The sequence below is a fragment of the Schistocerca americana genome, chromosome 2, assembly GCF_021461395.2.
Source record: "Schistocerca americana isolate TAMUIC-IGC-003095 chromosome 2, iqSchAmer2.1, whole genome shotgun sequence".
In the NCBI taxonomy this organism is placed as follows: Eukaryota; Metazoa; Arthropoda; class Insecta; order Orthoptera; family Acrididae; genus Schistocerca; species Schistocerca americana.
The window spans coordinates 285,112,254-285,184,342 of NC_060120.1; the positions used below are offsets into that span (position 1 = coordinate 285,112,254).

General features: G+C 39.4%; 1 protein-coding gene across 1 annotated transcript; it reads left to right on the forward strand.

Moving 5' to 3' along the window:
* The first annotated feature begins 11,566 nt into the window (after positions 1 to 11,566).
* LOC124594857 (hypoxia-inducible factor 1-alpha inhibitor-like) lies at positions 11,567 to 34,891 on the forward strand. The gene is made up of 6 exons (XM_047133320.1): positions 11,567 to 11,715; positions 12,030 to 12,289; positions 28,988 to 29,136; positions 30,199 to 30,344; positions 30,433 to 30,603; positions 33,288 to 34,891. Exons 1-6 carry the CDS (start codon positions 11,599 to 11,601, stop codon positions 33,441 to 33,443), a joined length of 999 nt encoding a protein of 332 aa, XP_046989276.1. The 5' UTR covers positions 11,567 to 11,598; the 3' UTR covers positions 33,444 to 34,891.
* Positions 34,892 to 72,089: the final 37,198 nt, after the last annotated feature.

Below are 72,089 nucleotides of genomic sequence, written 5' to 3' on the forward strand. Positions count from 1 at the left end.
AGCCGCCAGTGCTTTCCGCCAATTCTCCACGCTGACCTACACCTCGTTGTCTGTGTCAAAATGTTGTCTTCAAAGACAACGGTTCATGTGACCAGAGATGAAACTCAGGGGGAGACAATTGCGGACTGTATTGTGGGTAATCTAACATTTCCATTTGAAAACGATGCAGGAGCATCTTCATTGCCCCTGCAGAATGCGGCTGAGAATTGTCGTGAAGACGAAACAGCACGACAGTTATGTAATGTTAGCTGCATAGCTTCAGGCGAAATTTCTCACCAGGCCCAAGTACTTGGCGGCAGACACTATTTTCTAGACATCTTTACGCACTCACTGCAAGCTCAGAAATGAGAAGAGCGACGTGATGCTAACTGGGGTTATACTAGAGACACTACCCAACACATCTGTGCAAAGCTTTATCGGATTTTCATAGTCGTTTCCATTTCGCGACCGATCGGAGCTTACTTTCTGAACGCCCCTCGTATATCGGAAAGACGGATTAGAAGCCGTAGGAGTGTGCTTTGCAGGTGCTCTAAGTTGAGTGTGACAGTGAATTTATCTGAAATGATAATTAAATAGAGACCCTAATCTGTCGACAGTCGTTGATATACATCAACGGGGACAGTTGAAAATGTCTGCCCCAACCGAGACTCGAACCCGGGGTCTGCTGCTCACAAGGCAGACGCTCTATCTATCTGAGCCACTGAGGGCACAGAAGATAGTGCGATTGCAGGGATTTGTCCCTTGCACGCTCCCCGTGAGACCCACATTCCCAACTTAATGTCCACACACTACATTCGTAGTGCCCCTGCCCATTACACTCATTACTCGCAGCAGACAATCTTACCGAGTCCCGTCAGAGTTCGGGCAATGCGTGTGCATCCAGCACAGAAGAAGAAGGTCAATGGCTGGTTAGCCTTAACTATATGAAAATGGTATCTGTTCTTTCGGGCATGTCCGAGAGAACAGATACCATCTTCATATAGTTAATTTATCTGGTCGTGTATGACAAATGGTTCAAATGGCTCTGAGCACTATGGGACTTAACATCTGTGGTCATCAGTCCCCTAGAACTTAGAACTACTTAAACCTAACTAACCTAAGGACATCACACACATCCATGCCCGAGGCAGGATTCGAACCTGCGACCGCAGCGGTCGCGCGGTTCCGGACTGAGCGCCTAGAACCGCTAGACCACCGCGGCCGGCGTCGTGTATGACAGGTGGACATGAAAGCAAGTAGTGTAACAGGTGGCAGCCAAGTTAATTGTTGGATGTTTCTATAGGCCACCCGATTCCACTTGCAGTTCTGGAGTTATTCGACGGTAGTCCACGGTCACGTAAATACCCAGATCATGCGTTACTAGTTGGAGGCGACTTTAACCTACCGAGTATAGACTAGGATACCTATGAATTCATTGCGGGAGATACGGACAGACAGTCGTACGAAATACCTTTGATCACGTTTTCTGAAAACTGTCTTTAGCAGCTAGCTCGGTAGCACACAAGCAAGGGTAATATCTTAGACCTTGTAACTACGAGTAGGCCGGACCTTACCGACAGTGTCAGTATAGAAACGGGGATTAGCGAACATAATGTCATTATAGCAACTATGTTTACGAAAGTTAACAAATCAGTCAAGAAGGCTAGCAGAGTGTTTCTGCTGGAGAGAGCAATTGTTAGTATCTCATTTAGACAGTGCACTGACTCCACTTAGTTCTAGTAAGACGGATGTAGAGAAATTATGGGCAAAGTTTAAGCAGACTGTAAACCGCGGCCTGGAGAGTTATGTGCGTAGCAAGTGGATAAGGGATGGAAAAGACCTACCATGGTTTAACGAAATTCGTAAGATTCTGAGGAAGCAGAGGCTGTTGCACTCACAGTTCAAAAGAGAACACACAATTAACGACAGGGAGAGGTTAGTACGCTTCGTGCGTCTATGAAAAGATCTATGCGCGAAGTATACATACTACGTCATACCTTAGCAAAAGATCTGGCAGAGAACCCGAGAAAATCCTAGCCCTATGTAAAATCGCTAAGTGGGTCTAAGACTTCCATTCAGTCTCTTGTTGACCAGTCTGGTGTCGCAGCTAAAGACAGTAAAACGAAAGCCGAAGTTTTAAATTTCACGTTTGAGAAATCGTTCACACAGGAGAATAGTACAAATATGCCGTCATTTGACCATCGGACAGACTCATCTACGGACGACACACTACTAAGCATCCCTGGCATAGAGAAACAGCTGAAACATTTGAAAGCAAATGAATCACCAGGTCCGGATGGAATCCCAGTTTGGTTTTACGAAAAGCACTCTACGGCATTGGCCTCTTACCTTTTATCGTGAATTTCTTGCCCAGCACAACTTCCAAGCGACTGGAAAAAAGCGCATGTGACTCCTGTATATAAGAAGGGTAAAAGAACAGACCCACAAAATTACAGGCTAATATCAACTAACTTCGGTTTGCTGCAGAATCCTTGAACAAATTTTCAGTTCGAATGTAATAAACTTTCTTGAGATCGAGAAGCTTATGTCCACGAATCAGAACGGTTTTAGAAAGCATCGCTCGTGCGAAACTCAGCTTGCCCTTTTCTCACATGATATCTCGTACTTCGAACCATGTATGAGGAGGCAACAGGCTGATTCCACATTTCTAGACTTCCGGAAAGCATTTGACGCTGCACCCCATTGCAGGCTGTTAAAGAAGTTACGAGCATATGGAGTAAGTTCACAGATATGCGAGTGGCTCGGAGCCCTCTTAAGTAATAGAACCCAGTATGTTGTTCTCGACGGCGAGTGTTCATCAGAGACAAGGGTATCATCAGAAGTGCCCCACGGAAGTGTGATAGGACCGCTGTTGTTCTCTGTATACACAAGTGATTTGGTGGACAGGGTGAGAAGAAATCTGCGGTTGTCTGTTGATGATGCTGTGGTGTACGGTAAGGTGACGAAGTTAAGTGACTGTAGGAAGATAAAAGACGACTTAGACAAAATTTCTAGTTGGTGTGATGAATGGCTGCTCGTCATAAATGTGGAAATATGTAAGTTAATGCGGATGGGTAGGAAAAACAAACCTGTAATGTTCGGATACAGTAATAGGAGTGTCCTGCTTTACACAGTGAAGTCGTTTTATTATCTGGGCGTCAGGTTGCAAAGCGATGTGAAATGGAACGAGCATGTGAGAACTGTGGCAGGGAAGGCGAATGGTCGAGGTAGGTTTAGTGGGAGAATTTACCAGGTCGATTGAAGGAAGACATAGAAGCAATTCAGAGGCGGACTGCTAGATTTGTTACTGGTAGGTTCGAACATCACGTATTACAGAGATGCTTCAGGAACTGCAACGGGAATCTCTGGAGGGAAGGTGACGTTCTTTTCGAAGAACACTATTGAGAAAATTTAGAGAACCGGCATTTGAAGCAACATACATTGCGCGTAAGGACCGCGAAGGTAAGATGCGAGAAATGAGGGCTCTTAAGGAGGCATACAGACAGTCGTTTTTCCCTCGCTCTATTAACGAGTGGAACAGGGGAGGGAATGACTCGAAACTGATAGTATACTACCAGATCATCAAAATGGTTTTAGAAAACATCGCTGTACGTTAGATAATGTGACACAGCCCACTTTTGATGTACAAAGTGCATCTGAGAAAAGACAATATGTTATATCAATGTTTGTGGAAATTGAAGGGGCATACGATAATCTCGCCATTCCCTTATTAAGGCAAAAAATGATATACGATTGTCCTACAATTTTGTTTATGATACAAACAAAGTTTTCATTAAAAGGACTGTCCTCTTACCCCTGAAAAATAAAACTGTTGGCCCAAGGTCGTCCACTGTGACTTTCCACAGGGATCAAGATTAAGTCCTGTTCTGTTTAATGTTTACACATCAGACACGGGGACGAAGTTGCCAAGAGCTGTTCAAGTACTACAATACGCTGATGATGTTTGTATATTTACTTTTGATACTAGCCTTTAAAAGATGAGGGGACAATGAGTTCAGCAACGTCTCCGTTAGAAACCTGCCTGCCATCTAAAGGCTTACAGCTTTCAATTCCGAAGACGACTAGTGTTAACTTTGTCAGGTGAAGGATTCCACAGGAACCAACGTAAGATTAAATAACCAGTTTTTCAGACTGAAGAGTCAAACTAAATTCCTAAGAATGATAGTGGACTCATGCTTATCATGGATGGGGCATACTGCACATCTTATAGAGAAGATCCAGCCTTGTCTCAGTGTGTTGACCACGATTACAGGAGTATGGTGGGGAGCAGGCCATAATATTCTGCTATTAATATACAGGTGTCCAATAAGGTCTAATACCGTCTATGAAAGCATGTTATTATGCAGGGGCAACAGAAATTAATTTCGAAACTAGAAAAAACTACAGTTTAACTTCATCAGGACTTGCCTAGGAGTTATCCACTCCACGCCAATAAATGGATTGTTAGCGGAAGCCCGCAGATACGCCCAATGCATAACATTGGAAATTAATGACGGACATATTCTTGCTAAAAAGACTTTCTGCAATTGACTACCCTCTGATACGGAAACTCGACAGATTGTATCAAGAACACATGAGTGAATAACAGAGAATAAACACTGCTCTAAAAACAGAATTAAGTACAAACTTCATAGATTTAAAGGATATTCTACCTAAACTCCGATGAACAACGTATCCTAATTAAGACTACCATTATAACGAAATGATTCAAGCAGCTGGTGCCATCTTTTTCCCAACAAAAACAAACGCGAGAGCGAAACAATTAGTAAAAAACTGTACTGCTGATAATTTTCTGGAATATTTCCATATTTATACTGACGGCTCCAAAACCCTAGGCAATGGCAGAGTGGGTTGTGCGTTCCTACACTTAAGCAAAATACCTTATCACTATTAATTAATTTTGAAAAATGACAACTGTTGTTTCAACATAAATTAAAGAAGCTTTCAACTCACATTCTACCGTGTGTAATAACGCTGGTTTCTGAAATACCATTTTTATAAAATTAGCTGAACGCAATGAGCTGTCAGATACTTTCAACATACCTATTTAAAATATCCAAATATTCATTATAATACTAATTATTTATTTTACTTATATTTGTTATATGTTTTAAATCGTTATTTTACGTTTTACATTCATGAATTCTTGTTTTTTTTTTTTAATTTACCATTTCATTTACGTGTATTTTGTAAACTGAATATAATAAGTAATTAGTTCTTAAGACGGAAAACCTTTACCGTAATGGTAATCTGTAAAAAAAATGGTTAAAAAGTAAAGTTTTTCACATCACGCACAGAAAATGAACGAAAATTCTTTACATGACATGCACGACGGAGAACACATTATAAAAGAAAATTAGTAGGATTTCGCAGGTGATTCTCTAAATATCTTGATCTGTGTCACGTATATTTCAGTACACTGGTAAGCCAAGGTGAAGACAATTTGTTATGTACGAGGGACTGCAGCCAGATTATAGTGTTTCCCAGGTCGAGACTGACATCATAATCATACAACAGAACTAGATCTGATAAGCTTCTCATGAAATTCTCACAACATCGAAAGCGATGTGTGTCCCATGGATGTATCTGTGTCGTCGAGCTCTTTCGTATCACCAGACGCTCAAGCACAAGTAACAAAGAACTGATCTAGTTTCTCGCCAGAAGCTAGAGTTATAGCTTTGAATTATTCGCAGAAGCTCCCAGTTAGAAACATTTTGATTTTAAAGGATTGCAGAAGCTTCCTCCAAACTATGCAGACACTTGCCATTCTCAAGAAAACTAATCCGCTAGTAACGGACCTTATTGTGGTGTCACCGCCAGACACCACACTTGCTAGGTGGTAGCCTTTAAATCGGCCGCGGTCCGTTAGTATAAGTCGGACCCGCGTGTCGCCAATATCAGTGATTGCAGACCGAGCGCGGCCACACGGCAGGTCTAGTCTAGAGAGACTCCCTAGCACTCGCCCCAGTTGTACAGCCGACTTTGCTAGCGATGGTTCACTGTCTACATCCGCTCTCATTTGCAGAGACAACAGTTTAGCGTAGCCTTCAGCTACGTCATTTGCTACGACCTAGCAAGGCGCCATATTCAGTTACATTAATTACTTCAAGAATGTATTCTGAACAGATAATATGGTGACTCATGTACCGTCAAGAGCGACGTTCATCATTAATGGATTAAAGTTAAGTATCAAACTAATTACGTCCGCTTTCTGAATGCTCATTCCTTGTCATGTTCCAGACCTCACGTCAGTATAGTTCTTCCCTCCTCACGCCAGCCTGCGTGAGCTAAAACGCGTGCATTTCGGCCTCCACTCGTAACACGGTGTTGGCTCTTCTGCCAACACAAAACTTATGAAAGCTACAAAGGAAAACGAATATCTCGAAAAGAAGAGAACATTTATGTGAATCAAAGGACGTGTTAACATCAAACATAATGAAATATCCGATGACTTAACAGAAACCGTTGTTCGAAACGGCACTTCAAAAAACGTCTTTTTATCGTCATCAGAACTCAGAAATTCGTTACTCAGTACTAGTGAACCCAGCAATGCTTCGCAATTGCTAAATATGATTGGGAATTGGATATACGCCCCGATCTCCTTCTCAGCTCTCTCTACGTCTACATCTACACAGATACTACGCAAGCTACCGCACGGTGCGTGCCGGAAGATACCCTGTACCCCTAGTTGTCATCTCCTTTCCTGTTCCACTCTCAAATAGAGAGAGAAAAAACGACTGTCTGAAAGGCCTCCACATGAACCCTAATTTCTCGTGTCTTATATTTGTTGTCCTTACGCGCAGTGTATGTTGGCGGTAGAATCGTTCGGCAGTCAGCTTTAGAGTCGATTCTCTAAATTTTCTCGGTAGTATTTCTTGAAAAGAACGTCGCCTTCCCTCCAGGGATTCCCAGTTGAGTTCCCGAAGCATCTCCGTAACACTCACGCGTTGTTCGAACCTACTTCAAGTCTAGCAGCCCGCTGAATTGCTTCGACGTCTTCCTTCAATCCGAGCTGGTACGGATCCCAAGCATTCGAGCAGTACTCAAGAATAGATCGCACCAGCGTACCATATGCGGTCACCTTTACAGGTGATCCACCCTTTCCTAAAATTCTCCCAATAAACCGAAGTCGACCATCTGCCTTGCTCGTTGCACCTCGTACCGTTTTGCAACGTTATGCTCAGACATTTAAACGACTTGACTTTGTCAAGCTGGACACTAGTAATACAATATCAGAACATATCAGGTTTGACCTTCCTACTCATCCGCATTAACTTACGTTTTTCCACATTTAGGGCTAGCTGCCATTCATCACACCAACTGAGAATTTTGTCTAAGTCATCTTGTAACTTCCTACAGTCACTCAGCTTCAACACCTCCTCGTTCACCACAGCATCGTAAGGAAACAACCGCAGATTGCTGCCCACCCTGTTCATCTCACCCTCCGCCATCTCTCTGTCCATCTCCTCCTCTCTTTCTCTCTGTCCGTCAACTCCTCCTCCTCTCTTACACCTCCTCGTCCTCCCTAGCTCTCTCCACCTACTCCTCCCACCTCTTTCTCTCCATCTCCTACTTACCCCTCTCCATGCCCATTTCCTCCCTTTCGCTTTGTCCAACTTTTCTTCCCCCTTCTCTCTCTCTCTCTGTACCTTGAGCCTTATTAATTATTATTGCCAACGAATCCTTGACTGGGAACTGAAGTAGCTTAAAATGAGTGGGATGATTAGTATGCGGGGTATGAGAGACCACTCCCGCTGCTGGTTCTGTGAGGATGGTTTCGTCAAAGACAGTATTTCACATCGTTTTAATCTGCAAACGCCTAGAATTATAAAGCTTCAGGCGATTCAGATTCCGCAGTGGTAATACAGGTGTATCAAAAAGTATCTTCCGATAAAAAAATTATAACAATTATGTTATTTGAGATATGTGCGTGAACAATGTAATGTTGGAAAGAGCAAACTCTTCGAGTTTTACACGGTTTCCGCTAGGTTATCAGCAGTGTGCGCCCATTTCATTTCTAGTAAAAATCGTGCCGGGATAACAGAAAGGGTTTTGTGTTCTACGTTTTGCGCAGAGCAGACCAGTAATATCTGTTCAGCGTGACTTTCGTAGTAGGTATGATGTGAATCCTCCTTCAGAACAGAGCATTAGACGATGGCATGAACAATTCCGAGAAACAGATTGTTTGCTTAAAGGCAAATCGCCGGACCATCCCCGAGTGTCTGATACTGATGTCGAACTCATCCGCTGTAGTTTCACAAGGATGCTATGCATCTCAAGGGGACACCTATGAAAAGGTATGAAAAAAAAATTTAGAGTTTCCTGTTCGTCAAATATAAAATTCATTGTATATGTTAATTAGTTTCAGAAATATAGACTGCCAAATCGGATGATTCTTTTTGTTACACCCTGTATTCTAAAACCGATAAGCTTTAAGTACAACTTTCCTGCTTTCTAATAAAATTGACTGCGAGAAATAACACAAAATAGCACACAGTTGTGTACACAATTTTTGAAAAATGTACGGCCGGAAAAGGCGCAATTAATAATATACTCCGGGCTATGATGCTGTGGTCGAATGGACTGCACACTTAATCTCGGCTGAAGAAGATGTACACCAGACTTCCACCATGGGGTGGTAGAAACAGCAGACAACGGCAAACTTCGCTCTAGTATTCAAAACGTGACATGACGGCATTGTGAGGAAGCACGCGTTCGGTCGCAGATTCGAATCCTGCCTCGGGCATGGATGTGTGTGATGTCCTTAGGTTAGTTAGGTTTAAGTAGTTCTAAGTTCTAGGGGACTGATGATTTCAGAAGTTAAGTCCCTTAGTGCTCAGAGCCATTTGAACCATTTTTGAAGCACGCGTAACGGAGTTTTGCTGCAGTTAGTAGAGAGCCATGTTGTGGATTGTGCACTCAAAGAAGCTACGATAGCCCTTGAAAATGTCCTCCGCATTTGGGGACGAAGTGTTGGTTTAAATGTGTAAGCCATTCGACCACGACTTAATAGCCCGGAACATTTTATCAACTGTATAGAATTTTTATTTAAGATTATACAGAGGGGAAAGAACAAATATGGGATAAACTGTTTGCTAAGTCTTTAAATGCCCTGCTTTTGTAGTTAAAACCAACTATAGAAAAGAAAACGAAACTGCACATTTTCGCAACATAACATTTTCTTTCTTGCTGTCGGTTTTAACAGAAAACATGTGAATTGTTGTTTAAAAAAAACATGTAAAATATGTTCATCTGAATTAACAGTGGGGCAAAATACTTGTTAGGATCCGTTTGTCTATCGTGGTTTAATTGTAAGCCGTAAAGGATTCTCCTTGTGATTTATTGTACTGTAGCTCTGGAAGTTCTACAGTTCACTCATTGTTGTCTCAGTTCATATTTCAGAATGGAAGCAGTTACACTGGAAAAGAAGTATTGTGAACCTATGCGTTGAAACCGCTGCTCCACTGCATCCACAAAAAGTCGCTGTTCGGTGCACAATGCATTCTTTGGCACATTTTTTGTTAGAACCTAGCACAGAAGACAAATTCAGCCAAATCCCGGAACATGAATTTATGCCCGCTGCCGCCTAATGCTCTGCAACTACCGGTTCATGCGAGATGGTGCACGTCTACACGGTACTACGGACGTCTTCCATTATCTTTTGGCAATATTCAGACATTGAATCGTCGCTCTGGACACCTTCGCATTCAATAGACGTTGTGTGGAATGACACCCTTATAATCACGATCTCAGCCCCGGTTATTACTTCTTATGGTGTTATCTGGCGGGCAAAGTCTTCGAAAATTTTCCTGCAACACTCCAGGATCTTTCCAAACAGGTTCGTGCAGCCGAAAATGAAGTTCTTCAGAACGACATACTGGATTCAGTTCAAGGTCCCACATACTCATTGCTACAGAAGGAAACCACTTTGAAAACCTTCTGTATTAAATTTCAGGTTGTCTGCTACAGCATAGAAATGACAACGAGACTATGCCACCCCTTATTACGTCGCAGTAGACAAGAACCTCCTAATACTTATTTTGCGCCACCCTGTGTTATAGTATCTTCAAGTAATTGGTCAAGAACTTTTCAAAATTTTTGCCAAGAACATTTCCCCTTTATATATTATACTTGCCGTGTAGGCCTACGTTAAAAAATATATAGCCTATGCCTGCCCAAGTGTTTTTTTTGGTAACAAAGTTTCCCTCTATATAGTAAATCTAGTAGCCTATGTCCGTTCGAACATTTATTACAGTACCGCCTAAAAACTTGAAGTAATCGATCAAGAACTTTCGAGATTTTTGGTAACAACATTAAGCAACGGACTATATGTAGCAGTATAAATTTTATATACATTTATATACGGCATACATTAAAAAGATTTGCATCCAATCGTTTATTAGAGTATCGTGTAAAAATCTGAAGTAAATCGGTCAAGAACTATTGGAAATTTTTGGTAACAACCTTAAACAATGACTTGGCTTTGTGTAATAGTATATAAGTGTAGATAAGTCGGCAATGGGAAGAAGAAAATCAATTATCAATAAGCATCAAAGAGAACTATCAAGATAAAATGCAGTCAAAACATTCCCTCGAAATTGTAGCTCCTCACAACTGGGGCGAATAAAAAATATGTAAATTCCTTAATTCGTATGAGATTTAATCATGGATGATTCTCTAGCGATCTTTCGAGATAAGCCTTATTGTGAATGTAACGGAATGACTGTCTGGTATATCAATCATGAATTTTTTGAATGTAAACTGTATCGATTTCATACAACTAATCCGATGTAGTCAACCATTTACAACGGCTATACCACTCTCCTTCATCAGAATAATATCTTACTTTTATAACTAATTACGAAATTATTTGATAAATGCAACTAAACTCCGAAACACTGAGTGAGGGGTGGCTGCATGACTTTCAAGACAAAAGACACAGTAACCCAATCTTTAACGCCCCTATCGGAAACCTGGGTCGCGCCCTAGTTCACCTATAAGGTGGAGCCGGTCTAGTCCATCCGTATAGGAAATCTGCCTAATAGTAGTGCAATGTTTCCAATACGTTCATTTATTCTTGTTATAAACGTATCATGTAGGATTGTTTGACGGGTGAATAACTCGTTATTTTAACGCAATGGAGCATAGTGATGTTAAAAACGGTAGCATCCGTCCGGAAATAACTATGCATTACAGTGAGGTAAATTATCGAGCTAAGTATTACGTAGTCGTAGTTTGGTCCAAAACTTGCTTTTCATTTCTGCGCTTGAGGAAGCATAAGTCATGCTGATTTTTCAACAACTCCAACTTTGCGATTTTTTCACTAATTTGATTTTTCGGAACATATTTTTAATTGTGAGCTAAAGTGAATACTTTGATGACTTTAAATAATCAGGAGAACAAGCGCCAGGCCGATTATATGCAGCATAAAAACCTGACTTCAACGGCGTGCATTTCATTTTTCCCTCTCGCTGTTCTTGCGACTGTGGCATGGCGGGAAAAGCTTGCGACGCCGAAGGTGCCTACGTGACTTTCTGAACCTCTCCCTCTGCCAGTGTATATCGTAGTTGGCAGTAGCGGTGTGTGGGCGCACCAATCATGGGGGACAAGAATGGCTGGGATCAAAGTCAGTTGCGAAAATACGACATTCCCTTGGATGAAATACCAAGACTCGACGTAAATGATCCACTAGTCGACAAGTACATATCGGAAAATGTAAGTGATGCTTTATTTCTCAGAATAACAACGTTTTCAATCTAAATTTGAGGTTGGAGTTGTCCGTAGTATTGTTTATCAACTTGAATTGGGAGCTGTCAACGTCAGTGCCACAAATAAAGACTTCGCTTCTTGTTGTGATATTACGCCACGAACAGATAGTGAACTCATTTTATTTTTATTGTATAACGTATGTCGATAATATTTAAAAAAATCTTGTTATGTAATTGAATTCTTTGAAACATTTCTTGAAATGTAATTGAAGAACTTGTATTGTTGTAGGAATAATGTGGCTTTAAATTTTGCACTTCTAGAAACCGGTTGTTATAACGGGAACAAATTTGGTCGGCTCAGCAGAGAAATGGGATTTAGAATACTTGGAAAAACATATGGGTGTTGCAGACCACACGGTCTTTCTTTCTCGCAACCACAAATTCAAGTATTTCGATGACAAAAAGGTCCCACATGGTGCGAATGAAGGAAAAATAGACTTTACGCCTCCAACACGGCGGCTTGATATGAAATTTCCTGAATTTTGCCGGCGCCTCAAAGACTGGAAGAGAGGAGAGGAAAGGTATTACTTTTTTCAGCATTTTGCCATTGCCTCCTGTGTTTGTTTTGTGATTTGATTCTCACTTTTTCTTCGATGTATTACCACAATGTGGATTTCACAACACACCGTAATAGCTTCAAAACTGAACTTTGGAAACATCCCATAAACCAGGGCTATGGGATATGTAGTACATAAATGGAAACATGTGCTGGTTGGAAACAGGTTGTGCTTAATACTGGTTCTGTTTAAAGGAAAACAGAGGATTTGCACTTTAAGACAGCTTTGTTTACAGTTCTACATGTTAAGTTCAATTCTGTGTGTTACGTTAAATAGTCAGCTTGCTACACTATTCTGTGATTCTTCTTGCCATATGTCATTTCTGCTTAATAGAGGTTTCCTTAAGCATTCTTTAAAATGAACATTGTCTAATGGAAATGAAACTTTACACACAATCATTGACTTTAAAATGAGATTCAGCTTTTGTAGCTAGCCTCACAAAATGTCACAGTATGCATTGACAGCATATAAGATAAATTAGGTAGCACAGATAAATCCCTGTTTCAGACTTTCCATTTATTTATGAAATCTATTCCCATAGTTCTTGTGGGGTATTATTTGCTGTAGTTCTTGTGGGAGTAGGTCTCAAAGTTATTGTACTTCGGATGTTTGATTGGAGGAAATACGGAAGCGTCCGATCCCACCCGTCTGATTTGACCCATGACGTCACAAATATGGCGGAAACAAAAACAAACACACACACTTTCCACAAGAAGCCTAATGACACTAACGGGACAAGTGCGGGAAATGGGGTGTTTTGGGTGGCTGGCAATCTAAATATAAACAAATTTAGACGCCTTGCATAGCTACAATCTGTAAGTGAAGACAGCCATGCGTGAATACCCACCCACCTCCCCAGGGGTCGTAACCCCTGCAACCCATAGAAGATAAAGATGCTTTAGTAGCTGATTAGTGTTTTTTGTCTTTTAAAAAAAAAATCTCATAGGATAGAACGAACAGATCAGAAAGATAAATATAATAAACTAAAACAGAAATTCGAGGAAACAGATAATTAAAATAAGCAATAAGTGTTTTTAAATTTAAAAAAAATCTCACGAGATAGAACTAACAGATCAGAAAAGTAAATAAAATAAGATGAAACGGAACTGGAGACAGCCACACTCAAACCAAACTCCGCGCCGTCATGACGTCACACATGACAACACCCTTACGTCACGGGTCAAAGCCGACGCGTTGGATCGGACGCTTCTGTCGACTCCTAATTAGTGTAGTAAATTTATTCCTTCAGATAGATTCAGTAGTCTCAAAATGGTCATGTGATATTCCTTCTCACATGTAAGGGGGTATACACCTCTTTCCTTGTTTTGATGTCCTTAGGTTAGTTAGGTTTAAGTAGTTCTAAGTTCTAGGGGACTGATGACCATAGATGTTGAGTCCCATAGTGCTCAGAGCCATTTGAACCTTGTTTTGAACAGGCTGTAAAAGTTTCCTCCATTTGTGGAATGTGTTGTATTTAACTAAAGTTTCAAATAATACTTTGTCAACTTGAAACTTCAAAGCTAATCTAGATTTCTGAGTGCATACAGATCAGTCTGTCACCACAACTTACATTGCACAAAATAATACATACTGAAAGGAAAGAATTTTTTTTTTTTTATTTAAATCACAAATGGCATCACATGCCACACACTTATTATGTTATGGGGTGAAGCTGACACCCAGCCGTGGTCGATTCAGACATTTAATTGTCTTTTTTTTTTTTTTTTTTTTTTTTTTGTAATGTTTAATTCATACTGTTCTTCAAATGATTCTGTCTTTTTTCATATTTTTTATGTTATGTTTGTTTGTTCTTGTAATTTTGAATTCCAGCTGTAGGAAATGACACAGTTTTATATTATCATTGCCAACAGCAGCCACCATTAAGGTCTTCTCCCATCCTCCATTAGGGTGTTGTCATACTCTTTTTTTGGACACCAGGAAGGAACTTTACTTGCTCATCAACCATCCATTCATATGGCTTCATGCTCTTACCAACACAATTTCATTTTCATTATGAGCATTATTATGTTTCCCTCTTCTACTTGTTCCCTAACACATTTCTTTATTTTCTTGTTATCTTAGTAATTCCGAGTGTGCAGCTTTTCATTGCATCCTGAGCTGCCCTCAGTTTTTGTATTAAACAGACCTCATTTCTTTGTTATAAGTTGAAACTGAAAATATACACTGAGTAAAAAGAATGTCCCCTTTTACACACATAAGCAGGCATTTTAGTTTCGAAGATCTTATTTATTTTACCAAACTCTACACACAATTTTTGTCTTTCTTCTGTATTCGACTGTCCGTCAGCCATTATTTTGAAAGACTCATCAGGTGATTCTTTGGCTTCATTGTTGACTTATATTATTGTTTTTGATGCAACAGTAATCTTCCAGTTGCAGACAAAGGACATCACGCACCATTCTTTTCATTTCCTGGGAAACAAAACGGTCTGAATACATATTAAGTTTTACGATCTCTCGGAAATTTCCTTGTCTGCTGCTTTTCTATTGCAGTATTACCTAACTTGAGTGGAAATATCTTGTTCACCATTTTCTTAAGATTAGGAAATCATTTGTAACTGGGCTAACGGAGGTGTGGGTGCAGTAATCGATGTCTAGGAAAGCCAAATTCTTCAAGTAAATAAAGTATAATTTGGTTATTTTATGTTATATGTAGAAATGGCATAGATTATTGCTGTATTTGTGTCATCAGTGGATACTTCTCTTCGTACCTTGCAGTAATCACTTGGTTCTTCTGCAAAAAGTGTAATGGTTTAGATACAACCTGCCCTGCTGATTCTTCGGAGGGACATGCTTTTGGTTTCGCACAACTACAATGTGCTGCTTTCTTTCTTTCTTTCTTTTTTTTTTACAGGTAGCAAAATGTGGTACCACTGATAGACACATACAGAATTAAAAGTGGCTCACCACAGAGACTTCGGAACGAATAGTTCCTACCTGAGGGAGGTGAGAGGTATAGGTTGCGGAAGTTAGAACATGTTTTTTGCTCGCGTATCATGTCATTTCTGGAAACCCAGAATCTACTCTGTAGGAATCTACATGGATTCCAGAAACAGCAATCGTGTGAGACCCAACTCGCTTTATTTGTTCATGGGACCCAGAAAATACTAGATACAGGCTCCCAGGTACATGCAATTTCCTTGACTTCCGGAAGGCGTTCAATACAGTTCCGCACTGTTGCCTGATAAACAAAGTAAGAGCCTACGGAATATCAGACCAGCTGTGTGACTGGATTGAAGAGTTTTTAGCAAACAAGAAACAGCATGTTCTTCTCAATGGAGAGACGTCTACAGACGTTAAAGTAACCTATGGCGTGCCACAGGGGAGTGTTATGGGACCATTGCTTTTCACAATATATATAAATGACCTAGTAGATTGTGTCGGAAGTTCCATGCCGCTTTTCGCGGATGATGCTGTAGTATACAGAGAAGTTGCAGCATTAGAAAATTGCAGCGAAATGCAGGAAGATCTGCAGCGGATAGGCACTTGGTGCAGGGAGTGGCAACTGACCCTTAACATAGGCAAATGTAATGTATTGCGAGTACATAGAAAGAATTATCCTTTATTGTACGATTATATGTTGGCAGAACAAACACTGGTACCAGTTACTTCTGCAAAATATCTGGGAGTATGCGTGCGGAATGATTTGAAGTGGAATGATCATATAAAATTAATTGTTGGTAAGGCGGGTGCCAGGTTGAGATTCATTGGGAGAGTCCTTAGAATATGTAGTCTATCAACAAGGGAGGTGGCTTACAAAACACTCGTTCGACCTATACTTGAGTATTACTCATCAGTGTGGGATCTTTACCAGGTCGGGTTGACAGAGGAGATAGAGAATATGCAAAGAAGAGCAGCGCGTTTTGTCACACGGTTATTTGGTAAGCGTGATAGCGTTATGGAGATGTTTAGCAAACTCAAGTGGCAGACTCTGCAAGAGAGGCGCTCTGCATCACGGTGTAGCTTGCTGTCCAGGTTTTGAGAGGGTGCGTTTCTGGATGAGGTATTGAATATATTGCTTCCCCCTACTTACACCTTCTGAGGAGATCACGAATGTAAAATTAGAGAGATTCGAGTGCGCACAGAGGCTTTCCGACAGTCGTTCTTCCCGCGAACCTTACGCGACTGGAACAGGAAAGGGAGGTAATGACAGTGGCGCGTAAAGTGCCCTCCACCACACACCGTTGGGTGGCTTGCGGAGTAGAGATGTAGATGTAGATGAAGTATATAAATGAAGGTCAGTTCACTCAGACCCTGGATGATAAGCACCCACCTGTAGTGAGAATGAGGGCAGACACACATGTCTTGTCAGCAGACAGTAATTGTTCCAGAACTTTGTCTGATTCTTCAGAAAGTCTTGAAACTTCGATTTGGATTTTTGTACTGATATTCTGGAATTGTTGCTCATAATTCACAAGTCATGAAACATGGGTCACGTCATGATATTAAACATTTAAAAAACATCGATTATGATAGCACATGTTTCCCGAGTACGTATAGAGTTCAGTTTTCCTTTTTGGGATTTGTGAATTGTTTAAAATGTAGTAGATGTACATCTCAGGAGACAGGATGGTGGCTTTTGATGAGAGTACTTAAAGGAGATATAAATCAAATGACTTCAGTTAGGGTTGTCTACTCTTCTTTTGCTCCCATCGTAGGTTGCAGGCAGTCGTGTATTCAGTGTGTCAAACATGCCAGTACATATGATTCAGAGCTCAATGATAGGTTACATTTCTTAACTTTGGATACCACTTCTGCATATCTTGATGTTGACATAGTAAACACAATGCTGTCTGCTAGCTGAGTGTGGCTGACTGGAAATTGGTCAAACAAGTCATTGTTAATCAACTTATATTTGATCCCCAATTCTCATACGTTGCCATGCGTCTTCTCAGTGTGTGCTGTTCTGCTTTCTCCAGTGATCTCACAGTTCATTGGAAGTTGAATCTTTATCTGTCTTTGTTTCTTCACCCTGCAACAGTATCAGGTGACACTTGAATAGGTCTTTGTGTATCTACAGCACACTGGCTATTTTCTTCAATATTTGGTTTAATATTATCTTCATTACATAGTGTTTTACTTTCAGTATTGAGTATTATAAAAACTGGCTAACTTGTTATTGATTGTGTGCTTACACTTTTTGTACATTCAAATCTGGAGGGAGCTGCAGGAACTTCATGATAAATTATTTGATATTTAGTAATTTTATCCTTTTGCTTATCGTGATTTATTAAGATAAGTAGAGCATTTGAAAAACCCCAGCTCCATTTTGAAATAGTGAACAAAGGTGACAACGTATTATGAAATATGTTGCAATACAACTTCATTGTTCCACAGGCTTCATTTTATTACCTAATGTTACTGATTGAGCTATCAAGATAGATCATCTTGAACAACTTTTCTTCTTTTTAGTGACTTCCTTTTGATGGCAAGGAAACAGTTATTTGTGTTAAGCTACCCAAATAACATGTAGTTGCATAATTAACTGCAGAGTTTAATTACCGCATATGAGGATGAATTTAAAAGTTTGACAACTAAAACAATTTCCATTCAGCTCATTGCATTTGAATTACCTTGAAGTTGGCAATATTTCCATGTTACTTTGACCAGTGATTTTACCATTGGCACTACTTTTTTAAAGTGAAAGTTGACCTAAAGTGCACTTAGTGTCGGTAGCTCTGTTATACGCAGATGTTGGCAGTTCATTGATGTTGGTCGTAGTGTTCATGTGACTGCATATGATAGCTAATGGGAATTGCTGAATCTGGTAATTTCTTTTGGAAGAAGATACAAATTGATTATACTTGCTTCTGATATGGAGAGCTCCAGAATAACTGTCAAACATCTGGCTATTACAAATTTTAAGGATGCATATTGATGTTTGTGTTTCTTTGGTGATTGGAAAAATCAAGATGCGCTGACAGACGGACTTGTAGTTAAGGCTGAGGCCTAGGTTGGGTGGAATGTGACAATTTGGTTGTGAGTAGGCAATGACTAATCTGTAGCGTCGCCAGAGGTCTATGTTAGTTTGGAATGTGATTCTTTGTTTGCCAGTTGGTGAAATCAACAAATCTCAATATTCAGATATCTCCACCCAAACAGGCCATGAAGGCCAATGGTACTGACCGGCCGCTGTGTCATTCTCAGGCCCCAGCTTAACTGAATGCACATATGAAGGGTATGTGGTGAGCACACCACTCTGCTGGGCATATGTCAGTTTATGAGACCAGAGCCGCTGCTTCTCAATCAAGTAGGTGCTCAATTTGCCTCTCAAGGACTGAGTGCACCACGCTCGCCAGCAGTGCTTGACAGACCAGAAGGTCACCCGTCCAAGTGTTAGCCCAGTCTGACAGCTCTTAACTTCAGTGCTCTGATGGGAACTGATGTTACCACTGTAGCCAGGGCCATAGGCCAATATTCAAATAAGATTGCTGTAATAGTTTCATGTGTTGTGTAGCCTGAGATATTCATCATTTCAGCAATCTACTTCTATGTCTTACTCCCTAATTTTCCAAAAATTCTCATGGTGTAGTTAAATTATAACATTATATAGCAGAATACTAGCTAATTACGAGCAAGAAACTCTTTGGCTACCCACTGCTCTCTCGAGATTTGTAATGTCGGCTTCCCATGATAAATTGTGCGAACCATCACCAACAGCAGCACACAGAGGACAAGCAGGTGGCACTGTAAGTGCAGTTTCAACAAAATTCGTCCTGACAGACTGATCTCTGAACAGTCTGGGGGTCTACATTAAGTTGAAAAGTGACAGCTCAGTTTCAAGTGCGCAAAGCAAACAAATATCTTGTGACAATCCATTTTTTAATTCTTGTAAATAAATAAATTGCACATTATAGTGTATGTTTCTGTCCACAAAGAAAATCCTGTTTTTGCCACTATGATGTGGTATTTTCAGGTTTTTTTAAACGTTTGAAGGTGTTAATAACAATTATGTACTGCTGCTGAGTACATGCCTTATTCACAGCACCACTGATCAAACTTGATGGGGTTTTATTCTGTTCTTCACTACTCCTACATTTGTTTCAGTAAGATTCTAATTTTTTTCTGAGCACAGAACAGAAATTAATTTGCAGCTGTGTCTAATACCCAAGCAAAGCACAGATAGATTTCTTTCATTAAAAATATGTAGATGCTAGAAAAGACTAAAGAAATAAGGGGACATGTTTTCAGAAATTGGGTTGAAGTCCAGTTCGTACACTTTTGACATTTCGGTAGTTGTTTTGTTGACAGGCACATTCCCTTGGTTCACCATAATTTCGTATGTGCCAGGTGTACTACATTTTGGTCCAGCTTGTTGTGTGCACGGCCTAGAAATTTTGTATAACAGGTAGTTCCCACATAATTTGCTCATAAATCCTGCGAGTCAGAAACTGAGAGAGGTGGTGCAGTGGTTAAGATTTTGGACTAGCATTTGGGAGGACAGCGGTCAGAATTACCATCCAGGCATCCAGATTTAAGTTTTCTGTAGTTTTGCTACATATATTAAGGTAAATAACAGGATATTTCCCTTGTAATGGGCACAGCTGAATTTCTTCTCCCTGCACCATCCCCAGTCCTATCTTCTGCTCTGTCCTTAGAGACGTCTTCATTGACAAAATGTTAAATCTCAGTCTGCTTCTTTTTGGATAATGCATATAATTTTGTCTACTCACACTGTGCCAGAAGTCCAGACTATGGTTTTACCTTTCAAAATTGGATTTTGTGAAATCCTTCCACAAGCATATTTGGCCTGTAATCAACACCTGTTATGCACACAAATTCTTCGTATACAAAATATAATTCATAATTTTGTTTAACATTTCGTCTGAGATAATCGTTATCTGAAGAATCTCAAAAATTTATTCACTCACTTTGTGGTACCATGTTTTTGGCAATTTCTTCATACAAAACCTCAATTAAGTGTTGTAAATGCACCATTTATGCAGTGCCTTTATGGCTGTATTAGTATTAATGGCTAAACTGAAGAGTTTGATACCACTTCACAAACAAACAACCAAACCGTCACCTTTCAACCTAACCTAGACCATGGGCTACACTGCAGACCAGTTTATCACTGCAGTATACATTCCAAAAAGTAATACAGTCACCAAAACAGTGTTGTCAGTGTTCGTTTTTCCCCCCTTTGTGCACATGTTACATGCCACATCATCATTTAGTTACTTTTGGTAAATAGTTCAGTCAACAAAGACAAAAAAAAGTCGGGGGGGGGGGGGGGGGGGAATTGGGTTGTCGTAAATTTTTGTAAAGTAATAGGAGGGAGTGCCATTAGAAACATGCTAAAAATGCTGGCAGATGGGTTGTGAGCATCGGAGGGGAGGTTGTTTTAAAGGTCACTTGTATGTTTTTCATGAAAACTCGATAACAGTGGCAGCAACAGTGTTTTTATTAGAAAAAAGACTACATTAAATTTTCTACAAAATGGTCTTACTCATTCTTTTTCTATGACTAATAATCGTCATCGTAACATATAAGCTTTAACAGCCAGCATCTTCATTAATTAAAACTTCTGGGCTGAATTGCCATGCTCCATATATAAAACTTCTCCTTCATGACGTTTCGTTGCCTACTGCGGGCAACATCTTCCGAGGTGAGTCGGCGACTGGCTGCTAGGCGCTGGAGGTCCCGCTTATATAGAGCGCTTACATGACGCCACCACTCATCATGTGCTTTCGACTTAAAACTATCTCTGGCTAGTGCCATCTCTCTCGATTACAGGTAATTATTTTCATGCTTGTAGATCTCTATATCTTCTCTATACATGGGGGTATAATAATGTGAGGTCCTAGCTATCACGTTTGTCTCACTAAATTTTATTTTGTGATCACCGTCTTTGAAAACGTGTTCTGCTACAGCTGATTTGTCAATTTGTCCCAATCTACAGTTCCTTTTGTGTTCCGTTAGGCGGGTATTAACACTACTTTTAGTTGTTCCAATATAAACCATGCCACAGCTACACGGAACTTTATGCGCACCTGGGGTAGCTAAGGGGTGTCATGCGTCCTTCACCGATCTTAAAACATTCACTAATTTTCTTGGTAGGTTGAAATATTGTCTCCATTTTTTGGATGTATTGGTTATTAAATGGGCAGATGGGACTTTCGGGCACAAGGTATATAGGAAACGCACACGCGCGCGCGCACACACACACACACACACACACACACACACACACACACACACACACATTGTTACCTACATGAGGATTCGAATCATCATCCTAGGCAGAAGAGAGGAGTCATAAAAACTTTAGTGGACAGGGCTAATAACATCTGTGAGCCAATTTATTTGCAAGATGAATTAAGCCATTTGCGAACGGCTTTCAGGAGAAATGGGTACGCTGACGACGAGATAGATCGAGCACTCCACTCTAGAAGAAACGTGTCCGAAAATACATGACAACAACAACTGTCGGTTGGAAAAGTTTTTCTTCCATTTGTTCATAACATCACGGACCGTATTGGGAAAGTTTTGGCCAAGTTTCAAGTGGAGACAGTCTTTCAACCTACCAAGAAAATTAGTGAAAGTTTAAGATCGGTGAAAGACGCACGACACCCCTTAGCTACCCCAGGTGTGTATAAAATTCCGTGTAGCTGTGGCATGGTTTATATTGGAGCAACTAAAAGGAGTGTTAATACCTGCCTAACGAAACACAAGAGGAACTGTAGATTGGGACAAATTAACAAATCAGCTGTAGCAGAACACGTTTTCGAAGACGGTGATCATGAAATAAAATTTAATGAGACAAACATGATAGCTAGGACCTCACATTATTATACCCGCATGTATAGAAAAGCTATAGAGATCTACATGCGTGAAAATCATTTTAATAAAAACGAAGAAGAATTTAAACTAGACAAGATATGGCGGTCGACTTTGCACCAACAAAATGACAATCGATTACCTGAAATTGAGAGATGGCAGTAGCCAGAGATAGTTTTAAGTCGAAAGCACATGATGAATGGTGGCGTCATCTAAGTGCTCTATATAAGCGGGACCTCCAGCACCTAGGAGCCAGTTGCCGACTCACCTTGGAATATGTTGTCTGCAGTAGGCAACAAAACGCCAGGAAGGAGAAGTAGTTTTATATATGGACCATGGCAATTTAGCCCGAAAGTTTTAATTAATAATAATCCCCATGTTGGAGGAGATGGAAAAATTGGAAATTATTAAAAATGTTATTCTAGCTGCATAAAATGAATGTTTATCTTTAAACAAAGTCAGTTGAGAACAAATATTAAATATTCGTGCCACACCTAAGTGCATCAGAGCCATATTAAGGGATAAGTTGTGTTCTGGGGGCATAACAGTGTTGAGGGGTGGGAGGAGGATGTGTGGGGTAGAAGAGTGATGGAACAAAGGGTGCTGGCTTCTGTTCATGCACTTACCTCCTTCATAAGTCTGCAAACTGAAGATCAAGCAGGAAGTTTCACAAAATTAAACCAAACCTCCCCAACACACCATACAAATTGTTGACATTGCAGATAGCAGGCATGCCGGAGGCTTTTTTTAAAAAAATCTCCTTCCTTCCACAAAATGAGATAACACTAATAACGCTACTGGGTTGCAGCTATGAGTTACTGATAACACTAATGCAAGAAACACACATGAACAGAATATAAATAAATCTCCAAACATTGTTTCAGACTGCTAATGGTGAAATTGGTTCTTGAAGCTTCCTGGCAGATTAAAACTGTCTACCGGACCGAGACTTGAACTCAGGGCATTCGCCTTATACAGGCAAGTGCTCTACAGACTGAGCTATTCAAGCACAACTCACTAACTGTCCTCACAGCTTCAGTTCTTCCGGTACCACATCTTCTACCTTCCAAAATTTGCAGAAGTTCTGCAAGGTTTGCAGAACAACTTCTCTGGAACATCCTGGCGGATTAAAACTGTGTGCCAGTCTGAGACTCGAACTCTGGAACTTTGCTTTTCACGGGCAAGTGCTCTACCACCTGCTCTACCCAAGCACAACTCATGACATGTCCTCACAACCTAATTCCGCCAATGAGGATGGGTCATGAGTCATGCTTGGGTAGCTCAGATGGTACAGCACTTGCCCATGAAAGGCAAAGGTCCCAAGTTATTCTCAGTCCGGCACACAGTTTTAATCTGCCAGGAAGTTTCATATCAGCGCACACTCTACTGCAGAGTGAGAATTTCATTCCGGGAACTTCTCTGAAGTTAGGAAGGGGGGAGATGAGTTACTGGTGGAAGTCAAGCTGCGAGGATGGCTAGTACATCGTGCTTGGGTAGCACAGTCGATAGAGCACTTGCCTGCAAAAGGACATATGTCCTGTGTTTGGGTCTTGTTTTGGCACACAGTTTTAATCTGCCAGGAAGCTTCATATCAGCACACTCTCTGCTGCAGAGTGAAAATCCCGTTCTGGAAATTGATTTTTAATCGTGTTAACATTCGTCCCTGCAAGGCAACTTCCCTCTTCATGAGCACTGCTTGCTTTTCAGCTCACAGACTGACTATACTTACCAAGCATTTCCTGTCCAGTTCTCTTATGTGATGAGTAGACAAAATTACTCCAGTGAGCTTGTGTTTATATAGGGGAGTTATTTTCAGTTACTTAAATGAGTATTTATTTGAAATGAGTTTTTACCTAAGTATAATCCTGTAGACAAGGGCTGACAAGGGTATAATTCATAAGTGTGGTGTTGTCAGTGCCCTGTGTACTGATGGCAGAAAAATGATTGGATTGATAAATATGACACCTTGCTGCTGACTGTTGTTGACAGTGTATTATAAAAATGTAATTATGTCATAGTTAGATGATAGTGAATCAAAGAATGACCAGAAAGTACTGCACTTCTCTCACTGTTAATTACTGCATAAATCTCTTCCATTTAGAAACTGCTGTTACTTGGAGGGTCGGCTACATTGAGTGAAGTCATTTACTACAAATTCACAGTATATCTTTTAAGATGGGTATGAATATGTCTGATGTGATGGGACTGATCATGTTAAAGGTAAGAACAGTAATCTGCTGTAATGCGTTGCTTGACTATTCTGAAATTCTATTACAGTTTCTGGTCATTCATTAATTCACAATCTAGTGACTAAAACACAATTACACGGCTTTACGATACACTGTCATTGATAGACAGCAGCAGGTGCAACATTTACCAGTCCCATCCTTTTGCCACCAACACTACATACTGGACAGTTACAATTAAATTGCAGTTACTCGCGGAGGTGGGCTGTAATTATCATATGGCAGCGGAAGTTGGTAGATAACAATACGACTACCGACAAGAGAGCTCTTGTTAGTGAAACTGTTCTATGTGTATGACAGCAATTACAGTGTTGCATTGATGAGTATCGCTGACTGAAAGGACTGACATGAGGCCCAAGGTCATTTAATGGTTTAAAGATGAGATAACAGAATTCAAAAACATGGGTGAGTTTAGTGTGGCTCCTGGAAGAGGAACACGTCGTATCCCGTGGAAGTTAGTGACAAGGTTGCTGCTGTTATAACTGGCAATGAGCATGTGCCCCAGACGGTGCTAGTACTTTTGCAGTCTCACAGGAATTGCCCATCCAATGGCCAGCAGTATGGGAAGTTTTGCAGTTTATTTTACACTAGTAACCATACAAGATCCAGACGGAATAGCTACTGAAACCTCATGATCTGCAGCAATGTTATAAATTTGCTTTTCAATTTTCAGCACAAATCGAAATTGTATGGAAGAGTGCAACTGTATGGAAACCACTGTTGTTATGTAAGATGGGGCAACACTTCATGTGGCTCTCCCAGTGAAAGATCTGCCTCCATGAATGTGTTATCTCCAGAGGTTTTCCAGATGCATGGCCTGCAAGATCACCTGGTCTGAGTCTATGTTACTTGGGGCTATCCAAAAGAACTTGTTTACGAAGAATACATTTAGGCTCTACGTTATCTGAAGGCCAGTATACAGGAACATACTGCTCATATTCAACCAGGACTGTTGTGAGCAATTGTTGGTTATGTCGGTTTATGGGTGCAGCATCTCATATTTCCCTAGTGCCCATATTGAACAAATTGTGTAAGTGGCAGTAAAAGTAAAGTCAACATTATGCCTTTCTCACATGTTTCACCTTTTTTGCCCATGCCCTTCCCTAATCCATTGCATATGGAAACATTTCTATATGTCTTTCTTACATTCACAGCACCAGATTTTCAGCTGGTGGCCAAAATTAGAACTAATTTTTGTCCTGTATAAATTGGTTCTGCATTAATGCATTAGAATATCAACAAAATTTCACTGCCATGTGATATTTACAGCCCACGCTGGACGTCTGTGATTAGCCTCACTCTCAATTATAACTGTCTGATAGGTCACTGACATCGTAGCACTTAGAAATTAAACAATTCTCAGCCATTGTTTACAGGAATGTATTTTATGTATTAGCTCACTTAACGACTGCAAATTTGGTACTCATTGAATAAACTGAAAATAATTCCACTGTATTAACACTTACTCACTGTAGTTATTTTGCCTACTTACATAGGAGAATTAAAATGTACGTGCTTGGAAAGAACAGTCTGTCTGTAAACTGAAAAGTGAGCAGTGCTTGTTGTCTTTAGTAACTCATAGCTGCAGTCCGTTGTTTACTGTTAACAATGCAATGCCCCCCCCCCCCCCCCCCTTCATCAGGCATTTGTGCACACTCTGTCGGCAGCGATTCATAAAATGCTCTGTGGAGAGCTGGTATAAGTTTATGAAAAATCTTGTAGATGCTGCTTGTAACGATGTGTGGTAGTTAGTCTGGGGAACCACCTACTCGATCTTCAGTAGGAGCTACAGGAACACAATCCAGTGACCGACCTTTCCATGACTTCTACACTACCCCCCCCCCCCTCCCCCTCCCCCTCCCCCTCCCCGCCAACAGCCCTGTTACACCTTGGAACACTCTGCTGCACTTACATATGGAACACACATTTAATATTTGTTTTTAAAGCACTTCATTTAAAGATGAACATTAATTTTATGCTGTTACAACAGTGTTTTCAATCATCTGTGATTTTTCAATCCCCTGCGGGGATTTTTCTTGACAAAAATGAATGGGGCCTTTTCATAGTAAATTTAATATATTTTAATTGTGTACTGGAAAACATTTTCGCTAGAAGCCACATTTTTACAGATGTTTGTTTTTGTTGATGTACTAAGCAGTTGGTATTTTGGTGTGCTATACAGCTACCAGCGTAATGGAAAAATGAAGTAAATTACAGTATGCTTCACCCTATACGGGGACTCATTGTATGAGGGAAAGTAATGGTAAGATAATGAGAAGCAGCAGTGAGGACAAAAATAAGTTGAAACACTTCTGTGGTAACATACAGAAACCAGGCATGATTAACTTGGCACTCTACAGGGCAATAAGCATGGTATGTTTGCAAACATGTCCAGGAATAGTTAGCTTCACTCAAGAAGCAGTAGAGGGGAAATTTTTATGACCAAACAAAAGTCAGAAGGTGTAAGAGAGATTCTCCTTGACATTAGTGTAGAAGAGATTTACAATTTGTCACTTAACAGCAAGAGATAGAGGACAGCTTCAGACAAGATGAAAAGCTGATGACTTCAAAGCTAAAAAACACTATGGTGAAATAAGACTGGTTATACATGAAAAGAAGTCTCACAATATGGTTGAACCAAGAAGGTGTACGTAGCATATTATCACAGGTGACAAAACCTAAACAGTCTCGTTGCACTGGCCTAGGCCTGTGAACTTCTGTACTCTGTGTGTGTATCTGGGCCGCAGTAGTCAATAAAATTGTTTTATCCATGTATGCAAAAAAATGTGACTTTGATGCCTTAACATAGCTGTTATTAAAAACACTTACTCGCATCTGTTTGAGCAAAATCGTTACAAAAATAACATTTACCAACAGTTTTGCTACTTAGCAAAATTTCGTGTTGTTTTGTGGGAATTTAGCACATTAATCAAGCCAGCTTTGTGTTGAAGAAATCTCAGAAGACAGTCAACTTTTGACCTATGTAAACAGGAAATAGACAACTGCTATAGCAGAAGGCATTTCATGATCTATGGTGATTGCTAATGCAGTGTGGGTGGTGTAGCTTGATGAGTAGAACCAAGATGTTGCATAGAGGAGACATATCCTTGTTACAGTATTAATTGTAGCAATTTTGTTCCTACAGGGTATTTAAGTTTGTGTTTCCTAAACTGTGTAATTGCTCTCTCTCTCTCTCTCTCATCAATGTAGATAGCTGAGAAAGTTCACTAGGAGTAAATCTCTCTTATATATAAAGGATGATCAAAATGTTTTTGTTCGAAGGATGTACAATTCAAAATTGGTGTGCCAGTTGGGCAGAATTGCTGTGGGCATTGAGGCAGCCATCCAACCAACACACAAAGTTGAAGGTATCCATTTGATAAAACACTGTGTCCTACTGCGTGAAGAATCTGTAACTGTCCATTGCACATTCTCAACTGACAGGAATAGTTGAGCCTTCGAGGTCTGTTTTAAGGAACAGGAGGCTTTTTAATTGCATGGGGAGATATCAGGACTGTAGGACAGGTGCTAGTGTGTCTTCCACTCGAGGTGTGACTTCTGTGTTACTACATTTGCAATACCAAGACGTGCATTATCGTGAAGCAGCAGCATCCCTTGTTGCAGTTTTCTCAGAATGTGGTTTTCAACAGACATGCTGCTCCATAGAAATTCTTCGTCCTTTGATGGATGCTTACTGGTGTTTGTTTTGTGGCAGCCAAGAAAAGAATATTGGCACTTCGTTCCTGTTTGGGCGCATTTGGTGGTAATGTCTCAGTGTAGTTCATGTGTCCGCATCAGTGCTTATACACTTGCATCATAGTTGTGATAGGTTGCATATAAGATGCAGCAGCGCCCTCAAAGGGAAACTGTTTGATCACCTCTTATATTTTACTTGTAATAGAAGATTGTGTTAAATACATAAACACTTTCCGAGGCACCATCCTGTTGGAGATGATATGCTGTTGTCTCCCTCCGACCATTGAACTTACTTAGTTACCCAGTTACTGGGAGACTTAGAGCTTAATATGGATTCCAAACCACAGTGCACCTTACTTCTCACATCAATAAAATTTCCCAGAAGTGATAAGTGACAGATAAAAATCTAATGGTTGACTGGGAATCGAACACAAGACCTTTAGATTTGCAGTCTGGTACTGTACCATTGATTGATTGTGGACCTTGAAAATAAGTTTCAAATTGTCTCAAATCAATGAAAAATCAGAAATAATTTAGGGCATTGTATTTTGTTGTTAAACATTGTGTAGTGGTAACAGTTGTGTTGTTAGAAATATATTGCCAGGAACATATCTGTTCAGAGTACCTGCTTACTTAATGACTCCACAAACAAAAATATTATTGTATGCATATTAAAAAAAAAAAAAAAAAAAAAAAAAAAAAAAAAAAAAAAATTTACTTCTGTGTTATATGTCATGAACGTTGTTTAAAATTCTGTTACGTTTTGGTGAATTGACACCATATGTAATTGAGATTTAAAACTTATATGAATTGAAATAGTTGTTAGATGAAAATTCGTGTCAATATTTCTAGATAATGTATTTTCGCATTAATGATTTCATCGTCATTGCATCAGTTGTGTACCATGTCTTGTATTTTAGGATGTACCTCCAGCAAGCACTGAATAGTTCTGTTGGTCAAGCAATAGTTCATGACTTTCTTAACTTCAACTGGGACTGGATCAACAGCAAACAAAAAAAGAATGGCTGGGGTCCGCTTACATCAAATTTGCTTTTGATATCAATGGAAGGTGAGAGCTTGGAGTAATTTGTAAAATGATCACTGAAGAAATAAGTGTAGTATTTTTGTTTGTGGTATTTAGTTCTTTTTGCTACTATCTGCTGTAGATTCAGTTTAACTTATTTTTCACAGGAAGAGCCGTCTATTGCTGTATTCTGTTTTAAGCTTTTAACAGTTAAATGTACATTTTGCAGAACAGTTATGGTCTTTCTAGTGTTAGCAAACAGAGTGTACTTGATTCCAACAACAAGAATGGGATCATTTCTATTCTTTGACAAAAATGTGAGTTTCTAATAATTAATCAGCAATAGTAACAGCTATAGCAGCTGCTTTATTATAAACAGAACTTGGGCTTTCCAACAGTTAATTGAAAACTGTGATAAAAGGCATCTTTTCTTTTTGGATATTGGTGACAAAGTAAAATTGTTTGCTGGAAAAAGATCAAATTCCATATTTCCTGTTGCTGTCAATGTCAGAACACTTAAATTGTCTTCTTACCTTCTCTTGCTACCACCACCAGCACCACCACCACCACCTCACATCTGCTTTTCACACTTCACCAGCATCCTTTGTGGTAGGATGGTGGCTTGGAAACTGTATTGAAATGAACTATTATAACCACTTAAAATCTTCTCGAAAACTAGGGTGTCGGCCCAGTTTTTGCAAAGATGGAACTAGCAACAGAGAAAAACTTAACAAGGGGGTGAGGAGTACTTGGATAGCTCAGGTGATAGAACACAGTGTAATACCAGGTCACAAATTGTGGCTTGGTATAAAGAATGTAAGCTATCACCGTAATACACAATGGAAGGTGACAGCTAATATTCTATTGTGAATCAGCTACTTTCTTTCCTTGGAAGCTGATGTAGCTGTTGTTACCAAAATGTTGGAAACTTTCCTCCCTGTGAAGACTGTAAATACTTTTAATATAAACAACTGTTTGGCATGCCATTAAAAGAGCAGGAATTTAGGCGAAGTTCTTAAAAGAAACTGTTCTTTACAGTAAATTTTATCTATGTAAAATGTTTCTCCCTTCCAGCTGTCACATTAAATTGAAAAACGATGTTTTCAGGTAATGTTACACCATGCCATTATGATGAGCAGCAGAACTTCTTTGCCCAGATCAAAGGCTATAAGCGATGTATTTTATTTCCACCTGAACAATTTGAATGTTTTTATCCATACCCAGTGTACCATCCTCATGATCGGCAAAGTCAGGTAAGCTTCAAAACAAGGGAACTCAATGTATCGTTTCAGAAAATGTTTTAAACATTTGAGAGATTCCATCCTTTCTACTGTTGCTCAGGTTGATTTTGAACGACCAGACTACAGTAGATTCCCAAAGCTTCGAGAAGCTCATGGTCAGGAAGCAGTTCTGGGTCCTGGAGATGTTTTGTACATACCTATATACTGGTGGCATCACGTAGAATCCTTGATGCGTGGTGGTTACACAGTTTCAGTTAATTTTTGGTTTAAGGTATGTATGGAATTTGGTCAACATTTTATTTTTATGATATTCACTTGCATTTGTTAGAAGAAGCTCCAAGCTATCTTATTGAAATGTCATAACACATTCTGTATGAGAATGTTTGAAGAGGAAGAAGGGAGTGCCTCACACAAGGTCTTCATAATTTACAAATACAGTGGAGTGTTGGTTTTTTGAACTAATTGGTAGACGTGAGTATTTGGGAAACTGGTTTATTAAGATAATTGAACTGTATACTGTTATTTACCAAAAATTATGTATATCTATGATACAAGTCTCTTTAAACAAAAATATGTAATACAGATGTATTTTACATGTGCAATACATACTATGTATAGACTTAACACTTTAAAAAAATCCTTTTTGGTCTGCTTTTGATCTGTGTAAGCAAGCCTCCCTCCTTACAAGCAGCTAAGTTGTGCACATTTTTCATGGCAGGTATTTCATACTGGTCCCTTTCATCTTGAGCTTCAGTCCGTCACAAGGCAGTATCCAAACATGTAAATGCTTCAGAAGCAGCGGGTATATTTTCATCTTCATTTCTGTATCACTGATGAGGTTCAAAATTTCGCTATTGTGTGTGATTCGGTGCCCTGGATCTGCATCAAAGACAATTGTCCATTCTTGAATGTCTTGCTTCATCACATTCATGGCAATTGGGTTCTTTTAATTGAGAATTAGGGACACATCATTCAGTTCGTCATTTTCAGCTATACCTTGGAAAAAACCTGAAATTTTATTTTAGGGATTTTTTAAATTATGTTTCTTTACACTGTCCCATACCGTTCCGATCATGTAGGATGCATCTTTTAAATCAATATTTTTATGGTTTCGTGACAGACTTTCATCTCCCTCCTCTTCTAACAATAACATACATAACAATTATGTTCTTTAATATTGTTTAAAAGTCTCAAAATTGCCTTGATCCGAGTGCTTTAAAAAGGCAGTTCCATTAGATGCAAGACACACCACTTCTGTGAACTAGTCCTTTCCTTTAAAGATATCACATGATGGATGAGTTGGTACATTGTCAAGGAGCAGTAATGTTATCTCCCTTTTGCCAAGTCTTTTAACTGATGAGCTTTTACAGAGGGTGCAAAATCTTCCATAAGTCATTTTGTGAAATTCGTACTATCCATCCAGGCACTCTTTTGTGTAGTGTAAATAATAGGCACCACAGACACTCTAATGTGTTCGAAACAATGTAGTTTCTTAAATTTACCAATGAGTAATGATGACCATAGGCAGTTGGTGGCTTCCAGTAGCATTAGCACAAGCTAAAACAGTAATAAGATCATTGTTTATTTTAGGGCATGGTGCTGCTAATTCTCTATGTGAAGCAAGAGCTTTCTTGGCAAAGCTTACGACTAAGCCAAGTTTTGTCAGCATTGTTCATGTTTTCAAGAGCATAATCTTCTTCCCTCAGTAGGCCTACGTCACTTAGTTTGATTTTTTAAGTATCAGTTGGTGATGTAGTAGCAGACAGTTTTTGTCCATGTATTTGAAGCTCACAAATGCCGAATCTTGACTTAAAGCATTTCAACCACTTTGTGCTTGCTTTAAAATCCAATAGCCCTCAAAGAGTTTCATTAAATTGAATTGCTAGCAAGAGACCAGAAATAGATCCTTCTTGTGACCTTTTTAATGTGAACCACTTTTAAACAGCACAATCTAGATCCATGTTACTGACGAGCTTCATAGTTTTATGACTTCTTGATCCATCAGTAGAATCCATCTTAGATATAAAACTTGTGATGTTCGTCTTCCCTTTTTTTTTTTTTTTAGATCCGTGATCGTTGATTACCAACCTCGTACTCAACTTGGTTCCAATTAACCTTTCTCTAACCTTCTATTAATGTCATATTTATCTCTCATAGGAAGGAAAACATGTTTAAGTTTATGCATTTTATATTACAAGTTTACTTTAAGCAGAAAAGTTGACACAAAATGTTGTAACAGAAGGCAAACGTTTACTATGTTGGCAGTTTGGCATTGATGCAGTGAGTGGATGGTGGGAAAACTGTAGCGTGGGAAGGGCATCACGCGCAAGCAGTTGGTAGTTTGGTTAGGCGATAATTCGGTTGGTCGACTTGTGGATAATCGACGCTCTACTGTAATGTAAATAGGAGGTGAAGTGATACTATCAAATAATTTAAAACAAACACACACACACACACACACACACACACACACACACACACACACACAGAGAGAGAGAGAGAGAGAGAGAGAGAGAGAGAGAGAGAGAGAGAGAGTGTTCTTCAAGCTCTTTCTTTGTCATTAATCCAGTGTACAGGGTATGAGTGTGCCCACTTCACTGGTTGTAGCATAGCAACTAACGGCCACAGCAAAATAAGGCTAACAGCAGTTTGTTGTCTTAACCTGCCACTAGGTGCATTTGCTACCCACAGTGTGTAAACCCTGCCAGTTGATAATGCACCATTTCAAAAGTCTGATCTTTTTTTGCGCACACCCTTCCTCAAAGCTGATATTTGTTTTTCAGTGTGTACTGATTATTTATTTAGATGTTTCATTAAACTATTATAGTTGTATAGAATTTTAAGATATCTGCCCTCAGTTGAGTTGTGCAGGCTTAATTAGCCGGTTTCCTTGTGTATTTTAGTTCAACCATTGTTGAGATTTCTTCAGTACATGGTTGCTCATTGTGTTGACAGGCTGGTCCAACGGGCCAAATAACATACCCATTGAAGGGCCACCAGAAAGTGGCAGTGATGCGTAATGTAGAGAAGATGTTGATTGAAGCATTGCAAAACACACAAGAAGTTGGCCCACTTCTCAGAGCACTGGTCCTGGGCCGATACACAGACTGATGATACTGTGATTATTTTTTTACTACTTGTAAGATAGCTGTAATCATTTTCCTTGTCACAGTCATGTAGTAAAGAGCTGTAAAAGTTCTGAAACTGCTGCCATTCATGTACTCCTTGAAGCCATCAAGCAGTTTTGCTTTGGTTTGATATGGGTTGCTTTCATGCCTTCAGTGATGCTCCGTAAGGTATGTTCACTTGGCAGATCCATTTATTATTTGTGTAATAAAGTGCTGTTGCATTACAAGATTGTAGTGCATCTTGCTTTTGCTACAGGAACTTTATATTCATTGCTGTAATTAACATAATTCACTCATTGTCATATTTTAAAACCGCTTGTGATTTGTTTTTATATGTGATCCTTGACTGTCATTTAAGTTTACAGGGAAATGGAAAATGTGTCATTAGTTACCAAAAGTTAACCACTTTTTAAAAATTTTAAAATTACTGCATTAAATGCAAAATGTTATATGGAATGTGATAATTTATTTCTTTCATATTGAGCAAGGATTGATGTATTCTATTAATTGGAATTTCATGAAGTACCAATAATTGTGCAGTTGCTAGTGGCATGCTGGGACTTCTGAAAAGTATAATTTTGTAATTTTTTTGTACACTTTGTTGGCATGTCCAGTTTAGAACAGAAGCAGTTTTACATTAATACTGTTTTATTGCACTAGACTATATCAGCAAGTAATAGCTCAAAATTTTAACACTTCTTTGTGGAGGAAAGCAATTTTTAAAGTATAGTTCATATTTTTATGTTCTGTCACTTAGACTAAACCTATTTCGCTGTGTTTAGTTGGTATGTATTACTATTCCACAATTTTTACTGTGTGAAAAATAGTGACAAATAAGGAATATTTCCAAATGTAATCAGTGGAAGATCCATAATTACGTGAGAAATGAGATCCTGCAGTGTAGTTGAGTGGCTCATAGAAGCAGTTGGACTCTTTTTTTACATGTATATATGTAATCCGCAGTCCACCTTGCCGCATGTAAAAGTGTGTGTATCATTATCCATCTTCCATGCCTCACCTAAATTTTTTTGTGAGATGTGTAGGAAGAACATGCATCCTCAGAATGCTAACAATTTACAGTGGATTTCCAAAAGTGGCAAATATGTCAGACACAGGTGCTCTCTTTCATACACCTGAGAAAGAAGTTGAGCTGTTTGTTAGTTTGTGTGCATTCTAAAAATGCCATGTCTCTTGTTAGTCCAGTTCATCCACTAGGTGCATTAAGAAACCTTCATTTCCTCGGATCGTCTTCTCAGTGAAAGGACAGAATAGTAAATACAGCAACCATACAAAAACTTAGCGACGGCAAGCTAGTGCTTGTATGAGCAATAGCCCACAAAAAATATGAAATACACATGTAAAATATATATATTCTGTGAAAGACTTGTTGAAATTGCTTACTAATATAGTCTACACTTAGTGGGGGGGGGGGGGGGGGGGGGGGAGTTTGCCATCAGTAATTGTACCTGGATATACTGTAAAAATAAATTGTATGCCTGATTGCGATTAAGTGTTGTGCAATAAAATACGTGTTATCTTCAATTTTTTTTTTTGTACCGGTAAACTTAAAATATGCTAAAGCATTCTGTCTATAAATTCATAAAATGTATTTGAGATGTCTCTTTTTTTTTATAATAGGATAATTTTAATCAGCTCAGCTGCTACCTGAAATAATTTTATTGTTTTTCCGCCTGTTAAATTGACATAAGATCAGAAGACTACCAACCTTCATTGTGTATGGTTTGTACTGAGGACCATTAAACCCTGAATACAACCCAAAATATAGTGTGTGACTGATGGCAAATGAATTTTGAAATGAGTGTTTCTCAATTGGTGTTTAATAAAGCAATTTTATTACATAAAAATGCAGAATTACATAACATTTGTAATGAGATGACAATTGTGAAGTGTGTGGAGTTGTGCACTATCATGTTTGAAACAAGCAGTGGATGTTGAGTAGGCTATCTTTTCATTTATGGTCACAAAGTGCTGAGCATCTGACTGTAATATTCAGCGGTGACTGTCAAGGTAGTGCTGTTCTCATCTGCAATAAAATATGGGCTAATGCTGACAGTTGCATATCACATTGTTAAATGTTCAGAACGGAAATATTTTTCATGTATTTTAAAAGGATTCTCTTAGTCTTAGTAACAGAAATTATGAAACTTCCTGGCAGATTAAAACTGTGTGCCGGACCGAGACTTGAACTCAGGACCTGTTCGCGGGCAAGTGCTCTTGCCCGCGAAAGGCAAAGGTCCCAAGTTCGGGTCTCAGTCCGCTGCACAGTTTTAATCTACCAGGAAGTTTCATATCAGTGTACACTCCACTGCAGAGTAAATCTCATTCTGGGAACAGAAATTCTGTTTAACATTTCCTCTCAAATGGAAATGAGCTTTATTACCATTGATGATTATGCTTTTCCATTTCCTTCAAGCAGCACTTGCATTTGAGGCAAAGTTCTCCCATTACCACAGTTTGATCTTACGAATAGCACACAGTTTGTATGGTTGAAACTCTTTAATCCTTTCACGATATGCACACTGATTCCCAAGTTCAATTCACTTGGGTATGCAGATCACCTTTATCTCTAAAGCAACACATCTTCACCTCTTAATGTTTTCTAGGGTCCTTAACCTTAATTGAAATGTGACTTCTTTTCTGCCTTACTCGCTGTCATTTACACTATGAACCCACCTGAGGCATGAATTGCTGCTGGGAACAGTATAGCAGCATCCAAGGTTGAAATGAAAGCACAAAAGATGCTGAGCTACATTGACAATCTAACCATTTTGCAAGGACTCATTATTTGCAAAAAGTGGCACCCTACTGCTCACAGCTGCTGGTTCTCCAGTCCTATCCTACCTATCCAGGTGCTGAGATTTAAGAAAGTGAAGGTATCTATATCAGAAATATCTGTGCTCGGTGATTAGAGCTTAGGGTTGCTCATACTTGTGCTTCTGGAGAGAGGAAGTGTGACTCGGTTACTGTCCTGATGTTTGCACCGTGTATTAGCAACAGAATAGTTTCTAATTCCATTTCTTACACTGTGCAATGCAAAGTTAATCTTTGGAGATGTGTATGTTAGTAAACTGCACAACGTTTATGAATTTAGACAACATTGTTCATGAGGCACAGCGATCTGGTGCTATACTTTGGTTAAAACAACAGTTGAGATTGCAATAACATTTGTTTATTATGAGTGGTTTCAGCTTACATTAAAGCCATCCTCAGATTTTTTTTGGGTCCCCTATGGCTGGTACTGTCGGTTTTTCACATGATGCCAAGCTCATACACTGCCCAATCGTCCATGATACTGGTATCACGCGAAAAGCCGAGGAGCCGCCAGCACCAACCATAGGGGGCCAAAAAAATCTGAGGATGGCTGTAACATAAGCCGAAAGCAAATGTTATTGCGATCTCAACTGTTGTTTTAACCAAAATCCACAATGTTTAGCTTTTGCAAAAATAATTGTAAGTTGTTTCTCTGCAATTGTTAATTATATTTGTTGTAGAATGTGAATCAGCAGTACTTGAGCACAACATTTTTAGTTACCATTTCTTTTCCTTGTTCATTAATTTGGTTTGAATAAACTTTACTTTCAGATAGCCAGTTGTACATGGTAGACATTTTTACACATTTACTCAGCAGTATTTTTCTGGCTGTTAAGTGTTAGTGTCTTCATCAAATATTTTGCTGCACCTGTATGGTGTTAAGATGGTATGAAAATGAAGCTTGGTTCTTCAAACTTATGGGAGAGGTTTCTCTTCCGCTGCTCAGTTTTATTTATCCCTTTTGACTTGACATAAAACTGACATGCCTGTTTGTCAGCAGGTAATTTCGAGTGAATTTCTAAAACTGTATTCATGTATAAACGGTATATACAGATGCTAATATATTTTGCCTTATTATTTTTTTATTTGTGTATTTAAGATTTGTGGGTTACTTACAGGAACTTCATATGTATGTTCTATAGTTCTGTGGGTAGTAACTTCAATGTTTAAAACTTAATGGCTCTGGTTATCTGTTTGGCTGAGTGGCTGTTGTACTGAGTATACTGAATATTAATTTTGGAGTGTGAGCAAGTGTAAATATACAAATGCTGTTTTGTGTGTTTGTAGTGGTTCATTGATACAGTATTACAGTAGTAATTGATAGTTGTGATTAAATTCATATGCTTGTGGAGTGAGGATTTCAGTAATGGTGGGGGTATGATATATTATTTCAGACATATCAGATAACAGTGAAAATATTACAGTCTGAAGAAGTAATACTGTTTAAATGAATGTAACTAAATAGTGTATGTGTCATAACATAAACAATTGTTGGCTATATACCATTTAGTTGCACTAGTGTTAAAAAAGAGTTACAGCATATTAAAAATTGCTGAATGTGGGCCAATTTGTTTCCAAGATATTTAAGTGTAACTTAATCTAAATTGCTGCTCTTTGAATTTAGCCCATAAACACATTATATCCACTTAAAATTTGTGGGAAAATAATAATACATGGTACCTGTCATAAATTACCTTGTTTTAAGTCATACTATTGTGTCTGTAAATGCAGAAAATGTAAAAACATTAAATTTAAAATGTGTGTACACTGTAATATAATGGTTGCTGGTTTGTGATTTGTATGGCAGATTCTTTTGTTCATGGATAATATGATGTACATACCTTTTTAGATTCTTATTTATCTCTCCAGTTGTTGCTCCTATTGTTGCCAGTCTCGTATAATGACCAAAGGAATATTAACTAAAAGGTATGAGTATTCGTAAATGCTACATTTGTATCTGTTGAAAGCAGAGTCCATAACAGAAGTGCAATAGTCTCATAAGAAATGCTTGATCGTATTGTTTGTTTCGGCAGTAGTTTTCTGCTGGATAAATTTCCATTTCACACACAACACATTGTAGTTATCTTCTCATTTTAACAGATGTGCATTATGTCTGCTACTCATTTGTATATATAAGGTGTAAATATTTTTGCCCAAGATGTGATAAATTATTTTTTAAATTCTTAGCAGCATATTGATTTGTTTAAGGCTGTAATATATATGTGTGTATTTCATGGAAGGTTAAGAATGCTTCTGTGATTGTAAATGTCATGTTGTCATGTAGAAATCTACTTAATAAATAATGGTCTCCGTGAAGTAACATGTTAATGATATCATGTGATCTTTTAAAAGTATTTCCTATCTTCGACAGTGAATGTAACTCATTGTTACATGGAAATGAAGTTGAATAAAAAATAAAGCAGTCATCAATCTGAAGATTATTTTGAACACCATGGTGTTTTATTAGGCATTGTCCTGTTGGAGGTGGTATGTCGTTGCCTTCCTCCAAACTCTGAACTGACTTACCCAGCCAGTAATAACAGGATCTACAGTTGAACATGGATTCTGAACAATGGTGAAACTCAGGATCTTTCACATCAGTGAAGCTTACTAGAGTTGAAAGAAGTGATAAGTGACAGATAAAAATGGTAGGATTGACCTCAAGATTTGTAGCCTGGAGGATTACCAATGAGCCACAAGGAGAGCCCCTCTAGAGTTTACAGTAGTCCCAATCACATTTACAGTCTGTATGAACCTCGATAAATTTAAGATATCTTGTGATATATATTGGACAAGGTTCTAAATGTTGAAGACACTAATTGTGCAGGTGACTTCCCTGATGTTAGGTGCACTGTTCCATGCAGTTCCAGTTAGTGATTCAAATTCATACATTAAGGACCATTCCAGAATTGATTTCTTTTCAATGTTTATTGTGCCATTTAATCACTGTTTAGCTTGAAGATTGCAAGACTGGGAATACAAAAGTTTACATCATTAAACTGTCCAAGGATATCAGCCAAACTCCTCCAGTTCCCGTACAATTCCAGAAGGCTCCAGGTTGGAATATCCACAATATAAGGAAAAGGGTAGATAGTTACTCACCATAAAGATGACATTACAGTGAAATCAGATCTTTAGCTGCTTACAGGCATTCATAAATAGCAACGGGGACAGTTGAAAAATGTGCCCCCCCCCCCCCCCCCCCCCCCCAACCGGGACTCAATCCTGGGACCTCCTGCTTACAAGGCAGACACTCTATCCGACTGAGCCACCGAGGACACAGAGGATAGTGCGATTGCAGGGACTTATCTCTGGCACGCTCCCAGTGAGACCCACACTTTCCAACTTTCTGTCCACGCACTACATATGTAGTGCGCCTGCCCACCATACTCATTACTTGTGATTGTCAATCTGCCGATTCCGGTAGGAGTTCGGGCAATGTGAATGCATCCACACTGAAGAAGATCATTGGCCGGCAAGCCTTATCTACCATTGGTGATCTTACAGCTCTCGAAGAATGAAATTACTGCGAAATCCAGACCATTAGCTGCTTATAGGCATTGATAAATATCAATGCCTTTAAGCAGCTAAAGATCTGATTTCATTGTAATTTCATCCTTCGAGAGCTACAAGATCACAAATGGTATCTGTACAGATACCAGCTTCATATAAAGATGACGCATTGAGACAGGCCCAGCATAAAGACTGTTACATCTTCAGCTTTCGGCTAAAGCCTTCTTCAAGAAAGCCCCCTCCACACACACACACACACACACACACACACACACACACACACACACACACACACATGCACGCACGCTCGTTTGGACTGGAATGTCTAAGCTGCTGGAGACGGCAGTCGTGTGTCAATTGGGGGGGGGGTTAAATCTTGGATAATGAGTAAGCAAACTAAAAGTTGAGTCAAAGTAGCAGAAATGATACTGCAGAAGGTAGAAAATCTTCTGTAAAATAATATGCAAGAGCTACAGCTGATGGTATTTTGACCCATCCTGAAAATGTTGAAAAACAGCTTGCAGAGATTAATGTAAGAGGTGAAACTAAAAGTGTAACAGTCTTTTCATTGTGCTGGTCTGCAACTCAACATTTCGTTTTTATGGTGAGTAGCAATGTGTCCTTCTCCTTATACTGTTGTTATTCCCAGAAGGCTTTCAGAGTTACATTCTGTGCACAAGGTTATGAATAATTCACATATGGATTGAGAACTTGTCACATTGTCCTGTAACATAGACAGTCGGGCAGTGCTCTCTGTACGACCTTTAAGCTGTCTGATTGCATTCTATACTTCCCAAACAATAAGTATGTAAACTTTTATAAAAAATTTCTGGATGCTGCCAAAATTGAAATCATTCGGTGCTATTTCTATATTGTCTTTCTTGTAAAGCAAGATAACTGCAGCATATTTGAATCAACTGGGAACTCGCCCACTGAGACATGACTGGTTACACAAATAACTTAAAATGTAGCGAGCTTTTATTAATTTCATAGTGAGTATGTTCAAATATCAACAAAAATTTTTTGTTATAATTTTACATCAGGCAAGGCAAAACAGTAGCTTCAGCTCCAAACCTTTTGTGATGTATGTTGACCAAATATTTAAGGCATGTAACAGCAAAAGTAAAGAAGCTGGCCATCATAAATTAACCCTTCCAAATGGCTAGCTTGGTTTTTGCAGACAACCTTAAGATAGTAACCTCTGATGGAGAAAACCTCCAACATTACATCAGTTTCTGGATGGAAGAATTGAAGAAGAAAGGAAGAAAGTTAAATATTAGATAAACAAAAACTAAGATTATAAACAAAATTGAAGAAAAGCGTTACATTACAGTTAAAAAACATGAATTGGCAGACAGTTGCAGAGCGACACTATCTCACAGAAGCCCGATAACGCAATTTCAAGGTGTAATACGAAATGAACAATCTAGAAATATCCTTTTTTTATATATATATATATATATATATATATATATATATATATATATATATATATATATGACTTACCAAATGAAAGTGCTGGCAGGTCGACAGACACACAAACATACACACAAAATTCAAGCTTTCGCAACAAACTGTTGCCTCATCAGGAAAGAGGAGGGAAGGAGAGGGAAAGACGGAAGGATGTGGGTTTTAAGGGAGAGGGTAAGGAGTCATTCCAATCCCGGGAGCAGAAAGACTTACCTTAGGGGAAAAAAAGGACGGATATACACTCGCGCGGACACACACACACACACACACACACACACACACACACACACACACACATATCCATCTGCATATACACAGACACAAGCAGACATTTGTAAAGGCAAAGAGTTTGGGCAAAGATGTCGGTCGAGGCGGAAGTAAAGAGGCAAAGATGTTGTTGAAAGACAGGTGAGGTATGACCAGCGGCAACTTGAAATTAGCGGAGGTTGAGGCCTGTGGATAACGAGAAGAGAGGATATGCTGAAGGGCAAGTTCCCATCTCCGGAGTTCTGACAGGTTGGTGTTAGTGGGAAGTATCCAGATAACCCGGACGGTGTAACACTGTGCCAAGATGTGCTGGCCGTGCACCAAGGCGTGTTTAGCCACAGGGTGATCCTCATTACCAACAAACACTGTCTGCCTGTGTCCATTCATGTGAATGGACAGTTTGTTGCTGGTCATGGTTAGTTGGTAAATCACGTGGGTAACACCTTCCGGGTTACAGGACTGGAGTAGGTGGTAGTGGGAGGGTGCATGGGACAGGTTTTACACGGGGGGCGGTTACAAGGGTAGGAGCCAGAAGGTGGTTTGGGGATTTCATAGGGATGAACTAAGAGGTTACGAAGGTTAGGTGGACGGCGTAAAGACACTCTTAGTGGAGTGGGGAAGATTTCATGAAGGATGGATCTCATTTCAGGGCAGGATTTGAAGAAGTCGTATCCCTGCTGGAGAGCCACATTCAGAGTCTGATCCAGTCCCAGAAAGTATCCTGTCACAAGTGGGGCACTTTCGTGGTTCTTCTGTGGGAGGTTCTGGGTTTGAGGGGATGAGGAAGTGGCTCTGGTTATTTGCTTCTGTGCCAGGTCGGGAGGGTAGTTGCGGGATGCGAAAGCTGTTTTCAGGTTGTTGGTGTAATGGTTCAGGGATTCAGGACTGGAGCAGATTCGTTTGCCATGAAGACCTAGGCTGTAGGGAAGGGACCGTTTGATGTGGAATGGGTGGCAGCTGTCATAATGGAGGTACTGTTGCTTGCTGGTGGGTTTGATGTGGACGGACGTGTGAAGCTGGCCATTGGACAGATGGAGGTCAATGTCAAGGAAAGTGGCATGGGATTTGGAGTAAGACCAGGTGAATCTTATGGAACCAAAGGAGTTGAGGTTGGAGAGGAAATTCTGGAGTAGTTCTTCACTGTGAGTCCAGATCATGAAGATGTCATCAATAAATCTGTGCCAAACTTTGGGTTGGCAGGCCTGGGTGACCAAGAAGGCTTCCTCTAAGCGACCCATGAATAGGTTGGCGTACGAGGGGGCCATCCTGGTACCCATGGCTGTTCCCTTTAATTGTTGGTATGTCTGGCCTTCAAAAGTGAAGAAGTTGTGGATCAGGATGAAGCTGGCTAAGGTAATGAGGAAAGAGGTTTTAGGTAGGGTGGCAGGTGATCGGCATTAAAGGAAGTGCTCCATCGCAGCGAGGCCCTGGATAGACATCCTCATCCCCTCAAACCCAGAACCTCCCACATAAGAACCACAAAAGTGCCCCACTTGTGACAGGATACTTTCTGGGACTGGATCAGACTCTGAATGTGGCTCTCCAGCAGGTATACGACTTCCTCATATCCTGCCCTGAAATGAGATCCATCCTTCTTGAAATCCTCCCCACTCCACCAAGAGTGTCTTTCCGCCGTCCACCTAACCTTCATAACCTCTTAGTTCATCCCTATGAAATCCCCAAACCACCTTCCCTACCCTCTGGCTCCTACCCTTGTAACCGCCCCCGGTGTAAAATCTGTCCCATGCACCCTCCCACCACCACCTACTTCAGTCCTGTAACCCGGAAGGTGTACACAATCAAAGGCAGAGCCACGTGTGAAAGCACCCACGTGATTTACCAACTAACCTGCCTACACTGTGAAGCTTTCTATGTGGGAATGACCAGCAACAAACTGTCCATTCGCATGAATGGACACAGGCAGACAGTGTTTGTTGGTAATGAGGATCACCCTGTGGCTAAACATGCCTTGGTGCATGGCCAGCACATCTTGGCACAGTGTTACACCGTCTGGGTTATCTGGATACTTCCCACTAACACCAACCTGTCAGAACTCCGGAGATGGGAACTTGCCCTTCAGCATATCCTCTCTTCTCGTTATCCGCAGGCCTCAACCTCCGCTAATTTCAAGTTGCCGCCGGTCATACCTCACCTGTCTTTCAACAACATCTTTGCCTCTTTACTTCCGCCTTGACTGACATCTCTGCCCAAACTCTTTGCCTTTACAAATGTCTGCTTGTGTCTGTGTATGTGCGGATGGATATGTGTGTGTGTGCGAGTGTATACCCGTCCTTTTTTCCCCCTAAGGTAAGTCCTTCTGCTCCCGGGATTGGAATGACTCTTTACCCTCTCCCTTAAAACCCACATCCTTTCGTCTTTCCCTCTCCTTCCCTCTTTCCTGATGAAGCAACCGTTGGTTGCGAAAGCTAGAATTTTGTGTGTATGTTTGTGTGTCTATCGACCTGCCAGCGCTTTTGTTTGGTAAGTCTCATCATATTTTTGCAAAGTCAAAATTTGACTAATTACAGTGTGCTGAGAGGCATGTAAGCAATTGTAATCATTCTTCCTGCATGCTATATGTGCCTGGAACAGGAGGAAACCGTAATGTGATACAATGCAAAGTACCCTCTGCTGTGCATTTCGCTGTGGTTTTCAGAGTAAGCATGTAGATGTAGATGGATGGCCCCTAAAACAGGTTTGTAAATTTAAGTACTTGGGCTTCATTATCAGTGCAGATGGGAAGGTGGAAAAGGAATTTGGAAGTGAGTTGGAGAAACATGTCTTTAGTGGAATAAGAGGGAGAGGGAGTGTTAGCTGTATGTAGCTCAACATTGATGCTAACAGTAACTTGTGGCTGTGAATCTTGCATAATGAGTAAGCGAACTAAAAGTCAAGTCCAAGTAGAAGAAATTATACTGTAGAAAGGTAGAAACCCTCATCGAAAATAATGTCCAAGAGCAACAGCTGATGGGATTTGGACACATCCAGCAAATGTTGAAACATAGCTTCCAGAGATTAGTGTAGTAGGTAATGGTGGGTAGTAAGTCAGGTCGTACAGTGAGATGAGCTGTACTTGGTTTTTGAAGGCAGTTATCAAACATTTCAGATCTCTATGTACTGAATAGTTTCCATACACATCATGCTGCTGGCTGAAGAAAAGATGTGGCCTGCCTTTTTTTTTTTTAATCAATCTTGATTCCATATCTGCCCATCAGAGCAAATGTCAGACCTCACAGTTCTGTGTCCATCAGGGGTGCTTGTGAATACCAAAAATGGCTTAAAGTACATCAAAATGGAAAGTTGCTTCTAATTCTTCTCAGATTTCCTCTGAAAAAAAGTTTTCTTTATTTTCACTTGCTACTGCCCAGTACAGTAGCAGAAATGAATGGAACGGTACGGCACGGTTTGTTAAATCAGGCAAGTTTTTGTGTGAAACTCCACATCAGCTAGATTACCCTTGTTGTGGTCTTCAGTCTAGAGACTGGTTTGATGCAGCTATCCATGCTACTATATCGTGTGCAAGCCTCCTCATTTTCGAATAACTACTGTAACCTACATCCTTCTGAATCTGCTTGTGTATTCATCTCTTCATTTCCCTCTATGATTTTTACCCTCCTATACTAAAGTAGTGAGCCCTTGATGCCTCAGAACGTGTTTTACCAACTATTCCTTCTTCTAGTCAAGTTGTGCCACAAATGCCTCTTCTCCCCAATTCTACCCATCTAATATTCAGCATTCTTTTTAGCACCACATTTCGAAAGCTTCTATTCTCTTCTTGTCTACACTGTTTATCCTCCATGTTTCACTTCCGTACATGGCTACATTCCATACAAATACTTTCAGAAAAGACTTCCTGACACTTAAATCTATACTCGATTTCTCTTCTTCAGAAACGCTTTCCTTGCCATAGCCAGTCTACATTTTATATCTTCCCTACTTCGACTATAATCTGTTACTTTACTCCCAAATGGCAAAACTCGTCTACTACTTTAAGTATCTCATTTCCCAATATAATTCCCTTGGTGTCAACTGATTTAATTCCACTAGATTCCATTATCCTCATTTTGCTTTTGTTTATGTTCATCTTGTATCCTCCTTTCAAGACACTATCCATTCTGTTCAGCTGCTCTTCCAGTCTCCTTTTACGGTCTCTGGCAGATTTACAATATCGTCAGCAAACCTTAAAGTTTTTATTCCCTCTCCATGGATTTTAATTCCTACTCCTGATTTTTCTGTTGTTTCCTTTACTGCCTGCTCAATGTACAGATTGAATAACATCGGGGATAGGCTACACTCCCTTTACAACCACTGCTTCCCTTTCATGCCCCTCGACTCTTATAACTGCCATCTGGTTTCTGTACAAACTGTAAATAGTTTTTCACTCCCTGTATTTTAGCCCTGCCACCTTCAGAATTTGAGAGAGAGTATTCCAGTCAGCTTTGTCAGAAGCTTTTTCTAAGTCTACAAATGCTTGAAACATAGGTTTGCCTTTCCTTAGCCTATCTTCTAAGATAAGCCGTAGGGTCAGTATTGCCTCATGCGTTCCAACATTTCTACGGGATCCAAACTGATCTTCCCCAAGATCAGCTTCTACCAGTTTTCCCATTCGTTCGTAAAGAATTCATGTTAGTATTTTGCAACCATGACTTATTGAACTGGTAGTTTGGTAATTTTCAGACCTGTCAACATTTGCTTTCTTTCGGATTGGAATTATTATATCCGTGCAGTCTGAGGGTATTTCACCTGTCTCATATATCTTGCTCACCAGATGGAAGAGTTTGTCATGGCTCGTTGTCCCAAGGCTGTCAGTAGTTCTAATGGAAAGTTGTCTACTCCTGGGGCCTTATTTTGACTTAGATCTTTCAGTGCCCTGTCAAATTCTTCACGGAGTATCGTATCTCCCATTTCTTCTTCATCTACATCCTTTTCCTTTTCCATAATCTATAGACCCACTGTATACTCCTTCCAGCTTTCTGCTTTCCCTTCTTTGCTTAGGACTGGTTTCCCTCTGAGCTCTTGGTATTCATTCAGGTGGTTCTCTTTTCTCCAAAGGTCTCTCTAATTTTCCTGTAGGCAGTATTTATATTACCCCCTAATGATACACTCCTGGAAATTGAAATAAGAACACCGTGAATTCATTGTCCCAGGAAGGGGAAACTTTATTGACACATTCCTGGGGTCAGATACATCACATGATCACACTGACAGAACCACAGGCACATAGACACAGGCAACAGAGCATGCACAATGTCGGCACTAGTACAGTGTATATCCACCTTTCGCAGCAATGCAGGCTGCTATTCTCCCATGGAGACGATCGTAGAGATGCTGGATGTAGTCCTGTGGAACGGCTTGCCATGCCATTTCCACCTGGCGCCTCAGTTGGACCAGCGTTCGTGCTGGACGTGCAGACCGCGTGAGACGACGCTTCATCCAGTCCCAAACATGCTCAATGGGGGACAGATCTGGAGATCTTGCTGGCCAGGGTAGTTGACTTACACCTTCTAGAGCACGTTGGGTGGCACGGGATACATGCGGACGTGCATTGTCCTGTTGGAACAGCAAGTTCCCTTGCCGGTCTAGGAATGGTAGAACGATGGGTTCGATGACGGTTTGGATGTACCGTGCACTATTCAGTGTCCCCTCGACGATCACCAGTGGTGTACGGCCAGTGTAGGAGATCGCTCCCCACACCATGATGCCGGGTGTTGGCCCTGTGTGCCTCGGTCGTATGCAGTCCTGATTGTGGCGCTCACCTGGACGGCGCCAAACACGCATACGACCATCATTGGCACCAAGTCAGAAGCGACTCTCATCGCTGAAGACGACACGTCTCCATTCGTCCCTCCATTCACGCCTGTCGCGACACCACTGGAGGCGGGCTGCACGATGTTGGGGCGTGAGCGGAAGACGGCCTAACGGTGTGCGGGACCGTAGCCCAGCTTCATGGAGCCGGTTGCGAATGGTCCTCGCCGATACCCCAGGAGCAACAGTGTCCCTAATTTGCTGGGAAGTGGCGGTGCGGTCCCCGACGGCACTGCGTAGGATCCTACGGTCTTGGCGTGCATCCGTGCGTCACTGCGGTCCGGTCCCAGGTCGACGGGCACGTGCACCTTCCGCCGACCACTGGCGACAACATCGATGTACTGTGGAGACCTCACGCCCCACGTGTTGAGCAATTCGGCGGTACGTCCACCCGGCCTCCCGCATGCCCACTATACGCCCTCGCTCAAAGTCCGTCAACTGCACATACGGTTCACGTCCACGCTGTCGCGGCATGCTACCAGTGTTAAAGACTGCGATGGAGCTCCGTATGCCACGGCAAACTGGCTGACACTGACGGCGGCGGTGCACAAATGCTGCGCAGCTAGCGCCATTCGACGGCCAACACCGCGGTTCCTGGTGTGTCCGCTGTGCCGTGCGTGTGATCATTGCTTGTACAGCCCTCTCGCAGTGTCCGGAGCAAGTATGGTGGGTCTGACACACCGGTGTCAATGTGTTCTTTTTTCCATTTCCAGGAGTGTATATGCTTCTACATCCTTACATTTGTCCTCTTAGCTATCACTTCTTAGAAATTTTGCACTTCCTGTCGATCTCATTTTTGAGATATTTGTGTTTCTTTTTGCCTGCTTCATTTACTGCATTTTTATATTTTCTCCTTTCATCAATTAAATTCAATATTTCTTCTGTTACCCAAGGATTTCTACTAGCCCTCGTCTTTTTACCTACTTGTTCCTCTGCTGCCTTCACTACCTCATCCCTCAAAGCTATCCATTCTTCTTCTACTGTATTTCTTTCCTCCATTCCTGTCAATCATTCCCTAATGCTCTCCCTGAAACTCTCTACAACCTCTGGTTCTTTCAGTTTATGCAGGTCCCATCTCCTCAAATTCCTACCTTTTTGCAGTTTCTTCAGCTATAATCGACAGTTCATAACCAATAGATTGTGGTCAGAGTCCACATCTGCCCCTGGAAATATCTTACAATTTAAAACCTGGTTCCTAAGTCTGTCTTACCATTATATAATATATCTGAAACCTTCCAGTGTCTCCAGGCGTCTTCCACTTATACAACCTTCTTTCATGATTCTTAAACCAAGTGTTAGCTATGATTAAGTTACGCTCTGTGCAAAATTCTACCAAGCGGCTTCCTCTTTTATTCCTTATCCCCAGTCCATATTTACCTACTACTTTTCCTTCTCTTCCTTTCCCTACAATCGAATTCCAGTCCCCCATGAGTATTAAATTTTCGTCTCCCTTAACTGTCTGAATAATTTCTTTTATTGCATCGTACATTTCTACAATCTGCATTGTACATTTCTACAATCTCATTTGCAGAGCTAGTTGGCATATAAACTTGTACTACTGGGCTTTGTGTCTATCTTGGCTACAATAATGTGTTCACTATGCTGTTTGAAGTAGCTTCTCTACATCCTTACTTTTTTCATATATTATTAAACCTACCTCTGCATTACCCTTATTTGATTTTCTTATTTATAACCCTGTATTCACCTGTCCAGAAGTCTTATTCCTCTTGCCAACTTCACTGATTTCCACTATACCTATGCAAATGGTTACACTTGAGTTACGAGTCCGAGTAGTCATTAATCACACAATTGTAAAAATGTTGAGGGGTTGGCTGCACTTCAGAATAACACGGACATGACACCAAGAGTGTATAGGACAGTTAAGGTAACGTAATTGGATAGATAAAAAATCTAGTCACCAAGTGGTGGCAGGAGAAAACATATTTGGAGCTTAAAGAAATGTACAAGCTTTTGGAGCCAGTGGTAGCTCCTTGTGGCAGGATGGGTGAAGGGGAAGAAAGATGGATGGAAAAAAAAATAATAATAATAAAAAAAATGGCGAGGTTTAGGAGATTGGGAGAATTTGGAAAACTTGCCAGAACTCCAGGTCAGGGCAGACTTACTGGCCAGGAAGAGGACAGGCTGACTGACTGTCGATAATCGGATACACAGGGTGTCATATGTTTAATTGTGAATCGCAGGCAGCCACCTACAGTTTTACTGTTGTAAGTTTTAATGACTTCTTGGACTGTTGAGCCAAATATATCTATTTTGAAGGGTTACAGTATACAAGAACTTGGAAATTGCTTTGCAGGTGAAACTACAAAGTAAAATAAAGGTATTTTGTAACCCATCCAGTGGTAACCAGATTTGCATAACACTATCATTCAGGTAACTTGCGGTGGTTGCAGACACTTATCATTATGTGCAATACAAACCAATTACACAGAGCCACCATGACCTATTGTGACGAGATAGCATTGTGTGCCAAACTGAAACTTCATGTTGAAAGGTTATCACATACCTTAAGTATTGTCAGGTCGGCAATTAGTAAAGGCCATGGATCCTGTACTATATGATTGTCTTCGGCAGTTTGACACTATTGTTGTGATAATTACTTTACAGGTCGGAAAACATCTCTTACCACTTTTGTCTGTAACTGTTTTTCCCAAACCTAGAAACTATAACTTTGAAATCAATGGCAGTAGTGTAATAGAAGACAAAACAGTTATGATAGGAATCCATTCCAAATGATAAAAAAAGTAAAGTGTTAATTAAAGGAAATGGAGATCTTACTCCTGGAATCTTCTAATGTTACTGTATACGTGCATGACAATGGATTCTATCATTGGTTTTATCAAGATCCATTTGTATTGTATATTGTGATATATTGCAAAATTTCCAACGTTTGAGAGTGCCGAGATAAACTTGTACTGTTGTCATCAATTGTAGACTGAAACTTAATTGTGCTCTTTTAAATTTTTTGAGAGCAGTAGACCTATCTTCGTTCAAAACAGTCGTTCTGTAATTTCATTGTTAAATCACGTGAGAAATAGGTTATTTTGAGAATTTTTGGATGCTTACAAAACTTATATTTTCCTTAGTTGCTGGTAAGAGCGTTTTGGATACGTAATTTATTTCGTAGCAAATCAGAATTTGTGGTTCACTTGTGCTGAAGTACATCACCCTAAACTTCATTGTATATCAACACAAATAAACAATATAATAGAAGGAAACATTCCACGTGGGAAAAGTTATATATAAAAACAAAGATGAGGTGACTTACCGAACGAAAGCGCTGGCAGGTCGATAGACACACAAACAAACACAAACATACACACAAAATTCAAGCTTTCGCAACAAACTGTTGCCTCATCAGGAAAGAGGGAAGGAGAGGGGAAGACGAAAGGAAGTGGGTTTTAAGGTAGAGGGTAAGGAGTCATTCCAATCCCGGGAGCGGAAAGACTTACCTTTGGGGGAAAAAAGGACAGGTATACACTCGCACACACGCACATATCCATCCACACATACAGCCACAAGCAGACATATTTAAAGACCAATATGTCCGCTCCCGGGATTGGAATGACTCCTTACCCTCTCCCTTAAAACCCACTTCCTTTCGTCTTCCCCTCTCCTTCCCTCTTTCCTGATGAGGCAACAGTTTGTTGCGAAAGCTTGAATTTTGTGTGTATGTTTGTGTTTGTTTGTGTGTCTATCGACCTGCCAGCGCTTTCGTTCGGTAAGTCACCTCATCTTTGTTTTTAAACAGAAATAAACATGTGTTTTTGAGAGTTTTTGGAAGCTACCTTTGTCCTTTGCATAATCTATGAGCAATTTATAGCAAATCAGCGTTTGTGATTGTTGCTGGAGCAGATTTTCTAATATATTGTGTTACATGTAGTTTTCCCCTAAACAGAAGTAGCCCTATATATATTATCTGCATTTAACTCTGTTTTCAAGTTTGCTAACAACTATAACAACATCAAAAAGCTTTAGGAAACTTGTAAAACTAGTAGTGTTTACCACAGGCTTTTGTGTTGCCTTAATAAAAATCTTGTTTCGTGTATTTCCTTTCATTCTTGGGAATTAGCAACTTTTTAGCTCAACAGATTAAAAGATAATGAGCAGGCTTAGTTTAAAGTTATTATTTGTTCACTGCCTTGTAATACATCGCAGCACCAAAATGCAGCCCCACTGTGAATGCTGTTCTTGAACATGGAATGAGTTGGTTGGCATTCATAAGGAGCTGAAAATTGTCCTGACTACTGTCAAATGATTGGTAGCTGCTGTGAATTGGTGTAATGGAAGAGCTCCTGACAGTTGTGTACCTGTGATACATGTACTGTAAGTACCTCAACTACCATCCTCTCCCATGGATACTGCCTCCTCTGCAGAAAGTACAGGATCTGTAATTACTTGTCCACTTGACTGCCAGTGGTGTGTCAGTGGTAGATTTAGGCATCCTGTACAGGGTGGACAGGGCCAGGAAGACACAGGATGTTGTACCCAGTCCCCCCCCCCCCCCCCCCCGCCCCCCCCAACCAACAAATTTGAGGTGTACTTCACCTGGTGTTTTTTTTCCCCCAAGGAGGCTGCAAACGTAAAAGGATAAGGGTCTATTAAGCGTCAGTAGTTCGAGCGTACGGCGAATGATGGTACCTCTTCGGAAAATGGCAGCAAGGGACAGGAAAGGACACCAGGTGCACTTGGTGTGTATGCCTGGGGGCCTCATCCAACATGTTCAAGAGGCTATTCCTGCAGCCATTGAGGGAACAGCGTGGAGCCAACAGCAGATTGTGGCACACATTGGAACAAATGATGCCCATTGTCTGGGCTCTTAGGTCATCCAGCGACTGGCAGAGAATATTGAGAGACCAGCCTTGCACATGGAATTTCAACGAAGCTCCACAATCTGCAGCATTTTCCCCACAACTGATTGTAGTCCTTTGGTTCTGAGTCAGTGGAAAGACTGAACCAGACACTTTGAAGGTTTGTGACACGTTAGGCTGCAACTTCCTGGACTTGCAACTTGGGAACTGTAGGGTCAACCTAAATAGGTCAGGTGTGCACTACACTTTAGTGGCTGCTACTCAGGTATCTGACTCTGTGTGGGGTGCACACAGATGTTTTTGTTTTAGATTACATGACTCTCCATCCAATCCAGATAATGATAGCTGTAGGAAACACTGAAGTATCTGTATAAGATCGAAAGAAATGCCTCCCACAGATGAGAGTGTTAAAATCCTAACGGTAAACTGCCAAAGCATTCACAACAAAGTGCCAGAGTTTGAAACGCTCGTGCAAAGGAGTGAAGCTCACGTAATACTAGGCACAGAAAGCTGATTGAAACCTGAAGTTGATAGCAGTGAGATTTTTGGGAAAATTAAAGTGTATATTGTAAGGATAGGCTAATGGGAAATGGATGTGGTAAATTTCTCGCAGTAGAAAAGAAACTCAAAGTGACAGAGAGAGAGAAATTGCAGCTGCATGTGAGACTGCTTGGGCAAGACTCAGAATCAAGGATGAGCATAAAATGATAGTTGGATCCTTCTGTCACCCAGACTCATCTCCTGATGTAACCAGAAACTTAAGAGAAAACCTCAGTTCCATGTATGTAAGTTCCCCAACCATACTGTAACCATAGGTGGAGACTTTAACCATCTAACAATTAATTGGAACAATTACAGTTATGTTAGTGGTGGGCGTGATGAAACATCTTGTGAAACTTTACTAAATGCCTTTTCTGAAAACTACCTAGAACAGATAGTTAGGATCCCCACTTATGATGGAAATGTATTGGTTCTATTGGTGACAAATAGACATAATCTCTTTGAGGTTGTCCACATTGGAAACTGGTATCAGTGATCATGACATGGTTAGGACAACTAAAACAAGCAGAAAGATATATATGTTCAGTAAACTAGATAAAAAATCCGTGGTGTATATTTCAATGAGGAAACTTTCAGCACAGGGCCGGAGCATGCACAGGAACTCTAGTTCAAGTTTTAAAGAATAGTTGAGCATGCAGCAGTTGGATATGAACCCAGTAGAACAGTTCATAATGGGAGGGAACCTCCATGGTATACAGTCACTGTAAAGAAACTTCTATAAAAACAGAGATTATTGTATAACAGTTATAAAACGAAGTGTAGGACTATAGATAGAGAGATGCTGAGTGAAATGTGCTTGGCTGTCAAGAGAGCAATGCCTGATGCCTTCAGTGACTACTGTAGCAGAACATTGTCAAGTGATCTTTCACAGAAACCAAATAAAATCTGTTCATATGTAAAGGCTGCCAGTGGCACAAAAGTTGGTGTCCAGTCCCTAGTGAATGACACAGGACCTGAAATGCTTAACTCCATTTTCAAATATTCCTTTACAAAGGAAAACCCAGAGACATTGCCCCAATTTAATCCTAGTACCACTGAAAAGATGAATGAAAGAAGTATTTGTGTCAGTGGTGTTGAGAAGCAGCTCAAATTGTTAAAATTGAATGAAGCTCCAGGGCCCGATGGAATCCCTGTCGGATTCTATATTGAATTTGTGGCTGAGTTAACCTCTCCTCTAACTATAATCTAATGCAGATCCCTCAAACAAAAAAACTTGCCCAGTTCTTGGAAGAAGGTTTACAGGAAGAGTAGTAGGTGTGATACCCAAAACTACCGTCCAGTATCCTTGACATCGATTTGCTGTAGAATCTTCTGAGCTCAAACAGAATGAGGTATCTTGAATGGAATGAGCTCCTCAGTGCCAACCAGCATGGATTTCAAGAAGATTGATCATGGGAATCCCAACTCGCATTTATCGCACATGACGTGCTGAAAGCTTCGGATCAAGAAAATCAGACAGATGTTGTATTTCTTGATTTCCAAAAAGCATTTGACTCAGTGTGACACCTACACTTACTGTCAAAGGTACGAGCACAAGGGGTATCAAGTGTAATTTGTGACTGGATTGAGGACTGTTTGGCAGGGAGGATGTAATATGTTATCTTGGATGGACAGTCATCGTCAGATGTGGAAGTAACTTCAGGGAAGTGTGTTTGGATCCTTGCTGTTCATGTTGTATATGAATGATCTCACAGACAATATTAATAGTAAAACTAGGCATTTGTCAGATGATTCAGTTATCTATAATGGAATACTATGTAAGGGAAGCTGCACTAATGTTCAGTCAGATCTTGATAAGATTCTAAGTGGTGCAAAGATTGGCAATGCGCTTTAAATGTTCAAAAGTGTGAAATTTTGGACTTCACAAAATGAAAAAGACATAGTACCCTATGACTATAATATCAGTGAGTCACTGTTGGAATCGGCCAAGTTGTACAAATATCTGATTGTAGCACTTTGTAGGGGTATGAAACAGAATGATCACATAGGTTCAGTTGTGGCTAAAGTAGGTGGTAGACTTTGATTTATAGGTAGAACACTGGGGAAGTGCAATCAATCTACAAAGGAGATTGCTTACAAATCACTCGTGCAACTGGTTCTAGAATATTGCTCAAGTGTATAATCCATACCAGACAGGACTAACAGGATATATTGAATGTATACAGAGAAGGGCAGCATGAATGGCCACAGTTTTGTTTAATCTCAGCTATGTTTCACAGAGATACTAAATAAACTGAGCTGGAACACTCTTGAAGATAAATGTAAACTAGCCTGAGAAAGTATTTTAACAAAGTTCTAAGAACCAGCTTTAAATGATTACTCTAGGAATATACAACAACTCCACACAGGGATTGTAAAGATAAGATTAGAATAATTATAATCTGCACAGAGGCATTCAAACAATCACTCATCTGCGCTCCATACATGAATGGAACAGGAAGAAACGCTAATAACTGGTACAATGGGATGTACCCTCTCTGCCATGCACATCACAATGGTTTGCAGAATATAGATGTAGATGAATCTTTCTCTCTTGTGGAGTGTGTATTACTGTTAATTTTCCTAACTTAAAATGTGGTGGACTGAGAATCTGGCACATAGTTTACCTGATGTTGTTTCAAAGTTAGGACAGTATCTTTCCATAGCACTAAAATTGAATTCACATTTGATGGAGGTCTGAGTGTTAACTGTATATTACTTGACATCCATACACATCTACAGTGATTTCATTGAATATTAGCTGGCCAATCCTAGATGTGAGAGTTCATACCTGAACTGAGACATCACTTACTCAAATTGTGCCATCCACTTTTTCAAAGATACGAGATGTAGAATAGCAGTAGCCATGAAGTTAGTTCGTGAGCCGTGCTCTCAACAGCCATAGCGCTCAGCTTTGCTGCACACTATCCCCACTGCTACAGTACGCTCTCTGAGTGTGAAAAGAAGAGGAAGAGGAGGAAACTGCAAACACGTTGTATTTAAAGGGCAATGCGGTAGCACTGTGTATGACTCGGTTTTACATTTCACATTTCTCAGTGACATAGATAATAAACAAAACAAATCATCAATCTCATAATTATTTTTGGTATGCTTAATATAATTTTTATCTGGAACAAACTGCTGCCATATGGACACACACAAATAATTTCACAGATTTTTGCACTGAGGTTGCCACATAATTGTGGCTTATTTAGGTTCATAATGGAAAAAGGTCTTTCACACACATACATTGATTGAAATATTGTAGCAACCTCCTTATGGAGCCATGGAAACCTTACCAGAGGAAAACAAAGTTATCCTGAACAGTTTGCATGAACTGCCCCCCCCCCCCTTTCATACCAAACCTCCAACCTCCAGAAATGTCTCAGTTTAGCAGGTGAGTCTGAAGATGGTGGTATAAGGGGCGTACAGTATAACTGGCCACTCTTTCCCACCCGAGTTTTGTGATATTTAAGCCAGTCCATCCTTGAATTGATTTAGTGAGCTCCATGTAGGAATTCTTCCTGCCTGTGACATGGAGATGCTTTCGTAGTTTTATGTCCCCTTGCACCCTTGCAGAACTGTAGGAGTGCTGTCGGGTTCTGAAAGTGCATTACTACTGTCTATTTTTTACTTGATGAAGCAAAAAGGATTTTTTTTTTGTGCAAATAATTTTAAATGGGATGCTGTTATGGTGTGTTTATTTCAGAAATGCCATAAAATGAACTTGTTCACACTGATAATAAGCTAACTATTAATGGAATGAGAGCATGGACTACTGCATGACTAGATTGAAAGGCATCTTACTGACAACTGCTGACTATGGCACACAGTCTGTAACTTGAGCATACAATCAGTATAGTTCATATGAAATAATAAATCTTTGGTTATGCCAAAGTTAGTCATTTATTTATTAATATCAATGTTTCGTGGCATTGCAAAGCCAGTATTTATGACTGGTAGATTTCTCCTAATGTCTTGAGTGAGAGAGAGTGGCAAAAGCCAAGTTTTGTTAGCAAATATTTATTAATTACAATTACCTGATTTGCACCAGAATAAATGTGCTTTCTCTACTTATCTATTTGCTGGCGTCATACGCAATTTCTGTATCAGCACCTCACCTCACTGGCTCTGAAAGCACCAGATGGACAACTGCCTTTTGCTGTCCAGTGTGGGAACCTACTGCTCACTCCTTACTCTGTACATACTGCAGCACTTATATGAAACAGCAAAACTGGAAGTAAAGTAGAATGCACTCTTATCTGCTAATAAAGGGTACCTTACAAGTTTTAATGTAGAAGGATTTGTCTTTAAAATGGAAATTACATTGACAAACTGCCTGTTGGCTTCTGTCTCAGGCTCTTTGGCCGACGTTTGTCTGATGATTTTTCCTGACATTTTACCAGCACGAGTGGCTGGTATTGTCAAAGCTTCACCTTCCATTGCTGGTGGTGGACTGGTGTTGAGCTTGCAGCCACAGACCTGGCGTGCCAAGGTACAAGTAGTCTGCAGCTGTGAGCTTGGCTCCAGTCCATCACCAGCAATGGAAGGTGAAGCTTTGACAATGCCAGCCACTCGTGCTGGCGAAACATCAGAAAAATTGTCACACAAATTTTGGCTGGAGAACCTGAGACCGAAGCCAACAGGCAGTTTGTCAACAAGTGGCCATGAAAGCCTTAACGATTTTGGAAATTACGTGGTGCACTTTCAATTGAAACAGCAAATGATCTCAAAAACAGAGTAAGATTGACGGTGTCCTCAAAATTTTAGAAAACTATACTTCTAATTCTATCAAGGGCACAATGAATTATTCAACGCTCATGTTTTCTTTAATGCTGATGAGCTTAGGGAAATGGACTGTGTTTGTCAAAAATGTTGTCATCTACAATGAGATTTTCTTTTTAAATGTATCCCCATCAAACCAGCATCTTGCTGTGGGCAGTCCACCTAAAATGCTAAGTCTGCAATCCATTCTGGATATTATAATTTCCACTCTGCATTCCTTTTTCTTTCATAAATTCAACAATAGTTGGTTTTAAATTGAAAAATTGTTCCAGGCCTACCCCTTGACTTAACCAATGTACTTTGCAAAACATATGAAGTTTCCATACTCTTTACTGAACTCCATCGAAAATTGTTGCAACCGATAGTGGAATAACTCAAGCAACATAAGAAATTTTACAGTGTGTATGACCAATTTCTTTATGTGCTCCATCCCTGCAAATTTCCCACAAAGTGCTTCTTGACATACAGAACAATGAATCTTGTCTGTCAATTGTTGTGATTTGTTGCTCTTTCATCATCAGCTAAATCTTTAAATTCTCTCTGCATAGTATTGTAATGTAATTTCACAGCAAATCTGCAGTACCTTCAATTATATAATTGCATAAGAGCTACTGATAATTCTCATCCCTCTCTTCTGTCATTCTCATTCAGTTTTAAAGGCTTGTGATGATAAATCAGTAGTCTGCCTCTTTTCTGCAAACAGCCACTGGATCTGTGAACATCCTTCAAACCACAAACAAATAGTGAAGAGTAAACAGCCCTGACATCATGATTCTGCCAAGCTGAAGAGAGTTGTGCAGACTGGAAAATGCCACACCACAATACTAAACGAAAAGTCACATTGTGCCAGGTACTTCAATGCAGGACAGAATAAAGACGAGATAGGTCAGGCCTCAGCCTGCACATCCAGCTTGCGTAAGGTTTGGCATGCCATAGCTGGCCATGATGTAAGAGAAACTGTCACTTGTGCTCATGTTCATTCTAGCAGCAGAAAAGTTTCCACAATGAATTTTCACTCTGCAACGGAGTGTGCACTCATATGAAGGTTTGCAGGAGAGCTTCTGCAAAGTTTTTAAGGTAGGAGATGAGGTACTGGTGGCTGTAAATCTCTGAGGATGAGTCGTGAGTCATGCTTGGGTAGCTCAGTTGGTAGAGCACTTGCCTGCGAAAGGCAGAGGTCCCACGTTCGAGCCTCAGTCCGGCACACAGTTTTAACCTGCCAGGAAGTCTGAGCAGAAAAGTTGCGTTTGTCATTTTATTGTTTGCTGGGGTCTCGCACACTATGCCCAGTGCAACATACCATTTTTCCAGATGCATTTGCAAGCCATAAACTTCCATAACAATTTTATGACTGTCACTAAAGATTATTCTACAGCACTGACTGGAAAGTCTGCTAACACATGCTGTTTGTGCACTTTTACCAACAATGAAGGTGCAAGGAAAATGATCTGCATGTATCTGGTTTTTTAAAAGGCAACTCACCTCCTCTGTGCCATCTCCTTAAACATATTACTCTTACAGTACATTTCTGAGCAATGAAGACATTCTTTCTTAAACACGTGTTACCTCAGAACATTTGTATCATATGATATTATTAAATGAAAAAATGAAAAATTTGTCAGCTTACTGATTTGTCTCTCCCCAAGATTTGCAAAGATTCTAAATGCAAATGTGGCTGAACTACGTTGGTCTATGAGTTCCAAAATGTGCTTTTTCCTGTTTAAATTCTCATGACTATGGACACCTAAGAATTTAGAAGTTTCCACCCTATTTATTATTTCCTCACCATGCGTTACACCTATCATTGGTGTAGCACCACTAGGTGTTCAGACTGAATACACCATGTCTTTTCAAAACTAAGGTCTGAGACCATTCATAGAAAACCAGTCAATAATACTTTTAAGAACTTTGTTTACCCTTTCTTCTGTTTCTCTGTGTATGCTCGGATTGATAACAATACTAGTGTCATCTGGAAAAAAAAAAAAAAAAAAAAAAAAAAAAAAAAAAAAAAAAAAAAAAAAAAAAACAACTGCTTGTTCTTGTGTATGAGATGGAACATTGTTTACATATATGAGGAACAATAGTGGACCTAAGATTTGGCTTAGGAGAATGCTATACGTGATTTCTACCCAGTCAGAATAATGTCCCTAGACTATATTTCTTGAATTTGCTAAGTACAGCTTTCTGCATTCTTTTGGTTATATATGACATTATTCAGTGGTTGGCTATACCATCAATCCCATAAAACTTCAATTTATCTTGGAGAATACCATGATTAATGCATTCAAATGCTTTAGGCACATCGCAGAAAATCCAACTGCTTCTATTTTATTATTTAACACTTGTAATATTTGGTGAGTGAGCATTTAAATGGCATTCTCAGTAGAACAAATCTTCTGAAATCCTAACTGTGATTTGCTGAGGATATTGTTGCTTAGGTGAGGTACTACTCTATGATATATGACCTTCTCAAAAGTTTTGGAAAATGTCAGCAGTGAAACAAGTCGGTGGTTATTAAAATCTCCCCTATCTCCTTTCTTATTGAGGGGTTTGACAATAGTATATTTCGGTCTCTCTGGAAAAAAGTCTTTAGTTAGTGATGCATTACATATATTACATATAAGACAGGGCTTATTATATGAAACACAAACAAAACTGAACAAGCTTAAATTTTTGAGAGAATGTATAGTTTTCTTAATTTCAGAAGGAGATGTCATTGATACATTTATGTGATTGAATTCTATGAAAGTTGCTTTTTCAGTATACTGCTGTGATTTTTCTCTTCAACCATTTGTCACTATACTGTCTGCTATATTTACGAAATGATTATTACATATATTAGCTACCTGTGACTCGTCGTTTATAGCCCATCCATTCACTTTAATAGTGATGTTATCCTGTTCTGTGGCTGGTTGTCCTGTTTCTCATTTCACTACATTCCATATAGCCTTAGTCTGTTGTCAGACATAATGTGGATGTTCCTGCCTTTTTAAATAACTTTTCTTAGTAATTTTGAGCAGTTTTTGTAGTGTGCAACTGCTGCAGTGTGTCTCCTTTTTCCTTTCACAACATAATTTGATCTCTCCTGTTTTTGTCCTTTCTGTTTAGATTTTGTAAAAAACTATTGAAAATAATGATATGAATTTATCATGGAATATATTTAATTTTATATTAGCATTTGGTTCATTATAAATTTCATCCCAGATCATCTCTAGTAAACTATTCTTAAAAACAATTGTCCTGGAGCCATTAATTATTCTGATTTCCACTGAGGAATACCCATACTGTAAGGCACTACATTATTTATCCTAACCGATTGTCCATCATGATCAGAGAGAGCATTTTTTATTGGGTTACCAGTTATTTTCTTTCCTTGAGCTTCACAAAAAGAAAACATTGTAATTTAGGGTTCTACTGTATTTATCCATCCTTTTTGAAAGTTAATTATTGACATCAAATTGTAGGATCCAAATAAGGTTTCCAGATCATTTTTCCTGTCTTCTGCAGCTTGTGGTCTCGTGGTTGCATTCTCGCTTCCCGAGCACGGGGTCCCGGGTTTGATTCCCAGCGGGGTCAGCGATTTTCACCTGCCTCGAGATGACTGGGTGTTTGTGTTGTCCTCATCATTTCATCATCTGTCATGAAATTGGCGAGATCGGACTGAGCAAAGGTTGGAAATTTGTACAGGCGCTGATAACTGTGCAGTTGAGCGTCCCACAAACCAAACATCATCATCATCATCATCATTTTTCTTGTCAGAAACCTTTAGGAAATCAACATTGAAGTCATCACAGACTCCTTGCTACTGTCTGATAGATAGCTGAGTAAGAAATCCGGATTCCTCATAAACAGCGCAAAATTATCCAGTGGGGATCTATAAATAGTTACAATTAAAAGTGAACTGAAACAGTATTCATTCACAAGCACACACTCCTGTGTGCTGATCACTACAACTAGCTGGTTTCAATGCTTTGGACCTTTTGTTCTGTCTTAATACATGTAACAACTCCTCCTTTTCACATATGTTCTGCATGAGTAAGCTGCTATAATGTAATCTTTTATATGTAGCTTCTGACCCTGTGGTTATGTGGTGCTCAGATAGGCATAGGATGTCAATCTTTTCATAGCTCTCTAAATTTTCCAAACGGACAAGAAGCTGTTCTGCCTTATTATTCTGTCCTCTAATATTCTGAAGAAATAAGCCAACCTTATTTTTCTGTGCATTCTTAAGCATTTTGTGGGACACGTGTTATTTTCACTTCTTTCGAAACAGGGTGCCTGAATCCTGATTCTAGCCTAAAGAAAGCGTCCTTCTGACACCAGTAACTACAGGGACCCTGCTATGTGTGCTGGTTGCCTCCCATGCATTTACTGCAAGAAGCTCAGCCACCTTATCTTTCCCTCTCCTAATCAGGTGTAGGCCATGTACAGTATATCCCCACTTCCTAATTTCAGCAACAGACACTGCACTCATATGAGATTTCGTTTCAGTCAGCAGCAGCCTGATCAACTTAGTGTTCACACACTCACAGGAGTGTTGACCCAGGGCTGGTCATGGCACTGCAGGATCTCCATAAAACTCACTTTTGTGTGTGTAGTTGCTACTCCTATTTCATCCAGGTCATCGATAAAGCTGTAATTACTGTCCTTAACCAGGCTGTTCTGTGCTCCACGTACTACAATGACATGACCCTCTTTGCCAAAATTGTTGCACATATTCCCAGTGTCCTCTGTCACCTGGCTAAGGCTAAAACTTGGCTTCACAATACTTGTATCTAGCAGCAAGACTCTTTTCTTCCTACTCTCTTTCGGTACCAACCTACATTGAGTTTCTTTGCTAGAAGTCTGCTCCACCCTACTGTAATGTACAGCTGGATGAGACTCCTCCCCCTCCTACTTCAGGTAACATGTCAAATTTATTCGCTACTCTACGCTGAAATGTAGATGAAGTTGAAGGGCTGTTCCCTTTTTGTGCATTGCTTATTACCTTTACCTAGTACAAATGATCTATTTCCCTCCTTCAGCCTATCTAGTTCAAAATTGCATGTTATGATTGAACCTAAAGAGCACAAATCTTTGCCTTCCGCTCAGCAAATCTCTCTTCTTTTTGCGTAGCCTATAGTTCCATGGGAGAGTCTCATTGAGTTTGCTATTCAGTTCCCCACTACAGTCACTCCAGTGGAATTCCAGCCCACAGTCTGCACATACCGCTCCCTCTTTGATTATCCTACAGCAAAATCTGCATTTATCATGCATTGCAACACCAATTACACGTTCGAACTCAGAACTAAATTACTTAACATGCTTTACACCAGACAAATTTTCATTATTCATGAGCTGCAAAAATTAGGCTTATACATCAATACTTTCAGGTGTATGATATAATGTAAAACATTTAATTATTTGTATTTACAACAAGAGCTCAGCACTCACATAACTGAAATATCTGTTAATTAATTTATTCACAATAGGATGTACCATAACTTTAATGTACACAAGCTTTAAGTAAACAAACTACTAGAGCAACTCAAGATTTATGCTATTTTCTGGAAATATTAACTTAGTGATGAATGAATTGATGCACTCTACTTAAATTACTGGAAAGAAAAACAGGGCAATTAAACACAATTCTCTAAGTTAACTAAGCCAAAACAGAAACAGAAATAAGACTGCAACTTGGCCGTATGATCTTCTCATATTTTCTGGAATAATATGTAAAGAAAATTGGTACCTTTAACAGTAAGCTTAAAAAACACACTATACATGTAGTTAACAATTAATTTATACTAAAATAACAGTTATTGCATCTAAATAACTTATCTTTATGAATTCACAAACACTCAGATGTCTTGCCTGGTGCATAGTTGCAATACGGAAGAGTATTTTGAATCTAAAAGCTGCTGAGTTTGGTCTGTTCACAGTTTGATGAATGTTGTTCCCAGTTTAGTTTTCAGTCCAAGTGAATGCCCAGGAATCTGGCGCTAACTCTCTGTAGTGACTGGTTATTGAGTGCTCTTTTGAGTTTATGTGACTTGGTCAAAATTGCGTAAAATTTATCTTGTTTGGGTTGGCAGAATGAAAATTAACAGTAAACCAATTAAAAACTTTTGAGAAGATCTTGTTGGTAACTGTGTGGGGCAGATTTTCTGTTGCACTACATCAAGAAGGTTCAAAGAAGGGCAGCACGTTTTGTATTATCGTGAAATAGGGAGGAGAGTGTCACTGAAATGATACAGGATTTGTGGTGATCATCATTAATACAAAGGTGTTTTCATTGCAGCACAATCTTCTCATGAAATTTCAGTCAGCAATTTTCTCCTCCAAATATATTTTGTTGATGCCGACCTATGTAGGGAGAAACAATCATCATAATAAAACAAGGGAAATCAGAGCTCACACGGAAAGATATGTGTTCAATTTTTACATGCACTGTGCGGGCCTGGAATAATAGTTAATTGTTGTGAAAGTGGTTTTTTTTAGGGCGCAAAACTGCTATGGTCATTAGCGCCCGAACAGGGAGCTGAAAGCATATCCTGTCAACAGCTTTTACTGGAATCAACTGATTCTGTCCTGAAGGGACAGGCTTGGTTTGTTACATAGGCATTGCAAGAACTTGGGTTAGGAATCTACGCCTCTAGCTTGGTCGCAGCTACATATGTGAAAGAAAATTTTAAATTCTCAAAAATTACCAATGAATTACTCCCAATAACTCAAACTGGTTAGGTAACATGTGCAATGCTTCCCCATTCCACAAGGACCACATTCATGGGGGACTGGTGCTTGTGGAGGCTTAACTCTATGAAATGGATCTGTTACATTTGATTTTCTGTAGTGTTGCTCAGGGAAAATTATAAATGGTTATATTGTCAAAATTTGTTCAAGAGTTGTCTCAAATGTTTCCTTTTAAAGTGAGATTGTTCAAACATGGAATAATCCTCATAATACATGCAGACAGTAACACTTTGGCAATTAGATGTTAATCTGGTGGATATTTGCACTGAAAATAACCACTAATTTTAAATAACCTCAAAGTAATTGGTAGAAACAAAGTCTAAATTCACTCACTGTTACTTCTTTGGCCGTAAACAAATTTTGCATAATTATTTATTATTATTCTGGATTTACAATGTGAGTACATTTTTCCAGCACCTATTCTAGATTACAGTAAGTCACTAATTATTGTTCTCCAATCTTCTCTATTTGTCCATAAATCTTCAGGAATGTTGTTCTTCCTCATTGCTGACTGAACTCCCTGTATCCATGTATCAGGTGGTCGTCCCCTTTTTCTTCTTCCAATTGGTACCCAGTCGATTATGCATTTTGGTAGCCTTTCCTGTTCCATTCGTCTGATGTGTCCATACCATTTAAGTTGTTTGTGCTCGATGAAATCAATAATTGAATTTTTACATTTCATCTTGTCTCTGATTACTTCATTTCTTATTCTTTCTCGTCTTGATATTCTTGCTGAACGTCTCCAGAAATCCATTTCTGTGGCTAATAATTTTGATTTCAGCTGCCATTTTGTTGTCCACACTTCTGAACCATATGTAATAATGCTCCTAACCATTGTTTTAAAAATCCTTATTTTGTTATCAGTTGTTATGTGTTTGTCCCAGAGAATTCCATTCAATAAAGAGATTGTCGTCTTTCCAGAATTTATTCTTGATCTAATTTCTTTGTCCTGTTTCCCATCATTTGTAATTTTCACACCTAAATATTTATATTCCTCAGTAGCTGTTATTGTTCCCATCCCTTCTTCTAATATTAAGTCTCCATTCACTCCACCAATTACCATGTACTTTGTTTTATTCATGTTTACATTTAGACCTGATTTTTTATATTCTTGAATCAATTTTCTGGTCATACACTCTATGTCCTCATAGTCTTGGGCTATAATCAGTTGGTCATCTGCAAATTGTAACGAGTATATTGTTCTATCATTTATTGGTATTCCCATAGCGTGACATTTTTTCTTCCAATTCTGTAAAGTTACTTCTGTATATATCTTATACGATGTAGGTGAGATGCTACATCCTTGACGTAATCCTTTTGTGACTTGGAATCCATGTGATAGATATTTACCAATTTTTATTTTTGAAATAGAATTTTTATATAAATTTTGAATTGCTTTAATTACTCTTGGATTTATTCCTATTGATATTAAAGCTTTCCATAAACTGGATAAAGGCACACTATCATAGGCTTTTTCTATATCTATGAATACTAAATGTATAGGTTGTGCCCGAACCATTTTTTTTTCAATAATTTGTTGTAGGCAAAAGATATGATCAATTGTTGATCTTCCAGCTCTAAAACCTGCTTGTTCTTCAGCCTCCTTTTCTTTGTATTCTTGTTCTAACAAATATTTAATAATTCTTCCATATAATCTACTGAAGGTATTGGTCACTGTTATTCCCCTATAATTTTTACACTCATCTTTCGCTCCTTTTTAATGTATCACTGAAATATATCCTACTTTCAAATCATTTGGGACATCTTCCCCATTTAAACATCTTTCGAAAAGGTTTCTTAACAATTCCATTAATTTCTTTGTTCCTAATTTTAATAATTCTGCAGGAATACCTCCAATGCCTGTAGCCCTTCCATTCTTTAAAGATTTTATTGCAGTTTTTACTGTCTCTATTTCCAAACGGATGTAATTCTCTGCTTGTAGATCTACTATTTCATTATATTCAGGGTTTCCCAAGTATTCTTCCCTGTTTTCTGTTAATAAACTTTTAAAATATTTTTCCCAAGAGTCATGAGTAATATATTTAATATGTGTTGTTTCTTTGGAATTCCTTCTTAAATTTTTTATAGTTTTCCATGCTTCTGTGTTTCTTTTACCACCAATATAGGATTCAATTTTTTGACATGACTGTTCCCAAACTTTGTTTTTTGCTTCTGCAACCTTTTTCCGGATTTTCGCTTGTTGTGCATTAAGCTCTATTTTATCTTGAAGATTTCTGGTATTTAACCATTTTAAATATTTTTCTTTCTTTAATTTCACTTCCTTTTTAATTTCTTCATTCCAGTAGTATAATGGATGGTTTGTACGTGTTTCTTCTGTTTCTCCTAAAGCTTCCTTGGCGGCTTCATGTAGTTTATTTACAATATAATGATATTGATCTTCTGTATTATCAAACTCTGTTTCTACCAGTTTTTCATCTAATCTCTTTTGATATAAAAATATTGTGCTTTCATTCTCAAAACTATTCAAATTATATTTAGGAATTTTGATTTCTGTTTGTATATTTTCTATAGGACAATTTCGATTTTCTTCAGTGCTTTTTCCTCTGAAGGGGAATAAAAATTTGGAATTTACCAAATAATGATCGCTAAGAGTTACCCCTCTATATACTCTTATGTCATGTATTTTTATCCTCGTTTGCTGTTTAATTATAATATAGTCTATTATTGATTTTTGATTCAATGTATCTTTATGCCATGTGTATTTATGTATTTCTTTATGTTGATAAAAGCCATTTAATATTTTCAATGAATTTTGTTCACAGATATCAATAAGTCTATTACCATTATCATTTATAACATTTTCTCCAAATGGTCCTATAATTTTATTTCCAATTTTACTTCCAGTTCTACTGTTAAAATCCCCTGCAATAATAATCTCCCTGGTTTTCCCGATATCCTCTATGATTCCATTTAAATTATTATAGAAATCATCCTTTTTACAAATTGGTTCATCTTCGCTTATTCCATATACTCCTATAATAGTAATTTTGTATCCATGAATATCAATATTAATTTTAATCAGATTTTCATCGATAGGTTCCCAGTTTGTGACCATTCTTTTGAATTTGTTTTTCATCAATACCGATATCCCCCGTTTTGCTCTTTGATTAATTTGCATAATATTTCCCTTATTAATTATTTCCATGAATAAAGCTCCAATCTGCTAAATATTATTTATTCATTAGTTATAGTAAGAACATGAAGCAAAAGAGTACATGAGAAAACACATCAGGGGCAAGTTGTCATTACTTCAGACCTATATGGAATGGCAGTGCATAGTCTTCATACCAGACATAACACTTATATACATGTAACATTAATGAGACTACAAAAGTAAAGGCAGGACCAGTACCAAACAGACAGAAAATATAAACTCATTGGTAAGCAAATCAACTGTTTACTAATTATGCACAAGAAAAGTGAACGGAAGCTCACTATTGATGGCAAACCACAAGAGAGGAGTGATGGATGGTCTCTGTTGATAAGGGAGGTGCAATGCCTCAAAATTATGGATGTAAAGATGAGGTAGCAAAACCAATACTGCCTCATGGGTTTAGTCAACACTACCCTTTTTTGGCAAAGGAGAAATAAAGAATAGTATCATTGACACAGCAGGAGGATAAGAATTAGACAGGGAAAATAAGTTAGATAGCCAATGATGGCAATCGCCAACCCAGGTCGGCACAACAGAAAAAAAAACTGTACCACTGAAAATATGTCCAAATTATCCCCTGTCTGTTGTGGATGAAATTCAGTTTCTCATGGTTTTTAACCAGTAAGGGAACAATACTGAACATGAGTTTGAATGAATCTTGAAGCAAATACATGATTAAACCCTGTTCCTAGCCCAAGGTTGACTAACAATGCTGCCTCAGTAGGGAAAATAGCAATCTAAATTAGCCATATCATCAGATAAAATGTCACTGCCTCAGTCAGAACACTTGAAAAGATGAAATCCACATGTGGAAAATTGCAAGTTGGTATTACTTAAAACTAAAACATTCATACAACAAATAAAGGATGGTGCACCATCAAAGCAAATAAACTCACATTATTCTATGACAACACACATACAAAATTCTGTTTAGAATGTTCCATGCCCACAGGTGTGCTGCCTTTAATTGCCCTAAAATAAAGGTACAAAATGCAGCAACAATTAAATGCACTACAGCACTTGCTAAACTTAACTTAAATATTATTCTCACAGATTCTATGACAATGTTTAACAGTCCTTTTTCAACACACATATGTAAAAGATTTTAGAACACCACTTTCTAAATAGCACACTGCACCATCACACGATATGATGACAAAAACACATGTGTAACCATTGAATGATAGAGTTCAGGTTTTTCAAAATGCAATGAGCATAAATAAATTGTCCTTGGGTAAAATGTGACTAACAACTTAATAATGCTTGAAAACTGTTCATAATCAAGTATAGAATATAAAACTATAGACAAGAAGAAACACACATGCAAACCTCTAGGTATTATTGGTCCCTAAGTTCTAAGTACGTACATGTGAAGTGTCTCTTTTGGTCACCCAGTAACAGGTAATACACTGTGAATGTGTAAAAGTTACTTTCCAATCAAAATGTTGCTAATGCATACAGATTCCAGTTTCAGTTGATATTTCAAATGTGTGGTCCCATTCAGATCTACTGGAACACTTACCTGTATGTATCTCATGACCATCAGAACCGCCGTTACAACATCACAAAGTTATTTCACTCCTTGTTGTAAATGTAGGCAAACATGGCATAAATTATTATAAATGTCCACAGCACAGCATCAAGAACACTAACATTGGTATCCTTATGACCAGCATATCTAACACTTCTCAAATGAAAGTTCACATCAACTTAGCCCATCACCATGGGCGTGCTCATACACATTTTGTAACCATCTAGAACATGTCCAAAAATTCCAACTTCTCTTCCAAAGCATTTTCAACATCACCTTAGTAAACATCCTCTTTTTCTCTCCATTTAGAAGTGTAATTGGGAGACTGTATTACAAAAGTACTTCATATTACAAAAATGTGGAAATGAAAGTTAACTGCCACAAAAATTGCTTAAAGTTATAACACCAGAAGAAGGAAAAGAAAAAAATGCAATGAGAATAAGAAGAACATGCTTAGAATACAACTCAGCATGGCATGGGTGCATGTGCAAAATGTAAACGAAACATCAACCTGACAAGAGATGACAGCATGGGTTGCGTACTGAGGCATATGATATTTTGTACAAAGCAAAAGCAAAGAGAACTGCAGATCAGACACACACAAACACATACAGTTGTGGTATACAAACACCTGCATACAATTTGTCATATCTTATGTCACATGCTTGTATAAAGTATATCTCTATTCTTTTGTAAATATTATAAACTGACTCTTGGTCCTATTGTATTTGTTTAGCATCTTTAATTTCCAATTTTGTGAAAATCTATGAGATGTGAATGAAGAACAGAATTTTAAGTTTACAACAAAATTTAAAATACTACATTCATAACAGCACAGTTTCAGAGACGGGATGTCTAGGATAATGGTAACTACAAATTTAGTTGAAAACATTCTGAGCCCTTTTTAAAGGAAACATAAGAATCATGTGATCTCTTTGGACCTGTCTAAGGTATCTGACTACATGAATCATGAATCATTCCAAGCTAATGTAAAGCTGTATCAGTAAGGGATTTTATGGAAATGTGACAATTTCATTTATTTATTTATTCATCCAAGGATGATTGTACAATGAAAGAGGATTTGTCATTGTAGCACAATGAACAGAAGTAGTTGAAAAACATAATACACACAGAGTGCATAAGTGTGCTTTTATGAGTAAAAGACAGGTGCTTGCCCATGGCCTTGATAGTGGAACCACCCCAGTTTGTGGCTGAATTGATTTAGGAAAACCACTGAAAATGTAAATCAGAATAGTTATGCAGAGCACACCCCATATTCCTGAATACAAGGTCACTGTGCTAATGAGTGCACTGTCTCATTCAGTTGGTCCCTATTGTGCAGCGTTCTTTGATTAATGCAGTTAGCTCCAGATACTTTTAACATAAAACACAGCTTTGCTCTTTATTGCTACATACACTGAGTCACCCACTGGCAACTCCACTCCTTTTGGAAAACTGACTCTAGCCCTGTAAACATACATTTATGCCTCACATATGTCTTTATGTTCTCATCAGCATCCCCCCTAGAATAGTGAGATGTTGAATTCAGGAGAATTACAAGACATTACTTGAATGCAGTCTAGACCTTGGCAAATGCTCTTCCTGTAAAAGTATTAGATTGTGATGTTAGGATGTTTTAGTTATCTCTTTCAGTATAACCACTACACTAAGTCTTCTATGTCATGTTTAGTTGTGAAGTTTGTATTTCTTCTGCAGAATATTTCGGCTGCCTTTTTAAAAAGATTTTGACAAAACCAATGGTTTGACTGGTCTGTTGAGCACTGTATAGAGATGAGTGGTGGAGAGCCAGTTTGTTGTCATGTACAGCTGGGCCAGGTGAATCAGAAATGTTGGTCAGAGCATGGTCCTGGGGAAAGCCCAAGGCTAATGCACCTGGTGACAAAGGAGGTGAAGGCCAAGATGGCCTTCCAACTGAATGTGGTACATTAAAGGATTATATATTCATTAAAATGACCAAACCCGCTTACAGTTGGGTTACAGATGCAAAGACATTTTTGGAATCGATGGAAACCCTAGAACACATACATTTATTTATTTTTTGACACATTGTGAAAAAAAGTACGTAGATTGTAGAGGATAATACACTGCTGGCCACCGTAAATGCAACACCCTGAAGGAAGCATCCGAATCAAGTGAAATTTACACCATGGGTTTGCAGCGATGAGATATGCAACTGATTAGAATTTCAGCGCAGACGCACATCACGCGCGCCTGTGGTGCCACCTCATAGCGCCATTTAAGGCTTGGCGATTTCGACGAGTGTACGTTCGGCACGTGTGTTTACCTTGTGGTTGTTTCACAAGACGATCAGTTATGCCTCGTAGACAACAGCGAACATCGTTTGATCAAGTATCCGAGTTCGACAGAGGAAGGATAGTGGCTTACCGAGATTGTGGATTATCATACAGAGAAATCGCTAGTCGTGTTGGACGAAACCAAACAACTGTAATGCGGATATGTGACCGTTGGATGCAGGAGGGTACGACGGACCGACGTGGTTGATCGCATTCACCTCGGTGCACCACTGCACGTGCTGATAGGCAAATTGTGCGCATGGCAGTGACGGATCGCTCAGTGACATCCCGAACCATAGCACAGCACATTGCGTCTGTAACGCATCATCCAGTGTCTGCGCGTACCATTTGACGTCGTTTACAGCAGAGTGGTGTGTCCGCAAGACATCCATTGCTTCGTCTACCATTGACGCAGAACCACAGACGTCTCCGTCGCCAATGGTGTGATGACAGACGGATGTGGACGGCAGAATAGAATGACGTTGTCTTTACTGACGAGGCACGCTTCTGTCTGCAGCACCACGATGGTCGGATTCGAGTGTGGAGACACCGTGGAGAGAGGATGCTGGACAGCTGCATTATGCACCACCACACTGGTCTTGCACCAGGTATTATGGTATGGGGCGGTATTGGATATTACTCTCGCACGCCTGTAGTACGCATTGCCGGTACTTTAAATAGCTGGCGCTACATATCCGAGGTGCTGGAGCCAGTTGTCCTTCCTTACCTTCAGGGCTCGGCCACAGCCATATTTCAACAGGATAATGCGCGACCACACGTGGCACGCATTGTCCAAAGGTTCTTCGTCAATAACTAGATTGAAGTGCTTCCCTGG

Excerpts from the sequence above, each read along its gene's own strand:
- LOC124594857 (XM_047133320.1), top strand. The coding sequence starts at position 11,599 with ATGGGGGACAAGAATGGCTGGGATCAAAGTCAGTTGCGAAAATACGAC. Across the intron at positions 12,290-28,987 it reads TGGAAGAGAGGAGAGGAAAG|GATGTACCTCCAGCAAGCAC; the intron begins GTATTACTTTTT and ends CTTGTATTTTAG. Across the intron at positions 30,604-33,287 it reads CAGTTAATTTTTGGTTTAAG|GCTGGTCCAACGGGCCAAAT; the intron begins GTATGTATGGAA and ends TTGTGTTGACAG.